General features: G+C 46.9%; 5 protein-coding genes across 8 annotated transcripts in view; 3 read left to right on the top strand and 2 right to left on the bottom strand.

The window, feature by feature from the left end:
* Window positions 1-6,151, bottom strand: part of dapk1 (death-associated protein kinase 1) — a 41,563-nt gene extending 35,412 nt beyond the window's left edge. For both annotated transcript variants that reach the window (XM_037482206.2, XM_037482207.2), the window contains exons 1-2: window positions 5,987-6,151; window positions 4,976-5,204 (exon numbers count right to left, since the gene is read on the bottom strand). In XM_037482206.2, the coding sequence (XP_037338103.2) occupies window positions 4,976-5,079 (104 nt within the window). In that variant the 5' untranslated portion in view covers window positions 5,080-5,204; window positions 5,987-6,151. The remainder of the gene's footprint in view (window positions 1-4,975; window positions 5,205-5,986) is intronic.
* A 1,174-nt stretch (window positions 6,152-7,325) lies between these two features.
* Window positions 7,326-27,105, bottom strand: LOC119224818 (probable phospholipid-transporting ATPase IM). The gene is made up of 28 exons (XM_037482214.2): window positions 27,004-27,105; window positions 21,472-21,544; window positions 20,896-20,954; window positions 19,583-19,696; window positions 19,067-19,165; window positions 17,255-17,316; window positions 15,752-15,824; window positions 15,400-15,470; window positions 15,235-15,317; window positions 14,866-15,024; window positions 14,593-14,681; window positions 14,223-14,416; window positions 13,934-14,142; window positions 13,799-13,842; window positions 13,553-13,718; window positions 13,149-13,337; window positions 12,960-13,075; window positions 12,685-12,849; window positions 12,476-12,587; window positions 12,120-12,225; window positions 11,895-12,030; window positions 11,614-11,797; window positions 10,992-11,215; window positions 10,714-10,797; window positions 10,375-10,620; window positions 10,128-10,266; window positions 9,611-9,741; window positions 7,326-9,524 (listed from the first exon to the last, which is right to left on the bottom strand). Exons 2-28 carry the CDS (start codon window positions 21,512-21,514, stop codon window positions 9,195-9,197), a joined length of 3,627 nt encoding a protein of 1,208 aa, XP_037338111.2. The 5' UTR covers window positions 21,515-21,544; window positions 27,004-27,105; the 3' UTR covers window positions 7,326-9,194.
* A 1,462-nt stretch (window positions 27,106-28,567) lies between these two features.
* LOC119224833 (metal transporter CNNM4) lies at window positions 28,568-46,390 on the top strand. Of its 2 annotated transcripts, XM_037482240.2 has the most exons (7): window positions 28,570-30,592; window positions 37,642-37,785; window positions 38,079-38,216; window positions 39,033-39,202; window positions 42,056-42,152; window positions 44,870-45,051; window positions 45,302-46,390. In XM_037482240.2, exons 1-7 carry the CDS (start codon window positions 29,179-29,181, stop codon window positions 45,563-45,565), a joined length of 2,409 nt encoding a protein of 802 aa, XP_037338137.2. In that variant the 5' UTR covers window positions 28,570-29,178; the 3' UTR covers window positions 45,566-46,390. The 2 variants fall into 2 exon arrangements, with proteins under 2 accessions (XP_062418529.1, XP_037338137.2); XM_062562545.1 differs by lacking the exons at window positions 44,870-45,051; window positions 45,302-46,390 and adding an exon at window positions 42,882-43,058 and having other exon boundaries at window positions 28,568-30,592.
* A 6,502-nt stretch (window positions 46,391-52,892) lies between these two features.
* LOC119225143 (interleukin-1 beta-like) lies at window positions 52,893-54,803 on the top strand. Of its 2 annotated transcripts, XM_062562575.1 has the most exons (5): window positions 52,893-52,922; window positions 53,044-53,300; window positions 53,426-53,590; window positions 54,045-54,178; window positions 54,272-54,803. In XM_062562575.1, exons 2-5 carry the CDS (start codon window positions 53,081-53,083, stop codon window positions 54,539-54,541), a joined length of 789 nt encoding a protein of 262 aa, XP_062418559.1. In that variant the 5' UTR covers window positions 52,893-52,922; window positions 53,044-53,080; the 3' UTR covers window positions 54,542-54,803. The 2 variants fall into 2 exon arrangements, with proteins under 2 accessions (XP_062418559.1, XP_037338717.2); XM_037482820.2 differs by lacking the exon at window positions 52,893-52,922 and having other exon boundaries at window positions 53,024-53,300.
* A 779-nt stretch (window positions 54,804-55,582) lies between these two features.
* Window positions 55,583-65,226, top strand: ckap2l (cytoskeleton associated protein 2-like). The gene is made up of 10 exons (XM_062562578.1): window positions 55,583-55,735; window positions 56,607-56,673; window positions 56,764-56,818; window positions 56,921-58,050; window positions 58,445-58,640; window positions 58,726-58,884; window positions 61,349-61,409; window positions 61,811-61,984; window positions 64,624-64,639; window positions 64,889-65,226. The coding sequence occupies exons 1-10, from the start codon at window positions 55,696-55,698 to the stop codon at window positions 65,136-65,138; spliced, it is 2,148 nt and encodes a 715-aa protein (XP_062418562.1). The 5' UTR covers window positions 55,583-55,695; the 3' UTR covers window positions 65,139-65,226.
* Window positions 65,227-69,492: the final 4,266 nt, after the last annotated feature.

Genomic DNA, 69,492 nt, shown 5'->3' with positions numbered 1-69,492 from the left:
GTTTCAGAGAACGATTAACTGGAGAGCTGCCAATAAACCACAGAAAACAGTCAAACACATGCTGGATAGGTTTGACACCTGGTACATAACCAACGTACATGTTCCGAGTGTAACACGACGCATTGAGGCAGAATGAGACTAATCGCCACTTTCTTCCCATCAACTACTCTGGGGCTGGACTGTCGGTACAGTTATGCTTCGACTCATCGCTGGTGATGGAAGGTGACACAGTGGTGGGGGGAGTGTGTGGGGGAGGGGGGGGGGGGGGGGCATGAGGAGAATGAGAGTTGTCTTAACCCCCACCGTTTAGACCATTACAGACCCCGGGTTTCACCCGCTCGACTGCCTGCACATCTCTACTAATTGACCGCAAAAGGATTGTAGCTCCAACCCCCCCCCCTCCTCCCCTCACTCACACACACACACACACACACACACACAGAAAGCATGACACCACTGCCATTCGACCGCTAACACAGTTGGCAGGGATCCAACCATCCTCCATTGACTGCAGAGATTAATTGAAAATAACTCATTACGCTCCTCGAGGACATTCCGAGTGAGACCGATTTCAATTTGACTCGCCAGACAAACGGCGGTTTGAGGAGTCTGACTGCAGCATCACGAGGGCCTGGGGCGGCCATCGACTCACACCAGAGAGCGAGAAGAGGAAGCATGCAGGAAAACTTCTCTCCTCCCCTGTAAACTGCTGTCAGCCCTTTGCTCTCGGGTTCTTTGCGGTTTGCCTCCCTTACAGGAGGATCTTGAAGTCACAGGATTATCAGCAGGCCCCTCTGACACATTTGCTGCTAATGCTGCATAATGTTGGCAATACAGACTGAAGCTTTTGCACACGGAGTTGTAAAAAAAATATAAAAAATGGTGACAGACTAAATGGCTGGAATGTAAATACATGTTATCTTTCCATAACATGTATTTGACCTCTTTATTCTCACCTTATGCCAACTGTAAACATTTGGCAGATATTTTGTTGTGATCGTTGCCAAACCACAGCAAAGACTTTAAGCTCATCGGCCCCTGTGAGCTACAGCATTTTTCATTGGATGATTTACAGATTAAAAACATTTAATTCACATGGGGGGTCAAAACAGGAAACTGCTGGGACATAATTAAATCACATGTGTAAACTCTGTATTGCCCCGTTTTTTTCCCAGCTCAAGTCAAAAGCCGTTACAAGCATTAGATTATTTGGGTGAATGACAGGACATCCGAGCCGGAGAAGAAAAAGAGGAAACGTTCATGCTCCCTTGGGTGGAGGGGGCTGGGTTAGGGTGTGAGTGTGAGTGTGTGTAAGTGTGTGTGTGAGAGAGAGAGAGTGGCAGGCCTCATCAAGGACACTCCTGCTACCCAGACGGCCCCTCCATCCAATAATGCAGCCCAGGGTGGGGGGGGTAAATCTAGGTCAGTGGCTGGGGCAGAGTCTGCATGCAGTGCGTAGCATTAGCTGCTGCCGGTGTGTTGGAAAAAATAAAAATGGCAAAAAAGGACATTTGATTTTGAGAGTATTCGGTCCATTCCTTTCACACGTAAAATGAATGGAAAGGAGATTCCGAAATGTATATCCATCCATACTTAATACAGATTCCCATGTGCATGCCTTATAATCCTGCTCATAGAAACGTGTCTTCGGGGGGATTTCTGCAGAGGAACAACCTTGTGAAATGAAGTCCCAGCTTAATGTTCTCCCTGTTCATTTGCATTGCAGAATCCCTGCTGAAATACAGCAGCCCCTCCTCCTCTACCTCTGGCAGACACACACACACACACACACACACACACACACACACACACTACAGACACACACACACACTACAGACACAAAAGGAGGGCTGACTGGTAGCGGGCCACACAGCGGTCAGATTAACACAGACTAATGATAGAGGCAGAGCCCTGCAAAAATATGCAAAGTGCGAAACAGCCCCGCGGCTCAACAACAAATATATTCCGTTAACGTTTTAGTTCACGTCTGTCTCTCCCAAGTCAGCCAGAAAGCCGCTGAGTCAGGGGGTCTGTGAACAAACGACAGCATGGAAACTGAGGAGCTCAAATCACATGACCCAACAGCCTGTTTTTGTTCTTGCACACTCGGGTGTTTTACTGGAGAAGAAGAACCCGGTTTAGGTATTCCGGAAATAAAAAAATAAAAGCTTTGCTGATATTCTAGACCTTGAGTGAAGAAGATCAGATACCAGCTGCTCGGTGTCGTCTTCTGCTGACGCAACGGGGGTTTCTCTTGTGTTGACCGTAGTGGAAAAATACTCTTGATAGTGAAGGAATCTCCAATCAACAGGAGAAAGTCACCAGAGAGCTGCTCGGTCACATTAGAATTTAATTAGTAGTTGAGCTTTCCTCTCAAATGGATGAGCTTTTAAAGCACTAATGACAATGAAAACAATGAAATACGCTTGATATACCGTACATATCCAACAGACAAAATAGAATAGTCAACTAAACATTTTGCTTCAGCAGAATATATTGAACTATTAGGGGGCCTGTTAGGATAAACATACACATCTTCAATGTGCTGCTATTACTCCACTACAAGCTGAGGAGGTCCTAAACCTTAATATTTTTTTTTTCCCCTCGCAGTTGAAGCGCCAGGCATCGAAGCACCATTACCAAGCCCTTAAAGACGCCTCAACGATGTCACTCTTGGCTCAAGCATCATTTCGAGGAGGCATCAAATGGGAGGTGCTTTCAGACGCCACTAACCAGGTCTTCAGTAAGTCCCCCCGCTGATCCAGAGCATAAAGTGAGAATGTTCTGCCAATCTGTGAGGCAATTAGAGAGCGATTGCCCGAGCACAGATGCGGTCAGCGCTCGCCTCATTAGAGCTGAGGTGGCAATTTCAACCAGGAGCCCTTTAAAACAATCTAACTGCACTCTTTTATCTTGGTCACAGTTGAAAATGGGAGCATTTAACCTTTGGTACACTTTGTTTTGTCTTGTGTTTTGTTTTGCATCATTACAGTTCTCCTGAGTTGCCTTCTGTCTGTATATACACGTGCGCACGCATGCACATTGCACACACAGGATTTTTTCCTTAGCAGGTGACGCCGGTGGTTAGACATACACTTTAGAGTCGGGATGAGACGGCACACCAACCTAAAAATGCATTGCTCCGTCTCCTCCGTCTGCGGATTTAACTGTGCAGCTGCGCCGCTTCTTCCCGAAGCCTCCATCTCATTATGCTGAGCCGGCATGCTCCCTGAGGCTTAGATGCTTGGCTTCAGCAGCTTTTGGTTCTACCACGCGTGCACACACCGAAGCAAGCGGTGTCCGTGTCCTTGAGTGATTTCCCATTTTGAAAAAAACGAGCCTCGTTCAGTGCAGGCCGAGCCTGCTGTAACCCGGCCAGTTAACACACTGACGCACCAGCTTACATTAGAAATGGACTGTCTTTTCAAAGGTTTGTCAACATTAAGGCATGAAGAGAAACAATATGAAGAGCTAGCTTACATTCTGTTTGCTTTACTAATGTATAAAGTAATTAACCAACATTGTTTACCTATTCAACGTAGCATAAGAGGAAAGCTCATTCAAACATTAATTCGCCTAACTAACTGACAACTAGGTCGGTATTGTTTGTCACTTTTAGAAAGGGGGTCCCCACAATGAGAAAGAGAGTTTGGGACATACTGCAAGTGTCTGAAGTCAGTCTCGTTTCACTGTATAAATGTGCCCTCATTAACGTGTAGGTGCTTATTCAGGATTATCAATCATGTCTTCTAGTCCAGGTCCATGCCTTTTGTTAAGACCATGCAAAGACTGCCTCCCACTGACGGATTATTCGGGCTATCACGCAGTAGGCAAAATGTGTTTTTCCATATCATGCACAAGGTTTGGGTTTCCGCCAAGTCATACATCATTCTTCGGTCGTGTAAAGAGATGGAATCCTTCCAAATAACAGACGGGTGCGATTCGCTCTCTGGGCGGTTGGCCATCAGTGCACACTCAAAACAGCCTTTATTACAAAACACAGCGCACTCAAAATGTTGAAAAACCTGAGATCATCAAGCTGTGAGTCGAGCTACAAACAGAGAATGGATCCTGGTGTCGGAACGACGACCAAATGACACCAAACACACTCACGTAGCTGTGCCTTTACCTGCAGCCAGAAATACAATCCCATTACACAAAGCTCCCCAATCATCTCTATTACCGAAGCAGCATTGTGAAGCCGCTAAAGCAACTGCAGCGCTCCCCCACAGAGCTGCAGGCAGAAAACCATTGGTCTACTACTGTTACCAACAAGTCACTTTGATAACCACAGAGTCACAGAGATCCACCTCCACGTTTCTGACACTCGGAAGCGATCTTCTGTTACTACGTTGTCAAGTTGCCGCGGGGGGAAGTTGAGCTCCAAAAAGGAGGCCGGACCGGTGTGGACTGTGTGGTTTTGCGTGACGGCAGATCAAGGATATCGCTCGCTCTTTGTGTGACCACCCTGCTTTTGTCATTTTATGCAACAATCCAGACAACGACAAAAACAAAACACCCATTTACATGCGACTTCTTTATCCCCAGTGGCCAGCTTTCACTGTTGACCAAACGCAGCCTGGATGGACCCGGCTCGGCCACGATGTAGATCCCCTCCCAATACAAAGGACGCACAGTGCCGCCCCGGGTCCGGCAATAAATCTCCAGGGAAAAGGAAGCTACAGTGACAGCCGCTAACCGCTCCATCACTGACAGCCATGCATTATGGACTGCATTGATCAGGGTGTCACTGGGACTTCTCGAAGCCACGCTGGACCTGCACGTTTGGGTGCTCAGACCCATCTGTTGGGGCGCAGTGACCTTTAAGGTGGACTAGTTGAAATGGAGAAAATGACCACGTGAATTTAGAGAGGTAAAATCAAGATGGGTGCCCCCCCCCCCCCCCCCCAGCATTGATGTCACACCACGAAAAGGGGGAATACGCGTTAGGAAGAAAAAGGGGGATACAACTTACCTCCCCAGCTCGTCCCCGATTTCGTAGAAATCCTCAACATGGTCTTGGTTGAAAATACTCATGGTGTCCAGGCACTTCCTCCCCGTCCCCCCGACCGCAGGCATGTCCCTTTCCGGCAAAAAAAAATTAAGAGCACAGCACCACCGGGCTCTTCACAGCGGCACCATCCCCACCAGCAGCCTCCGGTCCGGGCAGGGTCACAGCCCGGAGATCCGCCTCATGGCCCCAGCTTCCAGACCAAGTGCGGGAGGAGGAGGAGGAGGAGGAGGAGGAAGAAGAGGAGGCGAAAGAACAAACACAACACTTCAGCCGGGATGCGCAGAATACACCATTCAAACCTCCCCCGGAGAAAGGTGGGCGTTCGGGTTCAACAAAAGGGGGGGAGGAGGAGGAGGAGGAGGAGGGGGGAGAGAGGTAGCCGGGTGACGGAGCGATGAACCGACGCCTCCCCGCGGGGCGACGTCGGCACGACTCCCGCAGCTGCCCTTTCCTCCCGGGGTCCCTCCCTATCTCCTATTTCATACAGCTGCCTCTTCCTCAAAGAGAGGTCGTAGTGGTATAATCACACCTTATGATGACCCCCCCCCCCCCCCCGCCACTGCCCCTCTCCTCTTCTCCGGCCGGACACGCGAACGAGCCGCGGGGAGCGCGCGCGGTAGCCATGGGAAACAAGCTAGCCGGAGAAAAGTGCCGTCCGTTAAACACCGACCCGGGAGGACCCGCGCAGGTGTACGGACACGCAGTTAAAAACAGGAGCTAAAACAAACCGTCACACCCCCCCGAAGACACGTATTAAAAGCCACCTGAGCCCCCCCCCCCCCCATGCGTGAATTAAAACCACGACCCACCGCTGAAGCGGTTGTGAAATGCCCCGAGAATCGTTAATTAACGTTAACGTTAGCTTGTTTTAACCGAGCGTCACTGGCTGTCTTCTTCTGCTTTTTTTTTTTTACTTCGATACCGAACAACTGACTGAAATTGTATGAATTCCCGACCGGAAAAGTATCTTACAGTTTTGCCCCGGTGTGCGGTCCTGCTGCCAGAACGTTGTTCGAGATTTCACGCGTTTTGTGGGGGCGCCCTGGACCCCCCCTCCCGGTTTCGGCTAGCGACCAAAAATACTGGCGTGAACGGGAGAAATCAACGTTAACAATGTAAGGCAAGTCCGGTCCTCGTGCTGCGTTCACAGTCTATGGGGAATTGTATCATTACACGTTCGAGCGATAACAGTTGATTTTTCCCCCCAATACTTAACAACGTTAACACACGACAATCCCCTGTGCCAAAACAGTTCTATGATGTATGGTGTATATACAGTACAAGGAATTTACTTTTATCGTAAAAGGGCATTTGAGCAAAAAGTTATTTTTCATTGAGGGAGCTGTAAGTACCGTATTTTGGGGCGCCGTGAACGCAGCATTGTTGTGTCAGCTGGAGGAGCTGCTTCCGCCGCAGGAGGGCAGCAGAGATTTCACTTTTATTTTAATCACAGTTTGGCAGATAATTTGTGCCGAATACTTGCCATTAAGTTCTCAATAAATATTCACTATTTATTCTTATTTCAGATAATAAAATCCATAAAGAAAACAATCAAGTGATGTCTTACTGCGTTTAGATTAAAAGTTAAACAAGTGCTATTTTGACTGATGTCATTTTTTGATAATCAACCAATTATAGAAATTTGGAAATCTTCTAGTTGAGAATCGTCTGTTACCAGAATAGAGCCACAATATCTATTTTCAATAATTATTTTAAGCATTGTCAGACAATGTGCTAACCCCAACTCTTTAGCTTTCAACTTCTACTAAATTAGTCTTCTAATTAAAGTTTAGAATGGCTTCACATGTTGGAATTTCTCTTAAATGTTTCAAAAGTAAAACAAAGATTAAATGATCTTTGATTGAAACATTTCACAAATTAAACACAGAGGTGTTTTTCACAGGTGCCCTCTGGGTCCAAGCGCATGGTGCACGGTGCGTTTAACGTGGATACACACAGGTAAAGGTCACCAAAGGAGCATTTTAGGTCTGCAGCGTTTATAGTTCACATGATTGTGGTTTCCATATTGTGCCACAGATTTTCTGGGCGCCAAGACAATGCAAAATGCAAAAAACAACCTGTGATAAAGCTCCATAGTACAGCATTCTTCACTGTGATTACTTATTTTTTCTTTCCAGCTCTGTTAGAGATTAAAACAAATGTGTTTTTTCTGTGATTCTTTCTTTGTAGCTTGAGACAACAAGGTTTTTCTTTGTATTGATGAATTTACAACGAATTGGATAATTACAACTGATACTTATTGGACCAAAAGGTGAAAAAAACAGCAGAGAAAATACATTTTTGATGGTTTTTTATTGCAGTAAAAATGTTGAGTACAAAAGATACAAAATGGATAACAGGAAGAGCGGAGATAAAACAATGTATATTTTTGTCATATTTGAGAAACAGGGATATAATGACAGTAATATATATTGACAATTATCTTACGTTTTCATTATGGCTACAATTCACTACATTATGACCATGAATAAGGAAATAAGGAAATAAGGAAATAAGGAAAGGTCTCCTCAGACCACTTGTGTATATATTTTTTCAGAAACAGTAAACTTGCTGTTTACGTTAATGACAACCGCTGTGACTTCTGGGTTAAATGAAGCACACGTTCACCCAGTCATTCTTCACTCAGACCTCCTGCTGTTCCCTCCTTCCCTCCTTTCCTCACTCCTTCCCTCCTCCCATGACGGCCTCTCGTCATTTGAAAGTTTCCGTCTGATAAAACCAGTCGGTGCATCTCCATGGATACCACGAGAGATGGAAAATATGGTCGGCTATCAGATAAAGCTTTAGTGCATCATTCCTGAACGAATCTTTGTGTGTTAAAGAGCCGCCGTCATCTTCAGCTTGAAGTCAAACAACAAACATTGAAACATTTCAAAATAACAGCGGCGTGTAAAACGTTGTGCTTCACACGTAGCTGCTGCCAGTCATTGAATGAGTTGTGCAAATGTATTTGTTAACATCGCTTTTTTTGCATCAAACGTTTTTTTCATTATAGTCCCTGCAATGCATTATATAAAGGAATATCTTTTTCTTTCGATATCAAGGCGGACTCAAAGAGCCCATTTCCAGCCAGAATTGAGAGAGAAAGACGTTAGAAACCGGCAAGAAACAACTGAGACAAACAGGCGTTTTGGTAGAATAAATAGGGTCCACGGACAAAAAGTAGCAGGCTTGTGGCTGAAGAAAACACATCATTTGCAAACAATGATATTATTATCAATCAAGAAAAATTTAAGACACATTCTTGTGTACTTTAACTACATTTGCTCTGAAGTGGGTCTAAATGTGATCCGGTTTAATCCAGGTAACATACAGTACTTTAATCAAAAACATCCATTAAACTCATTTTGTCCTTGATTAATAAAACACAAGTATTTACCGGAGAAGCGTGAAGACAAGTTGATCCACATACATTTTTTTTTTTAAATGCACTTTTTACTTTATAATTTACTAAACAAATGAGTGAGCAACAAGCTATTACTCCACTAAGAGGAAATAGAAGGCGATGAAAGCAGAAATATGGGATTCATCTTTGAAACATTCTCTTGCTGTCACGTGACACTTTTATATGACACTGCCATGAGTCGCTGCCATGAGACGCTGCCATGAGACGCTGCCATGAGACGCTGCCATGGGGCAACACCATCTGCCTAAAGGAAAAATTTAAAGCTTTAGGAATAAAGTAAAAACTGTACAAAAAGTTAATTTCATATTGCAAATGGCTGGTTGTCTCCTCTGTACAAAAGGCCTGCTGTGCATCTGGACTCCCAGGGGAAAGGCATTCTGGGTAGCCTACAGACATGGTGACACCACGTCCTCCTTGTGAGGCCTGAATACCCCCCCCCCCTTCCACCTCCTTCTGTGGTTGATTCCTACATAAAAGTGAATCTGCCCTCCCGCCGTCTCCTCGCTTATGAGCCACAGTTCACATGAACCCTCGAATTCCAAAGAGGACGAGATGTTTCTGTAGCTTCCCTTTGATGAAACCATTACAAAATAAAAGCCCTGACCTTCCCGTGACCTCGTCTCGGGCTGAGCGGACCGTGGACTTCGTCTTAGCGGACGGACAGATTGGAGCTTTGGGGAAAACCTTTTCCAGCAACACACAGATGTCCTGCCTCTTCCTAGGGCGGCGCCCCCCCAATAAGCCAGTCGTCCGTCAGAGGGCGGGATCTCTGATGCTCCTGTACATCTGCAGCGACGTCACCTCCACGTCCTGGACCTTGGCGCCCTGGGGGCGCCCCGTCGGGCTGTAGCCCGCCGACCTCCCCATGGGGCTGAAGCTGGTGGTGGAGCGCCCCGCGTGGGCCAGACCCGAGGAGCGCGACGGGGCGGGGCGCCGCAGGAAGCGGCCCGACGTCACCAGGTCGCCGTAGCCTTGCGCGTGCGAGAAGGCGTAGCCGGAGCGGCGGGAGCTGGTGCGGCGGATGCGGGCGCGGCGAGGCAGAGGAGGGGGCGTGGCTTTGGCCTGTCGTACCTTGAACATCACCTGATGGTTTTGGAGCAGCCATTGTTATTATCAATCTATTCCATCTAGCTATTATGGTGCACACATATAATAAACCCCACCCGTACCTTGTCATTGATGGTGGGGCAGAGCTGAATAAACAGGAAGCGGCAGGTGACGACAGGTAGGACACACAGGATGGAGGTGAGGAGGACCGTCAGCCAAATGTTGGGCTGGTTCAGAGAGTTTCGGGCAGTTCCTGTACACACACACACACACACACACGTTTGCATTGGTACATTGATGTACCCAGAAAGAACAAGCTGTCGGTGAGCGATTTGATGAACGATAGAAACACTAACCAATCAAAATCCATGCCCAAAAAAAACAAAAAAAATCGGAAATTAGCAAAGTTTAGGTAACAAAACTACTTGGTTAAATTTAGGAAATTATTTTTTATTCGGGTTGGAATGATTTTTAAAAAAGAGAATTACAGCTTATTATTATTTGCAGGCGGATCAGTCAGGTGACCGGTCTGGAAACCAGGTGTTTTACCTGTGCAAACACACCAAAGTCTATTCAGGCTCAGCCTTCGGGAGCACATTTGAATCACACCTCCACCTTTACTCCCAAGTTTCCACTCACCGACGAACGGGAAGGCCGAGGGCAGCGCAAGGAACATGCCGTTACTGTACATGGTGAAGGTGACGGCGAAGTACATGACCAGACTGCCCAACACGAAGAGGGTGTTCACCGCCGTCCAGTAGGACATCTCCAACCCCAACTGGAGACACGGGGACGGAGAACAAACGAATGTCTTCTCTCAAATTCTTTGAGTCCCAGACAAAAAGGAGGAGAAAGTGCAACAAAAAAAAATGGGTTCCCGTGGTACCTGGATGGTGACGGCGAACAGCAGGCAGGTCTGCGTGAGGAGGGCGAAGGACTGGTAGTCGGCCACGTCCTTCCCGTCGGCCCTCACCGTGTCGTGCATGGCCGCGTAGGGGATGAAGAAGAGCACCAGCGAGCTGTAGCAGCTGTGCAGGGCGCACTGGAAGAAGGCCTTCTTGCTGAAGTACATGTTGAGTTGACCGGGGACGTAGAGCTGAGGGTGCTGGAAACTCCACCCGTCGTTCACATCCTGGCCAGCAGGGGGAGACAAAGTTATGTTTTCTGCAGCTATGTTCCTGGTCAAAAATAAAAGGGGGAATCGAGTGAACATGTGACCGGGCACCTGGTCGAACAGACTCATTCCCAGCACAGGTAGTGCGGTGTACACCAGATTGTAGAGCGTTATGAACCACTCGTCATACACCGTCTGAAAAGCAAGGTCAAGAAGTATTTTAACAAAAGAAAAGAAAAAAAGCACCTTCAAGTACCAGTACAACAATATAAAAAACGCCTGGAGCCACTAGTTTAATATTAAAGAGGGTTTTGTATTTATGATCGAATTCTCTGCTGTTTTAGGTAAAAAGTATAATATTCATCTCTGAAAAGTAGAAGTCCCCTCACCTGTGCAGAGAAGCCGCAGAAAAAGGCGTACCAGAAGTGGACGAAGGTGAAGGTGAAGTTCTTGTAGAAGAAGTAGCGCAGGAACTTGCACATGCGCAGGTAGGACCAGCGGCCGTGCACCAGCAGGAGGCGCTGCAGAAAGCGGAACTGCGCGAAGGAGTAGTCGCTGGACAGCACGGCCTGCATGCCCTCCTGACCCGAGATGCCCACTCCGATGTGGGCGGCTGGGAGGACAAACGGAAGAAGAGGAGACGGGTTTACGCAGAATGTTTCAGTTGGTCGGTTTCTGGTTGTCCATCGTACAACTTAAAGCTGCAGTGATCCATTTGTGGCCACTAGGGGGCAGAAATACTGACAGCTGAGAGACGCTCACCATGTCATCAACATGGAGCAACGGGATCATATCTCTATGAAGTCATGTTTTGTGATATCACGTGACCAAAATATGTTGACTAAATAAATAATAAGTCAAACTTCATTACTTTAATTTTAACACCACATCGGAAAATATTTATGAATTGTGTTCCCTTTAAATGTAAAATGTATCAAACTTGTTTTGAGGAAAAGCGGTCGACCAAAAACACCGGCACACATAAAAGCTGCTTTGTTGCCGCGGCGATACCTTTGATCATGCTGACGTCGTTGGCTCCGTCGCCAATCGCCAGCGTGACGGCCCGCTTGTACTTCTTCACCAGCTCGACCACCTGAGCCTTCTGCAGCGGAGTGACCCTGCAGCAGATCACCGCCTTGCACATGCACGCCGTCCTCAGGAAGTCCAGCTCCATGCTGCGCTCCAGGGCGTAGGCCTGAGGGAACAGGTGGGGGGGGTGGGTGGAGGGGGTTACATGCAGGAGTCATACAAGAGCGTGAAGATCGTGCTCGGGACCCTGCCCTCCATCGTACCAGGCTGTGTCCGTTGACGACCAGTCCGTACTCTCCATTCACCGCCTCGTCTGGCATCACCTGCCCGCGTTTACCCAGAGGGCCGTCTGTCCGGACCGCCGAGTCCTCCGCTGGCTTCATGGAGCTCAGCGCGTTTCTGAAAATACGTGCACGTATATAAGTTGTTTCCAAGTGGCCGGATGGACGGACGCGCTCCCCTCCTGCTCCGTCCCAACGTGCTCTGACCTCAGTTCCTGTCTGACGTCCTCGGGCGAGTTCCCCGAGAGCACGAAGACCTCGCTCATCTCCTCCCGCAGCAGGTTGCACGAGTAGCCGATGTTCTCCGCGGTTTCTGCGAGGCGGACGCAAGTCGTGAGTAAGCAGGTACAAACCTCTCCCTTGTGTAGCATGTAGATGACCATCGGATGCTTGGTCACAGGAGGCGATCTCACAACCCGAATGTAAAGGGGACGCTTTTAAACAATTGTCTGGATGTACAAATGGATGTTGTGATTAAACCCAGTTAAGTGTCGCCTCTGTTCTGTTGTTTTGGACCGAACACAAATCGACATGTGATGAATATCGTATTTGGAGATGGGTACCTTGCTTGTCGCCAGTCAAAACCCAGACTTTGATGTCGGCTTTGGCCAGCTGCTCGATGGTCTGAGGCACTCCGTCCTGCAGCTTGTCTTCTATCGCCGTGGCTCCGAGCAGCTGGAATGCAGACGTTCAGATACAGAACCCACATTCACTTGTACAAAAGATCCAGTTTCCACTGAGATCTACAGAAAGGCCCCTCCAAAACCCCAACCTGCAGATCCGTCTCTATCTCCTCGTACAGCTCGTCCATTCTTCCTTCCCGGTCGTCCAGCGAGGTGCTGACCTCGTGGTGCCGCTGCTTCCACCGGCTGAAATACTCCTGGTCCAGATCCTTGTAGGCCAGCGCTAGGGTCCGCAGGCCCTCCCCCGCAAACTCCTGCATGCACGGATCAACACTTCAGGCGCAGGTCTCACGCGTGACAAAGGTGCAGAGACGAACATCCAGCGGGAAACATAACATTCTCATCACACGCGCTGGCTACTGACGTTCATGTGCTCCGTGGTGACGTCCATCAGTTTGCTGCAGGACTGATGCAGCCGCTCGTAGATGATCGTGTCGGCGCCTTTGCAGTAGAGGCGGAGCTTCCCCTCCGGGTTCCTGACTGGGCGCACAAACACAAGGTGAGGCAACGGTCATTACGACAACGATGCACCGCGTGACCCGGGGCAGCGTACCGATGACCGACATCCTCTTGCGGACGTTGTTGAAGTCCAGGATGGCCAGCAGCTCGTAGCGGCGCTGCTCGCCCATTTCCACGATGGAAACGCTGTCGGGCGATCGGGAGCGGAAGACGAATCCAAAGTTTCTGGCGGCCGTCACCAGAGCGCCCTCATCCGGGGACTGGGCCTGGTAGGAGAGCTCCCCTGCAGGAACATGGAGGTCAATGGGGGGGGGGCTCACGCCAGGAGCTTATGGGGGTCACTGTTTTCATTTAATCCAGTATGTCTTCCACCCACGTTGTCTTTGGACCATTATGAACTCTGATGTGATTGTGACAAACGGCGATGAAATTTAAACGTGTTTCTGAGTCAAAATGGTACTAATCACAGTGTCAAGACAAAGAGGGGATCGTAGTCACCTTCCTTCTTCTCCTCGGCCATGACGGTGTGGCAGAGAGCCAGCAGCCGGAAGAAGGTGTGGACCTCCGGGTTCTCCAGCTTCACCGCCTCCACCAGCGCGTGGTCGTGGAACACAAAGCGAGGGTCGGCCAGTGGGTTGAAGGAGAAGTCCACAGTATCCGTGCACTGGAGGGGGGGGGGGGGGATGTATCACTAATCACCTAATTGGACTTTAAGGTGTGAAGGATTGTGGAACTGAAACTCACCTCAGTGATGTCTAGTCTCTGACCGGTGTAGTCGAAGACGTCCCCTGAAAAGAATGGAAAGATGACTTGCAGGGGGGGGGGAATCAGGGTGCGAGGAAACGAGGAAAAAGGGGGGGGGGGGGGGCACGACCTTACCGTAGGACTTTCCATTGATGGAGCACTTGTTGAAGGTCATGATGTTCTGGGTGAGCGTCCCCGTCTTGTCGCTGAAGACGTACTTGATCTGGCCGAGCTCCTCGTTCAGCGTGGTGGTGCGAGCCTCGGCGGGCGTGTCGTTGCGCGAGTGGTACATCTTCCTGTCCCAGTCGATGTAGAAGCTGTTCCCCAGGCGGATGATCTCCACGCTGACCACGAGACCACAAGGTTGAGAAGAAGAAGCGGGGACGAGTCTCTGGATTTGCCGCGTTTTCTCGACGTTGTTTACCTGACGTAGAGAGAGATGGGCACCACGGTGTTGAGGATGATGACGTAGGACCAGAAGGTGAGGAAGGCGGAGAAGCCGGCGCCGTTTCCGTCCTGCCGAGGCAGGAACACGGTGAACCGGGAGCCCGCGTTCAGCTCCCACAAGCAGTTTCCTATCGCCAGGATGACGCACATGAAGGCCAGGAAGCCGAAAATCTGTCAGAAAGGTTTGCAGTTTGGAAACCAGCCGCACGACAAAATAAGTTATTCATGTTTTTTCCGATGAATCTGAAAGTTGAGTAAGAGACGTGTGAATATATTCGTATTTGATTAACTATATTCTATCTGTCCACAAACAAGTCAGAATTTTTCATTGAAGAAGTGAAACTCACACACAGGACGAGGACATTCATCAGGCGGTCAATGCTGGTCCTCTTGAACGTGCTCTTCCCACAGTTCTGCATCAGCTTGGTCTCCGGTCCTGCGAAAAAAACAAAACAGGAACAGAAACCAGTGAATCATAATCATCTTAGGTCACATCTTCCTGTCATTTTAACCGTCTGTGTGAGAAACGAGAGTCAAATCGGATGCTTATCTAACACAGTTAATTCAGTTGCCTACGGATACGGGTCTGTGATAAGCCCCGCCCCCCCCCCCCCACCCACCTCCGAACAGCACCAGTCCGAAGCACCAGCCGGTGTTCCTCAGGGTGCAGCCTCGCAGCAGGATCTTCTCGTTGTCCAGCGAGTACTTCTGGCCCGCGTGGGTCAGTGTTCCCGTGAAGCGGTCCAGGCGGTTGTTGGGGGGTTCGCAGCGCACCTCGCCTGGGAGGGAGGCAGAGAGGGAGGGAGGGGGTCGACACAGACAGGTTGAGTTTTTCTCATAGACGAGGCCTATTGCGTCACAAACGTCTTCTGGGTTGGTACAAAAGGAGACACATCGCGGCTCAAATGCACACAGAATCAGACCAAGGCGGGACACCCCGTGAACCTTTAGCACGCTCATGATCGGAAGTTGCCTCGCTGCAGGCTCACCGTTGAAGTCGGCCAGCTTTTCGACATCCTCGCCCAGGTCTCCCGTCACGGTCAGGGCCTGTCTCACCTTCAGGTTAGTCTCTCTGCAGAAGGAGAGCAAAGACGAGGGAGGGTGACGCGGCGCAGACGAAAGGATGTCTCACCAGAGTAGAGAAAAAGACTCACCCGTCCAGTTCTGCCGTCTCGATGTAAACCAGGTTGAGGGGTTCACTGCTGGAGAGCAACAGGAGGTCGGCCTGTGATTACAGAGCAGAGGTTTTATAGCCTTGAATCTGCTTGGTGTTGTCATTCATCCTACTAGTGGAGCCATATTGATTGAGTATTTAGGTTTTGCAATCAGATGACAATAAGATAAGCCAGATAAGGGGTAGCAATCAAACACTTCCCTTATCTATTCATGGTGCGGGATAACGTATGAGCCTCTTCAATTACGCAGTGCTCTGCACTTTGCACACACACATAGAGTAAAAACATTTCAAACGAAACAATGCATAAACATGTAAAGGAATCCACTCACGGTGACAAACTGGTTGTTTTCCAGTTTGATGATGTCTCCCACCTGGACGTCCATCCATTTCTCGCTGCGCAGTCTGAGGACGGGAAGCAGGTTGTTTAGAGTTCAGAGGAAATGTTTTTCTTTTCTCCTTTTCTTTGAGGATTTTTAGGAAATAACATTCTTCTTGATATCAGCTGCTTTTCCTTCACTGCATGTTCCTGGCAGCTTCCTGCATTATCTGTGCGCCAACAGTAGGTCTGATTAGCCTCCATCTGTTTTTCATGTAAAATGTTATTGAAAAGTTTTTATTTAAAAACGTAGTAGTTACTGTGAGGCTTGTGATGACCATTTCACATTTGTTTTTACATCTTATATAATGAATAAATGATTAATAGCATAAAAAGGAAAAATATTTAACATACTCATCTAATACAAAAAAATGTGCACAATGACATTCAAACCCTCCATCAGGCCCCAAAATAATGCATCTCGATAATAAATTCTAAATTCACCACAACTCAAATTGTTTTCACCTTTTTAATGAAAAAGTAAAGAAGTAATTTTTTTAAAACAAATGAACGAATCTGTGGAAAACACACAATGGTTCAGCTCCCATTGCAGAGCAAACCAAATCAATCACTACTTATATTAATATATTATAACTTATATAATCACTACGTAGATATTTAATAAAAGTCAACAGAAGGAAAACCTCTGACTATCCTGCAGCTGCTTCTTGTGGAGAAATAAACAGTATAAAGTATTTCTATCGAACACCTGTACAGTTGTTGTTGGGATCTTACTTCTGTGGTTGATCAAGGGTATTAACTTCGAATTAAGTTTAAAAGTCAATAATTAATATGTCGTGGTTTGACGTGGGTGGTCAGTTTTTATTTAGGGGGATTTTAACAATCTGTTAAAGTTTAGACTTTACAGATAATACATTTTGAAATTTTAAGCCTTTTCTTCATTCCATGTCCCTAGATGTGGTTTTAGGCAAAAAAAAAAAAAAAATTAATTAAAACGTATTTACTTTTTGGAACCTATTCAATAATTTAAAAATGGGGCGCGTTTGTGTGAAGACACTAACATGACCTTATTTTTTTGTTGTTGTTTGTTGCACATTGGCTATTTCAGACCTGCATATATTTATAGAATATTCCGATATTTGGACCCAATCGGTGTATTCCTCTTGCCAACAGGAAGCAGCTGCAGGATGGTGGGGAGCGCTTGTTTTGTATCCCGTTGGCTATTCTAAGTATGTGAGCTATGTGTGATCTATGCGTGGAATCTAAACAGACATATTCCCCCCAAACAACACAACATTAATGCGACTAAAGGGGACCCAGGAAGGTTCCCTGAAGAACACCACCCTGATGACATCAGGACGGCTTATTTGATAAAAATTGCACTTTCTTGTTTCCTTTGAGTTTGCATCCTTATTTTAAGTCGCTTTGGATGAATGCAGCAGCTAAACGACATGTAATGTGATCACAATGATACGAGTCACAAAACTAAACTTACTTTCTGTCAATAAGGACGTCAACTTTTCTGTTGTTGACCTGATTGTCGCTCCTGTGGCGATTCTGGAAGCAACACAAAAAAAAAACACACACGTAAAGAAACGCCGCGTCGTCAAAGGACACAATGTACTGATTCATCGGGGAACAATGGTGAGACACGTTGGGTTCTGATATTTCACACTGATGGGCTGATGTCTGACGAGACGTTTGAGTTACAAGATGAAAATGGGAACTTCCCATGAGAGATAAAGCTGTGTTCGGCTTATTGACAAGTAGTGAAAACCTCCACTTCCCTTCTCAGCGGCGCCTCCTCCTCCGTCTCTACGGCTTAAGATAACTGTTTGTTTCTGTGAGTGAGACGCAGAGGCCACGTGGTATCCACCCTTTTTAAATTGAGCAACAGGACTTGTGGGAAATGTGGGAAGTGTTTGCGTCACTGTTTTCTGATGTAACTTTATTCACTGCTTTGTCCTCATAGTAGCTACTCAATTACCTGCAGTAAAATCACAGAGATCACAGGTGGGATTTTACAAAGAGCGGTGGGAAGCTCTTGAATTATTTCATGTCATTTAATGTATTGGAATTGATTGAAAAAGGAATAATGTTTACTTATGTTTGACTAATTATCTTTCTAGGAAAAACGTATCTGGGAGCCGCAGAATCAGATGATTATGGTCATCCAACCGTGAAACCAATGGAAAATGAGGCTTGATAGTAATTAACTGCAGAAATTATATCCATGGACATAAAATGAAGCGATGTCATCAATATAATCTTAGAAAAAAGCCCTGTATCTATTAAATTCCTTAATTTCAGCAGGTGGCAGCTGACAAAAAGCAGCTGTTGTTTCTGCTGAGTCATGTCCTCCGCGTCGCCTTACACGGTCAGTCTGTGCGCGCGTGTACCTGCCCAGATCAACACCTGCACCTAGTGACTCGTCACTAAAGCAACAGATGGATACCGACGAAGGAGGGAAGGGGGGGTGGGGGGGGATCAGATCGCCACCTCTGCCGAACAAAAGAGCTTTTGTTCCCCTCAGACGGCTAACGTTTAACTCATGGCTTTTATTTCCTCTTGTTAGTTTGGCATCATGTTGTAGGACACACACACTCACACACACACACACACACACACACACACACACAGACACACACACACAGTAGGTGCATCATATTTGTTTGAAAAGGTCATTTTTCTTTCATTGTTTTTAGGAGGAACTGTTTTGTTTTGGTTCCCATAAGCGGTGTCAGAAATAGAAAACGGTTTGTCAATCATTAACACGAATATTGCCGTAGTTCGGATGTGACGTGGTGTGTGAGGGGGGGACGCTCCTCACATCTTCTCTGCAGACTCTGCAGTCTCCCTTTTTAAAATCATTGTGCACTGTTGCTAAAGAAGAAGCGCTCGGGTCACAGATGGAATCCTGTCTTTGAGTGTGACTGAACTGCTGCTCATCACCTCCATGTCGTGACTGTTACGCAATACTCATTGTCGAGGTCATTCGCTCCGGATTCAGTAGAAATTCCTCCCTAATCTGCTACAATGTGTCATCCCTGCCATTTTTCCTCTTGTGTTATTGTAAAAAAATGTCGAGGGCCTTTTGTCGGCTCCTTTCGCCTCCACCCCCCCCCCCCCCCCCGGTGCCGCCCACGAGTCCTCGTCCACTCGCTCTGTTAAAGCAGCCGTGGTCACGGATATGCAAAGACGACCCTCAGGTTAACGGTTAAAGGAGGCCGTGTGTTGACTGCTGAGAAGAAGAAGAACAAGAAGATCCTCAATGACACGAGCTCTCTGTAAACGGGGGTTCGCTCACCAGATCGTCGGTGGCGTCCTTGGCGGCGGTGACCGTCAGCACGAGGACGAGCGGCACGACGGTGGTGAACCAGGACAGAGAGGAGATCTGAGGAATCACCTGGAGGACACACACACACAGAGGGAGCCGTCACACTTTAGTCCTGCGGGACGCTTTAAGCGGTCTGACAGGAAAGATTCATTCATGAAAAAAAACATGTCTTTATAAAAACTGAATACATTAATAAAAACAATACAAATCAAAATAAACTGCATTTGAGGAAAGAAGACAGAACGTAGTTTAACAATTCATCGCACATTGTGTATTTAAAACTGCTGTGGTGCAACTTCCTGTCCTGATTATCCCACTTCCTTCATCTCACTCCACACGGTTGACGCGGCTCCTGATTGGTTGACGCCCGGCTGCAGCGCCGATCGGGATGCAAAGCGAACTCTTCTTCACATAAAGACAGCCTGAGTGCTTCCTGTGTGTGTGTGTGTGTGTGTGTGTGTGTGTGTGTGCGTTTGTTTCCCTCACCTGGAGCACCAGCAGGAACAGGAAGTAGGCGTTAGCGATCCTCTGGAACTGCTCAAACAGGTTCATGGGTAGGAAGGTGAAGGGGTTGTACTTGGAGGTCTTGATGGCGTTCGTCTGGTAAAGAGGTTGCGAGAGGGGGATTGAATACACGCAACAAGTTATTGTGATACTAATAATAATTCAATCCATCTCAAATTAGGTTTATATGAAGGAAATTTAGCCATATGCCTCCGGGATGATAAGACAGGAGCATGCTGGGTAATCACACTAATGCCCGGATCAAATATTTGCCTTTCTTTGTGGTCCTCTGGAGATTAAAAAAAAGCGAGGAACCCTTTGATGATGATGATGATGTTGATTCCACACATGATGATGGAGTCAATAGTTCCCGCTGAAGGTTTACCAGAGACCAGATTAGAGAACCTTGAGAAAGCTTTTCCTCGCAGGAGTAAATATCAACGCTTATGTAATTCGAGGACATGGCGCCAATCCCACAAGGAAACAAGCCCCAAACACGTCGTAAAAGACGAGTTTCTAACTGAAGCAGTTCAGGGAATTTCCACAAAGGGCTTTTTTCTAGGAACACTAAATGAAAAATGAATGAAAATGTGAAAAATTCTAAATGTCACACATAAATCAGGCTTCGTGGTGGGAGGAGCCTGCTCTGCGCCAGGTGGATCTTATCTTATCAGCCCCCCCCCCCCCCCCCCCGCCACGTCCGCTTATCACTCGTTCCCTGTACTCACAACAACACCCCCGCACACCCGCTCTGACTGCAAGTGTTTAAATTCACATGGGGGGAATCACTTGGAAAAATAAGGTCTATACTTCTTTTGTTCTATTTGAAGCGTATTTATTGTTTTAATGTCTGTTTTCAATGATTTAATCGATTGTTTTTAAATGTCCTTTTTGCTCTGATGAAAAGAACCTTCCTGTTAAAATGTGCTGTACAAATAAACTTTCCTTTGTGTAAAGCATTTGTATCGGTTTAACAACCTCTGCTCTGTTTTAACAGAGTGTTTTTTTTTCTCATTGACTCATTCACATCGTCTGATTGAATCATCAACAAAGTTCAGAATGTATTATTTTTATTGCTGTGTTGACGAGGCAGACGTTGACCTTGCAGAGGCGACTCCTTCAGAAGAAAACCTAAGCGAGGATCGACGTCACCTGCAAGAAGAAGCCACATCTCCTCTTTCAGCGCCCTCACCCCCCCAAAAAAGGAGGGCTTCTCTTCTAAATATTTGTGATATGTGCTAGCAAACTGTTTGGTTTAAAGGTCTGACCCCCCCCCCCCCTCACCAACCACTCACTGCGTATTTGAAGGACAGGTTGAACTCGCGGTCGTTGGCGCAGAGTCTTCTCTCCAGCTCTGGTTGGAAAAGACACGCACGACACATTGTTATTTTCAATTCAGGTCAATTTTCTTGCCAATCAAATCCCAAAAAGAGACATGAAATGAACGTCCGAGATGGTTTGGAGCCATTTCAACCAGAAACAACAACTTATAAATCTCTCTTTTCAATCTGGTCGTAGCATCTTGCAGCAGGAAACTCCAATAAAACGCTTCAATCAATTAGTCAATTCGTTTTGCCCACATGTCATCGTCCCTTCACACCTGAGCATCCTTTCTGCTCAGCCAGGTTTCACTGGTTTTCCTTTTTTTTCTACCCAGGTCAATAAACAACCTTCAGAACACATTTGAGCTTCATGATTTTGTTCATTGAGTTGAGATTGTCAGCGTTTTCCATTCATTCAAAAGGACTTTGACGACTGGAAGTCCATGTAACAGGATAGAAAGTTCTGGAACAGCTGCTGGAGGCCTGTTCATTCTGGGCCAGGAAAGCGAATGGAACCGAAAGGCTGAGGTCCACCAAGAGAAGCCTCACCTCGCTCCTTCTTCCTGACAAACTCCACGCCGAAGAACGACATCTTCTCCTCCTCCTGCTATCCATCCATCAGCTGTGAATGAAAGAAGCAACGCTGAGCATGAAGCATCGAGTCACCACACACACACACACACACACGCCGGACCAATCGCAAACACGGAGGTTTTCCTGGAAGGTTTTGGGAGTGAGAATGACTGAACGCCTGCCGGTAATGTTCCCCATGAGGTCACCCTTCCTCGACCCCATTGGCTTTTAAAAGTCAAATTAAAACTCAGGTTAAAGCAGCTTTCAAAAGTGCATTTTATTTCTGGAAAAAGTGTGTGAGAGGAGTCGAGGAGGTGCTAAAAGGTTCTCTTCAGGCTTCATCCACGTTTCAACCAGGCATCAGGCTCCATTTCCAACACCCGCCATGCTTTTATTTTGAAGCTGTCATTATGAAATAAAAGTGTAAAAAATAGACAGTTTTTTATGACGTAGACAAATGGATGCATATATCTTCCTCTTCTATGTGCCTTCACTTCCTCCTTCTCCATCCCAGCGTCACTGTTAGCGTCACTGTTAGCGTCACTGTTAGCGTCACTGTTAGCGTCACTGTTAGCGTCACTGTTAGCGTCGGGCTGCGTTTCCAGTGAGTCAGAGGGAGGCTCGGAGCGACTTCAACATCTGCCGACACATCTGATCCCCACTTGTATTTGTTTAGTTCTCACTACTTTTAACTTCTGCTTCTGTTTATTACAGTCGAGAATGTTGAGCTTTTTTTATAAGTGAAAGAAATAATATAATATTCTATATTGGTATCAATCTTTGAAAGGAGCCAATGTGCATCATTGATAATAAGCTACTTTAATACCTTTACTTAAGTACAATTTGGAATACATTGTATTTTCACACTATGTTACTTTTACTTATATAAAGTACGTCTTCCACTTATGACTTGAACTGTGTAAAAAGAGTCATATTTTGTTAACACAGGAGAAGCTTATTGTTAAAACTAAATACTTTGCTGTGAGGCAATAATGAGAAAGTGAGGTCATGACATAAAACAAAAAAACATTTACTTTGTGAAGACAATCTTGTTAAAATTACGAAACTAACTTAATAAAGTACAAATGTTGTCATGAGTGAGGGTGTGTCTCTCTCTCTGTGTGTGTGTGTGTGTGTGTGTGTGTGTGCGCGTGTGCCCTCGACTCCTGGACAGGAAGCAGCGGCTTTGCAGCTCTGGTTACCACGGTGACGTCGGGGCGCTGGACCTATAAATACCCGCCACATGTGTGCGTCGAAGAATGTGTGTGTCTTTACAGGAATGCCACAGCTCTGTAAAGCACACACACACACACACACACACACACGAAACTCAAGACTTTTCCAGGATTTACTCCAATGAGTCTCTTGTGTTAGTAGATGTTTAAAAACAGACTCCAGGTCAGTTAGACATTTAACAAATAATCAACCAGGAGGCCGCTGTTGGTTCCAACATTTACTTTTTTCATCATTTCATCACTTCTGTGATTATTTTGACCCAAACAAGGATTTGATTGTTGTTCTAAACCTTTGAGGCTGGAAACTATTTCACCAACTATTAACCTAAACAAAAAAAAAAAAAAAGGGGTCTTTTCCGGATCTTTCCCCGAACCTTTAACCAAGTCTTTGTCAATATTTCCCTTAGGTCTACAAAGTGGATTGGCAGCCCGAACCCTGCGTGAGTCGTGTGTTTGGGGAAGGACGCTGTTGTGTTCACTCTGAGGAGAATTCAGCCCAAACGTGACGTTCTTTCCACATCGCGTCACCAGGAAACATCGCTGGAGATCGGCTCACTTCGGCTGGAAGAACCTTTGCTTCCTTTTTTCTTTTGTAGCTAAAAGTAAATCCCGCTTGTTCATATCTGTTCACTGTTTAATGCAGCATTATTATTATTATTATTATTATTAACTAAAAGTAAGTAAGTAGCCATTGTGCAGAGAAATGTTCCCTGCCAGGTATCTTAATATTATTTATGGATCAGTTTATGGATCAATAATGCATTCATTCATGTTAAGGGAATCACGCTGATCCGACTTTAAGAAGATTTTTAGCTCTCTTTATTCTTCTCAGTCTTTAAGCTTCATTTGTAAACAAACACAGATGACTAATTACAATCTGCAGATTGATATTTTATACCCAAAACTCCCTGGAAGCCCATATCACATTTTTTTTTTGAATCGTGTTCTCTGTCTTGGCTTTTATTTCCTCACACACACACACACACACACACACGCGCACACGCACACACACACACACGATTACTTTTCTAAAAAGCACAAACTCTGGGGTTAATGCTGTTGCGGGCGGACAAAGGTGCGCTAACAGTGTCACGGTGTCACAGCCACCTGTGGCTGGCTCAACAGGTCAAAGGTCACGCCCATGAATGGACGTCTTGTCTGATCGGTGATCTCTGGTTTCTCACACTGAACACTGTTCCATTATTAAAACTGGCCGCTCGTTTGCTGCTGAAAGAGACTACCTTTTCCTCCGAGTGTGTGTGTGTGTGTGTGTGTGTGTGTGTGTGTGCAGACAGATGTCTTTGTATCGTTGACTGAGGAGGCCTTGTGTGTTTGAGTGGCAGCCAGATGGGGAAGAACCAGACGTGTCTCGAGGTGCAGGTCAGCGTCCCTGCGTCTCTCCTGAAGGAAATGCGGGTGCGACACCACCTTCGCAAACCCTGCTCGACCTCCACCCGCCCCCGAGGGGTGGGGGGGGGGGGGGGGGGGGCGAGGAGGAGTTAACGAGACACCGTGGCCCCCTGAGTGAACCAAAGAGCTCCCCCAGGTCTTCTCAGGCCTTGAGGTCATCACAGTCGTGGGTCATTTTGTGATTAAAGGAACCACAGAAAGGTGCCTGAAAGATCTCTTTCCTTGAGGGACAAAGTCAGCGACAGAGCTTTCCAGATGTGGCACCGTAAATACGGCGTCCTTTCCTGCCTCATCCCTTCCGACGGGTACTCGTCTTATCGGGCCGCTCGCTAAGAATAGCGCCAAGACAGCCGCTGGATTTTAACTCAATCAGTCCAGTAATGCTCGAACATTAGTGGCATTTTCACAACAAAAAAGAAAATGCAAAAGTACAACGGCCCCTTAAAAAAAGGAGAACCGACTTCTATTACAAAAGTCAAAAGGTTTGGGTTTCTCACGGTCACCGGTGGACCAAACCACAAAATAAATAATTTCCCCTTCACCGTTTCCGCGTCAGTCTCTGCCGATCACGCATTGTGTGAAGTTCAAGTCGTTGACTCGTGGGAAGCGACAGCAGCTCCGAATCAGGTCTTAACTTACAGCTGGATCAACAGAAGAAGGAAGAAAGTTGGTCGTTTCTATCGAGCCAGAAGTCCAACGGCTCCGCTGCACCAACAATGACGCGAAACACTTCGAATGGGCGTCTGTGTTGCTTCGTCCACGTTTCAGCTCGTTTTGCTCGCTCGACAATTGCAGGAAGTAGCATTGATAGCGTGTTCTCGCTAATTCCCCAAAACAGCAGCTTCTGTGGAAACTGCAGCACGTAGGGTACGACCGGGGGGGGGGGGGGGTCCAGGGGACGGACCCAGCATGCATCTCTTCTGCAGGGACTCAAACATGCAAAATACATCAACCGACACCCTGCTGCTGATGGCGTCACGTCAACTCTGCTGCGTCAGAGGCAATAATCTAAAGATTAAGCCAACAGCAACATTGTTTAGCGACAAGAAGACAAGCTTATATTCAACCTACAGAGCTAAAAACACATATTACAGGTGAGGAAATGAGGCACAAAGTAAAGACGTTTAAAGTCTTCTTTAAACCTGGAGTTGTTTGTGCAACTGGCATAAAAAAAACTAGGTAAAATATTAAAGTAGGATCATGAGAAAAAGAGAAAACCAGCAGATATTTTCTTTAAAATCCCTTAAAAGATCAATTTATCATCCATCATTTTATTTTCTGCTCTGCTTTGAGACACTTTCACATCAATGAATAAATGCCATGGCTGCTGCTGAAATGAGTTAAAGTTTCTCTCGGCGGGGGCCTCTGGATCTCACCTGCCCACAGCTCCACCGCATCTCCACAGAGGGTCTGTGCAGCTCCTCTGCAGAGTGCATGCAAAGAGAGGAGAACCGGCCACTTCCACCGGTGGCTGTGCAGAACATTTACTGAACGTGACGTCAGCAGGCAGCAGTCACAGGGACACAACTTTTTAATGCACACCTTTAGTGGAGGAGCATTGCGAGGTTATAAACAGATGTTATACACAGATGTTATACACACAAAAAGGTTTGACTTTCACAACAGGCCACAGGATCAGCTCTGATGTACAGGACCCCCCCCCCCCCCCACACTCCTCCTGATGGTTACTGATTAATGGACTATACTGATGAAGCCAAGGGGAAAAGTGAGGTGCGGTTATGACACGAGGGCACAACACAAAGCACCGACAGGCGCGAACAATCGACCTCTGAATAATTCACGTGACCCGGCGGGGCCGCGGGGCCGCTCCTCCTCTCACCTTACCCGAGAAAACCCCGACGTTTGGATTGACCTTTTACGCACGGTAACTTCCTCTGTGCGCCACGGAGAGCCAGGGGCCAGATTCACTGGAGCAACACACACACACGCGCGCACGCACGCACACACACAGACACACACGTGCACACGCTTCATCTTCCTCCCCCTTAACTTAGGTGACAACATTCGTTCCTCATTTTGCAGCGTTTTAGACTTTTTCCTTAATAGGTTTCAATCGCGTTTATGTTTTGAAATATTTGCAGTTGTTTTGGCATCAAACGAACCTTTGTGCAGACATTTAAACACGAATGAGTCATTATTAAAATAAAGCGGTTTGAATCAGCTCCACATATTTTCTTTAGGACATCGATGTAATAATAACAATCATTAAATAAACAAACTATACGATTCTGATAACAGCCGTTCTGCATAACGAGTACTTGTGTTACTTTAAGTGTATTTTGACGTCACTTTTTGACTCCTTCTACTTCATTCTTATTTTAAGAGTATCACCTCACCACGTGACCCTGAAGGTAACTTCACACCCTCCTCACCGCACGCAGCTCACTAGTACTCATAATTGATCTTCATCATCATCATCATCATCACCCTCAGCGCAACCCCACAAAACACACTGCAACCTCCCTTTATTTCATGTTGTCAAACCTGCACCCGACGACAAACACACACTTTGATTGTTACAAAAAGAGAGAGCTTATGTGGACTTGAGGAAGTTTTTGGAGAAGGCTGCGAGTTGGACTCAAAGAGAGAAAACCCCAGATCTCAACCCGGCTGTGTGTCCTCGTGTCCTCCGCCGCTTCAGAAACAGAAAGTTGAGGAGACGCACGCTTCCTGTTCGCCTTTCCCTCTCTTCCTCCTCCATCTCTTCCCTTTCTTCTCCAACAACATCCCAGCACGTCCCCCGTCCCCCCCCCCCTCACACACACACACACACTTCACCTTGTCACCCCTCCAAACCCAACCAAGGTCAACCCGGAGTGCGAGTGGCACGGCGCGCTCTTACCGTGCGTCCTCGGAGCTGTGGAACAAAAGCTCTCCCCCCTGACTGCGAGGGGCGAGGAGAGAAGGAGGTGGGGGTGGTGTTCCTCCCCTCCGGGCTTCCCCTCCCTCCCTCCCTCTCTCTCTCTCTCTCTCTCTCTCTCTCTCTATCACTCAGCGGAAACTTACATTAAACCCAAAGCAAAAGAAAGTAAAGTGAAGAACTTTTTAGGCAACTCTGACCCCTAGTGAAGCTCTAAGTGAAACAAACAGAAGGCTTCCGGGGGGGGGGGGGGGGTCAGACTGTTGGTCTTTGGGGAAGCTGTGTCAGGGCTATCTGACTCAAACTGTGTGGTTCTGGTCCTTTTCCTGTTTGGAGGGAGTTGAGTTGTGTTTCCGGTTTCAGCTGAAGCGGTTGTTTTGTGGTCTTTGGGAGTTTTTCTGATAAATGTCACTGTAACTCCTTAAAGTGTTCCCTCTGACGGTGTCATCACATCCGATCACCCCCGTGGCGCACTGCAGGCTCGCTGAAGAAAGCATGTGGCATATTTCACTCACTGCCACTCCACTGCATCCTCGTGAACCTTTTACTCCACTTCATTCATGTTTGAAATAAGAAGTCTTTCGGTTTCCTGGAGACCCCAAAAGGAGGAAATCACTGCGGTTTAAAGGAAATCTGCTCTCAGTTTACAGCTGAAGGAGTCAAGATGGAAACAGTGAACATACATTCATTTGGTTGTGAGAGTGTAACTCAACTTTCCTCGAATGATGACATGACCACAAGGTGTCGACAGAATAAATGGAGCCAAATCTTTAGATTATAGAATTTTCTTTCTGGCCTTTTGTTGTCATCATCCTCCTTATAGACATCATTGTTTCTTTTCAACCTTCTTCCACACAAAGTGTATTCATGAAGCTTCCTCTTCCTCACCTGCTGCTTCGTCTCCACCTGGGGAGGCTTCGGCCTTCCGTCCTGCACCGTCTCACTGAAGGTGGGTGCGGCGGCGAGGCGTCGTCACGTAGCAACCCGGAACCGGGCCACCTTCGCTCTGTTAGCGCGGGCAAATAGATTGGTAGCTGGGCAATTATTTTAAGTGGTGCAAATAGAATTTTTTTTTTTTTGGAAGACAGAAGTGTACTTAGTTAGTTAGTGTTACATTTCTGTGACAAAGAAGAGCACAAATGACCTAAAACCGAATGTTCCTCTGTCACGTCGGCCACTTAGCAGCAGACCTTTCGCTCTCTGGCCTCCTAGCAACCAGCCTCCATTCCAGCCGCCTAGCAACCGCTACCCTGTTCTGAGGAAATGTTGAGGCATTTCAGGGAAATACACTTCTTGGATTTCTACAATGAGCTACACGTGCGTAGCGGTTAGCTTAGCATGAGGGTTTGGGTTGCCCAACACCTCTAAAACTGTTGGATTCTATTGTGCACAAAGTTATGCTTTTACTTCCCAGCAATTACAAACAAGTATTGCATTTTTTACACTGCATTTAAAACAATAAACACATAAAGTGTAATTACGCTTCAGATGTTGTCTGAAGTTAATTAAACATTTTCTCCAGAAGTGACCGGACTTTAATATAATGCCAACTGTTTATATATACAGTAAGTACAAGGACGCATCAATATTAATAATTCAATAAAATGGGGAACTCATTTCTATGTGAATCACACTGTTTTACAACCTTCAGCCATCAGGCTGCACTGCGCGTCATTTCACCACAAGGTGGAGCTCTGTTCTTAGAAAATAAATTGAATCCAATGCCATGTGTCCTTCAATATAGGCTTGTAGACGAGTTGAAAAGAAGGAAATCACAATTGAAATCTGGATCATTGCTGATGAAGGAGAACGTACAATGACGGATGCATTCATGTGAATTCCGTTGTACTCTTATTTTTCAGCTTCTATAATAAAATAAAAAATAAACAGGCAAATGTATGATTTAGAAATGTAAAATCAGTAAGAAATACATAAGAAATTTAGCTATGTTACACATGGCAGTCCACCTTAAAAAAGAAAATAAAAAGAAAAAACAGTCGACCTTAAAAACGAGGGCTGAAGGGGGCTCGGTCGCATGACGTATCCCCCGCTGATTGGCCGCATTGTCGATGTAGCGGTTATGCAAATGAGCAGGTTGGGCTCGTGGAAACGAGTAGGTGACGTCAGTTCCCCCAACTCGCAGAGAGCGAAACAAACATGGCGATGGACTCGAGTGGACCGGGGTTCACGCTAACTTTACTCCTCCTTTACTGCGTTTTCGCGGGCGCCCGGGCCGAGGGGCCGGCGGCGGGGGCGGCCAGCGGGCCCCGGATACTCGGCATGCGGCTGGAGAGGAGCGACACGCCGGCCGGGACCACCGAGCGAGGAGTCATCCAGGTAACCGAGGGCAGCGACATCCTCTTCAGGTTCTACGGGCTCCACCTGCTGCCCAACACCTCGGCGCTCATCAAGTTCACGGAACTCTACTCCAGCGACAAGGAGGACGACACCTTCGGCGCCCTGGCGTCGCCCGTCAACAGGACTTGTTCCGAGCTCACGAAGGACATAGAGGTGAAGGGGTCCATGGCGGTGACCAACCAGAACACCTCCGGGGTGGTCCAGCTCCGGATCAAGCAGCTCCGCAAGAGCGAGGTGGTCAAGGTGTTCGGCGTGTGCGTGCGCGACACGCAGGAGAAGGAGGAGACGTACTACCTGATGGACGACAGGGACGGCCGGGTGCGAGTGGTGGAGGTGGCCAAGTCCCTGCTGCCCACCTGGCTGCAGGTGATCCTCATCTGCTTCCTGCTGGTGCTGTCCGGCATGTTCAGCGGGCTCAACCTCGGGCTGATGGCGCTGGACCCGATGGAGCTGCGCATCGTGCGCGACTACGGCTCCGAGAAGGAGAAGAAGTACGCGGCGAAGATCGAGCCCATCCGCCAGAAGGGCAACTACCTGCTGTGCTCGCTGCTCCTCGGCAACGTCCTGGTCAACACCACCCTCACCATCCTGCTGGACGACCTCACCAAGTCCGGCGTCGGCGCCGTGGTGGCCTCCACGGTGGGCATCGTGATCTTCGGCGAGATCGTGCCGCAGGCGCTGTGCTCCCGGCACGGCCTGGCGGTGGGGGCCAACACCATCATGGTCACCAAGCTGTTCATGCTGCTGACCTTCCCCCTGTCGTGGCCCATCAGCAAGGTGCTGGACTGCGTCCTGGGCCAGGAGATCGGCACCGTGTACAGCCGGGAGAAGCTGCTGGGGATGCTGAAGGTCACGCAGCCCTTCAACGACCTGGTGAAGGAGGAGCTCAACATGATCCAGGGCGCCCTGGAGCTCCGCAGCAAGACGGTGGAGGACGTCATGACGCCGGTGGGGGACTGCTTCATGATCCGCAGCGACGGCGTGCTGGACTTCAACACCATGTCGGAGATCATGGAGAGCGGGTACACGCGCATCCCCGTGTACGAGCACGAGCGCTCCAACATCGTGGACATCCTGTACGTCAAGGACCTGGCCTTCGTGGACCCGGACGACTGCACCACGCTGAAGACCATCACCAAGTTCTACAACCACCCGGTGCACTTCGTCTTCCACGACACCAAGCTGGACTCCATGCTGGAGGAGTTCAAGAAAGGTCAGCAGGGGGTCTCATGAGGTTCTTGTTACAGCACTCAATACTCAAATATTTTACATACAATCAAATTGAATTAATTAAATTAGCTCCACTATGACTTTATATATACTGATGACTGGTGTGTAGTATATTGTAATGAAGTACCAAGCAGGTTATAGCCGAGCTTGACCTTTTGACCTCTTTTTTTTTTTGTGGCTGATCGTTGATGTTTGGACTTTATCCAGCATAGAAAACCCCCAAAAAAAGAAAAACGACAAAGGGTCCAATTAATTTTTTCCAGTCCGGTGCAGTTTAAGCGACGTGATATGACGTCTGCGGTTGCTAAGCGCATCAAGCCTTCCATTAGGGGACGATACCTGTCCTCTTGAGTACCACACAGAGGTCATGTTTTTTTTTATTATTTTTTTTTTTTTAAATCGGGCGGGTGTTCACATTCACTCAGAGTTCCAGGAGGGATGCTCCCGCTGGAGGTTCCCTCCCCGGCTCCATTTAGCCTTTGCGGTGGTGTTCCAAGCAGGAGACGGACCGGTTTGGGCTGCAGGTGGAAAACAAAAACGTATTATCAGTGATCACCTCCTCGTTGCACCTCCCTCATCTTGCTTTGCTGCTTTTTCCTCTTGTGCGCGCTCGCTCTCTCGCTCTCTCTCTCTCTCTCTCAGGGGAGGACAGACACAAACACAGAGGCCCCCCCCCCAACCCCGCTCCTCACCCCCCCGCGGGGGTTTATTTTCCTTTCCTCAGGAGTCGCGTCTCAAGGTCACAGACGGCAGACACTCACTCGCTGTGTCTGGATCTCCTCGCTCCTCCGTAGGTCGACTTCACAGATGCTTTTGGCGGCCCGTGACATTTGGGCCGAGCAGTCTCAGTGGGCTTGTGGGGACGGGGGGGACGGGGGGGGCGCACACACACACACACACACACACACACAAATAAACAGCGCGGCCGCACACAGAAACATTTAAACAATTTAGGAACTAACCAGAGGGCAAATATCTACAGGAAATCTGGTGTAAAAACGGTACCAGACGCAGAGTACTTGAGTCCGACTTGGAGACGCTGTTTTTCAGCCTCCACGCTGTGACCGTGTAGCTGTGGTAACACGCATCCCCTCTGACCCGACTCCCCGCTAAAATCTCAAGTTCCACTCACTCGCTGCCTGGCATCAGTTTCCACGGCAACGGCATCCAACTGTGTGTGTGTGTGCGCTGTGCGACCTTATCAATCATTTCGAGGGGACCTTTCGGGTTGTCCCGTGAGGCGACCTTTTCAGATGAGATGAAATTTTAATGACACGCCGGTTGTCATCGAGGCCTCGAACCTCGTAGGAGGAAAAAAACCCTCTTTTATACATTGAGTGTACCTGGTAGTGGCACTAGATTCACGAGAATCGAACAATCACAGAGTTGTACCTCGTGTGTGTGTCCCTCGTGGAGGTTTGAGTTCACAATTTTAGAAAACACACAAGTGAACCACGGGTTCCGACAGACGCTCCCGGGTTGTGTTTTATGGACGTCTGCATCCTCGGGCCCTTTTGGAACAATAACCGTGCAGCATGAAAGTAAAATACACAATCGATCCTCTGTGTTGTTCACTAGTTGCCGCATCTGGTTTGTATTCGTGGTGATGAATAATGATTCATTTTCTGCCGTCATTTTATTCCTCAGATTAAACATGTTAGACGTTTGTAGAATGGAATTGAAAAGATTCATTCACACATTTGTGTCATTTTAACAGCAATAATGGCCAAAAATGACTCATCCCAGCTGCCCAAACAACATTGATCATGAAATTTGGTTTGGACTTTCTCTTTTTTATGGATTAAATTATTCTTTTTTTAATACATTGGTCATGTGACCACAACTTCCATCCCAGTGGCCCTACGTCCGTGTGCTGCTAGTCAGTGTTTGGCCACTTATCTGCCCCCCCCCCCCCCCCCCCTCAATCGAGACGACATGTCCTGACAATAATACCACATTGTGCAATTCTTCCGAGTTGCTTTTCTTGCTCTTCCTGGCTTTTGTCCCCTGTGTGTTGCACACTAAAATGACTCCAGGTGTTTCTGGCGGTGGTGTAACCCGCCCACTTTCCCAGAGAATCCAGTTTTCTCTGTTGCTTTAGATGTAATGACGTCCACCTGTGAACCACAGTTGTTTTGGTACAGTTACGTATCGGAAGCACGTGAACTGGAATTTGTCTGTTTCTTTTTGATTTTAAAAAAATGTCAGAATTATGGCATCCACAATAATTAGGCCCTTCAGGCCAGAGCTCCAAAGTGCAATGTGACCAAAGAGCGAGGAAGCTGCCCGAGTGTCCTTCATGCCTCCCGAGAACCTCTCATTTCAATCTTCATTCACTGGTTTTCTTTTGGTCCCTGCAGCCAAAGAGCTCTGCAGTGACTCAAGTTCCCCTTTGCACCCTGTGCAATAAATAAGATAATTGTCAGCGCGCCATGAACACACGTTTATATAATCCGGTATCGACGTTTGCCTTTGATCCGCTGCAAAAACACTATTTACACTATTTCACAATTGGCATGAGAAGATTGGCATGTTGTATCCTCAAAAAAAACCCAGAAGATTTTCACCAAAGGCCGACCAGGACTCTCTGCCACTGGCGTCCAATCGACAGGTGTTCGACTTTCTATTTTGATGGAAAAGCCTCGAGGTCCCACAGCGAGAACGTTGGCTCACTCTCTCTGCGGCTGTGGTTGGACTCGTGGAGGACTGAACCAGACGGATGCGTTAGGTCCGTTTCCTGTTGTAAAAGCCAAACCTGCACTCGGACAGGTGTTTCTTTATTTGGAATATGTGGAACAGGATCAGCGCCCGCTAAGAGACTATTTTTACATTGTGTGCTGCTATTTTTAGGTTATAAAAGTAGACGTTGTTCTACGAGAAGCTGCACGTTGAGAGTTCACAGACTCTCAGATTATTTGGTTCAATCGGGTTCAATGGTTAATCGTTCGGGTTTATAAAGTCGATTGAGGTCTGTCAATAGAAAGAAATTCTTAATTAATTAATTACACATTCTGAAATTTCAATCATCTCAATTAATGGCGATTAATGAATGTTGTTTTTAATGAATGTTTTTCTTCTAGACAGACTAAATCTCACAAGTAATGAGTAATCGGTTTAGAAAAACATGTATTTTATACACTCTTGTTTAATTGTTAACGTTCTTCTACACACATTTTTTTCTTGGAGGCAGAATTTCACAGTGTGGCGCATGTTGAACTTGTGACTCTTTCAGCTATCGTAGCCTAGCAGCTAGCTTAGCATAGCAGCTAGCGTAGCATGGCGGTGCTTTGAGTGGTCCGTTCTGTTTGAATGTCGCGTCTCCTTCCAATGCAAAGAGCTCTCTCCATCCTGACTCACCGTCTCGCTCTCTCCGCAGTAAACAAAGGCGCCTCAACTACTTTAAAGTATTTTGTTGCATCAATCTTAGCCACATTCATCAGGTAGAATAATTGCATTCATGTGGGCCGTCTTAATTAGACATTTTATTACCACAACAACCAGGTGCATCGTGGCTTTGGGAAGTGAGCAATCAGCAGCTGTACAATCTGACCCCCCCCCCTCTTCTCGTTTCTTATCAGCCGCCTGCTGTTCTCTCCTCTTTTTCCTGTCGAGTCGTGCTGACGGTGCAGCCGCCGTCTTCTCAACTCCAACTCTTTTCTTTTCTTCTTCTTCTTTTTTTTTCTCCCTGGACCAGCGTGACACGATGGAGTCAGTCGGCGTGGAGTCACGCGCGCGGCTGCCGGGGTGGAGGACGTTGCGTAACGCGCCGGGCCTGATGTGGAGCCACGGGGGGGGGGGGGGGGGAGGATTCCTCCCATGTGGGAAACCCTTCTAGTTCAGTGGTTTGCTTTGTAGCAGGCGGAGGAAGCGCCTCTTCTGCACCCGTCGGTCTTTTTGGGTGCTGCAGACGGGCGTTTCTTGGGCTGTTAGATGATCGCCGTCGACCCATATTTGCAGATTCTTTAGTTTGTTTTAACAGCGAGAACCCGGACTCGTTTTTCTAGTCGACGGATTTACGAGAAGGAACAATGAAACGATAATTATTTATAGTTCATGGACTCAGAGGTGAATACGGGCCCGTGTGACGTTTTGGCGTCCAAACCTTGGAGCGTGGCTCGTGTTCTGCTCCCCTGACGGGCTGAACCCGTATTCTCAGCCCCCCCGACCCACGTCTCCCCTCTCGCCACGTCACAGCCGGAAGAACCGGTCCGCAAGAGCTCGACTTGTCTGCTGCACAACAGGCCTTTTGTGTATGTGTGTGCACGTGCTGCGTTCACGTGCACATCTGCAGCCGTGCACTATTGTCTCATCGCTGCACGGAGCGCGCGTGTTGGGCCGTCCGGGCCGGCGATGTGTGTTTTTGTTTTTTTTTCTGTGCGTGGGCGGTATGCGTGCGGCATTCCTTTCCCATACAGACTCATCCCCCCCCCCCCCCCCCCCCCCCCCCCAACCCCCCACCCCCCTTTGTCGCTGATGTTTCATGTCAACAAACAGGCCGCAGAGGGCAGAGAGAACAGACAGGAAGGTCACCTGACCCGCTGGGAGTCCAGATATCTGCAGCTGATGAGGGAACCCGGAAAACTAAACAAAGCGTTCGGTGAGCAGGTAGCAGACGGAACCTGGAATGCTGGTGGGGGGGGGGGGGGGGTTGGCGATGGGGGGGGGGGGGGGGGGGGGTTGGCGATACATTCCAGGTTAACTCTGTGCGCTCAGAGGAATAGAGAAGCTGCATTCTGGAGTTCACTGTTTGTGACAAAGGGCGCCGTGATTCTCTGTTCCTGATTTTTTTTTGGTAAAATCTTCCTCGTTTGCTCTCACGCTTTTGTGAGCACGAGGCGCTTTCAGATGATCACCCAGAGGTGACAGAACGGCAGGGACAGGGAGACGGAAGGTGAATGAGCAACACGGGTGGTTTGGTGACCTCCATTTTCGAGGTCACTTCAAGTGAATCCAATGAAAAACATTTTTTTTCTTAAAAGCTGAGCTGAGATCAGATAACGACGGATGAGTGAAAATGAAACGTTACTAAGTGACCTCACGGGGTGAACAACCTGAAACACACACAGCGCGGGGGCTCAATGGACACTGAATACATGGAGGTGCCTGCACTCAACTTGTGTGTGTGTGTGTGTGTGAAGGATTCAATAGACTCAAGTGACTCCCCAGTAACTGTGTGGTAAGTATGTCCCCCGGGGTCCTACTTCCTCTGAAATATTGACTCAGCACCACAGGGAGAGACCACACACACACACACACACGCACAGAGGCCCTTTTCCATGACATGATGTCTCTATTTTTGTTGCTACGGTGATTCTCTTGTGTGGAATGAACGCTAATCCGCTGGCGAATGCGCTTGGAGTGCACTAAAGTTCTGCATTGTCCCACGAAACGATGGCACCTCCTCACGTGAAGCTCCTCCCGATGCCCCGGACCCTTTGACCCCAGCGGGAAGTTATTTAGAGGCCGGGCAAAGCCTGACAATCTGAACCGCATGTCGGACTTCAACGATGTCACAGCTTCTCGAGCTCAAATGTCGGTTTTTTTCCGCTTCTGAAAACCGCCAACGTGAAATCGTAAGGGAAAATATTCCGTCCTCATGCCGCAATGAGAACGGTTTGGACGCCGTGTGCAGCCATAAACGTCAGCTGCTTCCTCTCGAGCGTCCAGACTAAATACACACAAACATCACCCCTGACCCCCCCTCCCCAAACATCTCGCACGCCGTGACATCACTGGCTCCCACAGCCCAGCCGGCCTCGTGGGAATCGGATTCCTTAAAGTCTGCGTAGTAAAACCCAACACAGGCAGAGCCCTGTGTGTGTGTGTGTGTGTGTGTGTTTGTGTGTGTCTTGCCAGCGGAGCCCGCTTTACCACGACATGCAGGCAGACATCTAGACGCACACACACGCACACACACAAAGATGAAACCCTCCCGGCCTTTGGTCATATGATCTCTTGGTAAATCCTGTTGATCGGCTGCTCTCCTTTTCAGGGAACAAAGGCCGTGCTCGGCTCACACAACCTGGGGGCCCTTTGTTTTGGGGGAGAATGGGATGCCGCATGTTGTGTTTATTTTTAGTGAGTGAGGACGGCTCCTCTTGTACCAAATACCTCACCCGTCAGACTCCAAGTCATTCTCCCAGCAGTGTGTGTGTGTTCCTCCCCTCTTGGTTGATGGCTTCGTCTCCGTCCCCGCCTGAACCCGGCCGCCATCTGCCCTTTGAACACTTCTGTGGTGTGTGTGTGTTGTTTGTGTGTGTGTGTGCTTTGTGTGGTACGGTGACGCCTGCGACCAAAGTCCAGGACCCAACCCCAAACCGCGGCGACCTGCACTCGTTAACAGGCTGCCGGGCGGTGCGATACTCAGGGAGTGGGCCCGAACGGGTCGCCGAGATGGCGGGGGTTGTGTGTGTTTTGTTGGACACACACACACACACAGAAACACGAGGCCGTGGTTACGGCCCGAGAGCTTTAATTGATTGGCTTTGAATTCACGCCTCTATACCAATAAATAGATTGCAAAGACATGGTCAGCAGGGGTTTAGCTTAGCTTAGCTTAGCTTAAATAAGCTTCACATATAATTCACTAAAAAAGGAGCTATTTATAAGTCGGAGGATTTAGCTAAGAAGGCCCATTCGTTATTTAATTAAATAAAAATACTCGAATCCGTTCTTCACAGATCGAACTCCAATGGATGCAGCGAGTTGCTTGTTTTGTCCGTTCTCCCCTTTTTATTTTTTCGTTAAAACGACTTGGTAAGTGGTTGCCGATGGCAACCTGGTCGATCCCTTGTTGTCGAGCCCCACTGAGCTTGTCAGAGAAACACCATCATCACATTAAAAGTATTTATCAACATGATTCCCCCCCCAAAATGACTCAAATAAAACAAGCAAAAACACAGTTCATTCATCAGAAAACGATGCCCTCGGTTTCCATCTGCTTCTCCTCCTTCTTCTTCCTGTTCATCCATCGCTTGTACTTGCATGATGTGTGCAGACACACTAGTGATGACTCTCTTTGTCCCGCTTTAGGAAAATCCCACCTGGCCATCGTCCAGAAGGTGAACAACGAGGGGGAGGGGGACCCCTTCTACGAGGTGCTGGGCCTGGTCACCCTGGAGGACGTCATCGAGGAGATCATCAAGTCCGAGATCCTGGACGAGTCGGACCTCTACAGTGAGTCGGTTCTGGTCTTGGCTTCTAGGGGCTCATGGAAGTGAGGACTAGTTAACCTCGATCATTGCTGAACCACAACAGTGAAACTGGACTCATAAATATTCATTTATTCCACGTAAAAAGAGACACCTTCACGATGCCGTCCAAGGGTTGCGCAATCCTGGCCTCGCTCGGGTGACTCAGTAAACCTTTAGGTTTTCTTCTGATGAATTACTTATTTCTTTTTTGTGCGTGTGTGTGTGCGTGTGTGTGTGTGCGTGTGTGTGTGTGTGTGTGTGTGTGTCACTTCTCAGCCGATAACCGCAACAGGAAAAAGGTGGCGCCCAATAAGAATAAGAGGGACTTCTCCGCCTTCAAGCAGAGCGAGAGCGAATCAAAAGTGAAGATCTCCCCTCAGCTGCTGCTGGCCGCCCATCGCTTCCTGGCTACAGGTGAGGGACGCGCGCTCACACACACACACACACACCTGCTAGAAACCACATATCTCCAGATGCGCTGATAAGCTCCTCCCACTTCTTCAACGAAATACACTATGTTATAAACCTCTTTGGAGGTACGTGGTGCTCACAGCCCCCCCCTCTCCTTATGTAATATTCAGTAACCAGACATGATGATAAAGGAGACTGCAGTAAAAAGGCCTGGGGGGGAGGAGGGGGGAGCCTCTAATGGCATCACATCAGAGTCTGACGCTCCGTTTTTCTTCTCAGGGTGGTTTCATTTTTCTTTCGTGACTCATCACGCAGGATTGTTTTCTTTTTGTGAGACCATGACGTTGCTCCTTTCCTCTTTCCGCTCCTTCGTGGTCGTGGTTCTTGGATTTAGATCAGATAAATAAAAACGTCAATTTCAGATATATGTTAACAGCCGACACCGACCCGTTTTTTCTTTTGTTTACATACAATATTCCTGGTGTGATTCTAATCTAATAAGTAAAAAATAAAAACATGTGCTTTGCGCAAATAAAGATAAAGAGGTGTCATTTTAGTCATACAATCAGCCAACCAGCAGAAGCGAAACACAATTTACACACCAGGAACACATGGAATTAAAGGGCTGTGAAAAATGATGGAAGTCATTGAAACGTCCTCAGCAGCAGCTCGCGGTTCTCCCTGTTGAGCATTTCTTTATCGCCGATTAATGAGTAAACAACAAGCTCTCACTGCTCATTCACCTCATCCGTTCACAAAGTCACGTAATGTCTCCTAAAAGACGGGATTCCTCAACGTGCTTTTCTACCCCCCCGGCAGAGGTGAGCTTGTTCAGCCCGTCTCAGGTGTCGGACAAGGTGCTGCTGAGGATCCTCCGCCACCCCGACGTCATCCAGGAGATCAAGTTCAGCGCCGCCGACAAGCTCTCGGCCCAACACTACGTCTACCAGCGGGGAAAGCCTGTGGACTACTTCGTCCTCATCCTGCAGGTAGCGGACCGCTTTGAGTCCAACAGTCCCACTCGTTGTCATGGAAATGGTAACTAATCCCTTTGAGGACTTTTCTTCAGAGTCACAGTGGAGCTTCTAGGAAAGTGTGTGTGTGTGTGTGTGTGCCCTTGAAGGAGCGTGCTGGGACACAGATTCTTGGACTAAACGTCATTACAGTCACATTCACAATAATTCGTTCACCAAATATTAACTTTATGTTAACATGACGCCTCTTAAATGTTTACACGGGATTGTAAATGAGTGCTTTGCATTCCAGACGTCTTTTGCCTCACGAGTTGAGTCCAAAACCAAAGGATGTCGAGTCACAATCCAAAAGACACCGTTTTAGTTTGTTTGGCTGTGGTGAGATTTCATTTTTTTTAACAGATGTTACAACTACTCATTTTTAGGGTTTTTAGCTGAAAACTATTCTATTTCTTCAACGAGTCCCACGAAGCGCGCTTTGCCTGATGAGTTCTGCCCCCTCCCCCCTTTCCCACCCAGGTGGGAAACTGAGGCCTACCTGGATTCCCACGCGTAGCCGCGTCCCCAAAAACAGTCATTAGCCGGGTCCAGTAATCCGGGGGGGGGGTTGTGTATCACTTTTGGATTCAGGTCTGGGGGGGTGGGGTGGTATGGGGGGGGGGGGAGGGGGACCCCACATGTGGAATAATCCTCCGAGGCCCTTCTGGTGACTGTGTGACTCGGCAGAAAATCCTCCGGGTTTTAGTCGTATTTTGAAGGAGCGTCGAGTGGCCTTTTATCTCGTTGTCTCGTTTCCGGTGAGCACGAGGCGAAGCTTGAGCTCCTAAACAACAGTTTAATGGCACAACGTCCAGGTGGATCCGCCTTCTCCCTTTTTAAGAAGCCTGATGCGCACTTAGAAAAGAGGGAATATTTCCATTAGATTCCAAACGTAATGAATATTTTATTCCGGTGATTAAAGATTGGCGGCAGACTTTTCTTTCAATTATTCATTCTCAGTTCCTGTGTGTGTGTGTGTGTGTGTGTGTGTGTGTCAGCAGTTTGTTTATGACCAGCGTGATTCATGTGTCTATGAAGATGCTCTGTTACTCTCACAGGACAGAGTCCGTGTGTGTGCGTTCTTTGCTCTGATTACTTTATGGAGATCATAAATATAAGTCCTAGTGCATTCTGTCTTTTTACGGAACGGGACACATTAGCGTGTGTCACTCGGCATACGTGACGCTGTCAGTTTTTCAACTTGGCGCGAACCACAAACCAAGTCAGCGCTTTATTTTGTGACAAACACTTAGTCACCAACCACTAAACGCTGAGGCTGTTGCACACACACACACACACACACACACACACATGTTTGCTCTGAATCCTCACAGACGTTTCAGCTACAACAGCTGGTCTTTAATCCCGGGGACCAACTATAAGCCTTCTTATAATTTGTATGAAAACACACTCATGCTGTCATATATATTACTATAGTTAAATGAAATCATCTTTGGATATTTTGTGATATTTTCCTGATTGGCTCTTAAAAACATCTCTTTATTTTATAGAGTCTGTGTTTGATGTTGATTACGTGAATGCAGACTTTTTAAATGGTTGTCAAAATCATTTAGAGGAAATAATAGCTTAAAAAGTGACAGCAGTGTGCAGGAAACACAACATTTAGGATCCAACTCCTAAACCTAATATAAAAGCTTTTAAATAACAGCTAAACATGGACTTTTATTGTGAAGAATTCATAGTTTGAAATTAAACATGACAATACACAACTGAGCGATGATCACCAAAAGTCACGTTCACGTTAGAAAGGAGGTTCATTTTCTGTCTTCTCTTCAAATATTCAAGAGCCCAATGTTGTTGTGCTTCATCGTCCAGTTGGTCTGGCGAAACGGGTTCTGCACCCCTCTTGTTGCCTGAAGGACAAAAAAATAACTAGTCTGTCACATGTAGCGACAGTTAAGTGATATGTGGCCCAAGAATGCATCACACACACACACACACACACACACTCTAGCACTCATTGGTGGAGTCCTTAAAGGGCCGGCGTGCCGTTTCTCAGGGAATCCACTGTAAAGAGATGGAATATGACATCACTAACCATGTTATGTCCTCCGGGACTAATCACCTGAGGCTAAGAATAGAATCACCCCTTTGTATCTACAGATGAAGTCCTCCCCTCCACACTCAGTCCTCATGTAGGTCGGCCATGTTTCTACAGGAGCCCAGAGCGGACAAACCAAACGTTCCCCTTACGTTACGTTACAAACACAATTTGTCCATTTACAAAGACAAGCAGCAGCAGACAAAGATCTTAAAGTGACTGTTCCCTGTTAGATAAAGGCGGCGCCTCTCTGTTATTCCACCACCTGTTCTGCTGTCACCAGCCCGGCCCCTGTGGGGGGGTTTGGGGTTGGGGGGGGGCTGGGATCAGAGGTGGAGGTTGGAGAGATGGAGGGACGCGTGGATTAACTCTGCTGTGTTGTTACCGCAGTTCACACATTCCAACCGGGCCGATGGAGGCAACGCAGAGGCCTCCTTTAACCCCCCCGAATGTGCGACCCCCCAACTCGTCTGATGGCGTCTCATGGAGCACAAAGTCAACACGACCAGAGTCCAACTGCCTCTGATAAATTCTGCCGTGGGCTGTAGCGCCCTCTAGGGGTCGATTACATTTGACATAAAAATGGCCTTTACTATGATTGGGATTGATGTGATGATTGAAGGTGAAGGGAAGGTTGCAAGTGACCCAAGTAACTGGATTTAAATACTCTGGTCCCTCGTCTTGTCGAAAGCATCACGGTTGAAGGCGACAAAAAAGCTGCTTCACGTCCCTCACTCATTCGTCGTTTTGTGTCTGCTCTCCGTCAGGGGCGGGTGGAGGTGGAGGCCGGCAACGAGAACATGAAGTTTGAGACCGGACCTTTCTCCTTCTACGGCGTCATGGCGATCAGCGTCCCCACCCTGGGTGAGCCCTAAACCCCCCCCCCCCCCCCCTCTCTCCTCCTGTGCATTAAGAATCTTCAAAGATCAAAGTACCTCTGCTGCCCCCTAGTGGGGGAGTTTAAATGCAAACCCATCAGTGCTTTCCTAAATGTTCCATCCTGTTATTTCCCCCCCCTCCATTCACAATGGATCACATGATTTCTTCCTGCAGCATTAGGTGCTTCTTGCTTTCTGCACTTTCATATCGTTCTTTCAGCATTCACATGTGTTTCACAGGAATTTGCCTTCTGCTACTTTTACCTTCTCCCACCCTCTGCTCCCACTGAGGCTTCAGCTCCAGGTCTCCGTCTGCTTCTCTCTGTCCTTGAAATTCTTTTTTTCCATCTCGTGAACCTTTTCAGGTACCAGAAGCCGTCACCGAATCCCCCGGCGGATGTCTTCATATTCACCGATTTTTAAATTTTTCACACTGAATATTCGTTGGCCAAAGTTTCACTGCTTCGTCTTTATCTTTTTATTCTTTTCTCACACCTGAGTGAGGTTCACACATTTAATCAGAGAAACAGAAGGGGGGGGGGGCTTCTTCCTGTGTGATCGTCTTTGTGATTACTGTTCAGTGTGTACCCACATTATTCCTGTTCTCGTTTTCATCTCAACACTCATCATCTCGCTCTCTCAGGTTCTTCAGATTTGTGTTTAATTTGTTTGCTTACTTCCTTCCCTCCTTCCTTGCTTCCTTCCTCCTCACCAGCGCCCGCCTCATTTCACCTCCTCATCAAACGTCCGATGGATCCAACCCTCCTCTCATCCAGTGTCCGCTGTCACCTGTGGTTTTTCCTTTTGTTTTTTTTTGTTCTTTTGCACGTGAAGCTATGATCTGTCCCTCTGTCTCACTCAGTCTCCCCCCCCCCCCCCCTTCCTCCCTCTGGAACACCTGCTGCCTCCCTCCTTCTCTCACCTCAGTGGCTGCTCCTCGTCCTCGTCACCTCCCCTTTAAGAGGTTTCCCCTGTTTTCTCGGTTGCCAGGTAAACTTCTGCATGTCTGGGTCCTTTTTAGCACCGTGGACAGACAGGAGGGGGGGGGGGGGGGGGCAGGGGGGGTTGGCAACGAGTGGAGGGGTAAATAAAGGCCTGATCACAGAGGGCGGAGGTCGTCACCGGCTGTGACATCACTGTCCTGAAGGTGCGGCGGGTTCAAAGGTTCCTCCTCCCTCTCTCGCCAAAGGGTTACCACGACAACGGCTGCTGTTTGGGGAATAAGTTCTTTGATCAACACAGACACAAAAAAAAGACATCATTCAATGTATTCTTAGCAAACAGGAGTTTGTGTTTTGTTGTTTTATTTCCTTTGTGTGCGTCTAGCGGGAAGTAGTGTGAGTCGTTCTGGGTTACACACAGTATTGTGCATGAGGTGTGTGCGTTGTCACAAGGTTACTTTACAAGTTGCTCAGATTCTCTGGTTTCAGTGAAGTGTCTCTGTGTTCTGAGCTGTCGGCCTCAGATCAACTGTCAGAATATTCACTGGTTTCTGCATGATATCTAATAAATAAGATTACAACCGTGAAAACGGTTCGCTCTGATGCTCCTTCACCTCCCGGCCTGCATTCGCTTTTTTAAAGTTAGAATCATAGTAATCAAGTAAGCGAGTCGATTCAGCAGATCATTCGAGCACCGATCTCAGACCCCTTGGAGACATTAAATGAAAACGAAGCAGAGCTGCTGAGGTCATTGTTGTCCGTCCCGGTGCAGACTTAAACGGCCTTAATTGCCCCCCCCGAAAAATCTTCTAGAGCACAACAAATAAAGACCTCTTGTCCTTAACCACGAGCGCCCAGATGTAGGACAGCTGTTACGTTTGGGGGGGGGGGGGGGGGTGATTCATTCTAAAAGCATTCATTCATTCTAAAAGATTTAGGACAATTTTTTAAAACCTCCACCGACGTCTTGAGGATCCAGTCGGTCTCTTTGTGACAGAATCTGTTAAAACAGAGGACTTTTGTTTGTTTGTTTGTTGGGATTTCCCCGCTGAGCTCCATCGCGTTTGCATCACGACGCAGATTGTGTTGTGTCTGATTTGTTGTTGAAGCGCCACGTCAGTCGGAGATGAGCAACGTGTCCGCAGCGGAGAGAGGGAAAAAAAAAAGGGGAAGTAAAGAAACCTGGAGTCACGCTTCCAACTCGGCTCCGTCTGTCGTAAGCGGCGCGTTGAGCAAATATCGGCCTGAAGTCAACCGACCGAGTTTACAGGAAAAACAACAACATAACCAGCATTAGATGTGAAATCTAACTCCACTAACGGGAAGCTGGGGCCTCAGAATCACACCGTTAACAAACCCCCCCCCCCCCCCCCCCCCCCCCCCCCGTTGACCTGTGCAGGTAAAACCGTGTCCTACGACTCACTGAGGCCCGCCGCCGGACGACTCACCGCCGCCGGTAATGACGCGCGGCGAGGAGCATGTGACGTGTGGGGTCTGTGCGGCTCTGTGTGCGTGTGCAAACCGGCATGGCACAAAAGCGCCCGGATGGCTTCTTCTTCAGGTGTTGTCGTGTGCTTTTGTTCCACCTGGCGTGTCACTAACAGCCCCCCCCCCCCCCCCCCCTGTCATCTGGAGCTGCATCACAGAAGCCTTTTAACTCCCCGAATGGCCTTTTCCTGTATTCAGATGTCCATAACGTCCTCTCCCCCCCCCCCCCCCCCCCTCTCTTTTTCTCTCCCCCTTGTGGCGGCTGTGCGAGCAGAGTTCCGCTCGCCGTCCCACCTCAGCGGGTTGAACCGCACGGCCTCCCTGAGCGGCGCCGACCGGACGGACTCGCTCTACGGCAGCAACGGCCAGCTCAACAGCGCCGTGCCGGCGCCGGCGGCGCAGCAGTACACGCCCGACTTCTACGTGCGAGCCCTCACCGACCTGCAGTTTGTCAAGGTGGGGGGGGGGGGTCGAGGTTGCTCTCTTACCTGTTTGCGTTCCTCTGGTAAAGCAGGGGTTTTGTTTCAAATGTCACATGTTCATTTTACCAAAACACCTGAACTTTTACCTCAATTAGGCGAGACAGAATATACAAACGGCTTTTTAATGGCGCATTTCTTTGGCCTCTGCGCACCTGTCGCCATGGCGACGGCTGAGCCGGAAGCTAGCGGCGCTCCGCTGTGACCTCGTGTCCTCCTCCCTTCAGATCACCAGGGCCCAGTACCAGAACGGCCTGGTGGCGTCGCGTCTGGACAGCACGCCGCAGTCCCCGGAGAGCGGCCACAGCGGCGCGCCGTGCCTGGATCAGACGCCGACACCCGGCGCCGCCGACGCCGCCGCCCTCACGTACCCGGGAGCCGACTCCACCCCGACGGAGAACGGGCCGGACGAAACCACGCTGCTCCTCCTCAACGAGCAGAACTCGCCGAATGCAGCCAACCACCACAGCCAGCTGGACAACAGCGTCTGACTACACCACCCAACTACACCACCACCAACTACACCACCGTCTGCACGCATGCACTACTGCGCCCAAATGTATGCTGAGGAACCGCAGCGTGTTTCTGTGTGTCTGTGTCTGTGTGTGTGTGTGTGTGTGTGTGTGTGTGTTTGGGTGTTAGTAGGAATGAGACAAAAAGAGACAAGCCATGTGCTTATTGTGTAAATATGCAAAGGGTGAAACGCACACATTGTGTTGTGGTAACATTTCCATTGTAAAGACTCAACACGCACCCACGGTGGTTCATGGGCAGAGACGTGTGTGTGTGTGTGTGTGTGTGTGTGTGTGTGTGTGTGTGTGTGTGTGTGTGTGTGTGTGTGTGTGTGGTTGCACGCCCTCCTTAACGCATTAACTGATCTGAAGGACCTGCCCGTTGTGGACCAAGAAGTGAAGAACTAGCAACCCCCCCCCCCCCCCACCCGTGCGTGTGTGTTTTTAACTATACGTACGTGTGTGTGTGTGTGTTGCTTCCTGTTTACTCAATCAGAGATACAGGGAGACTCTGCCCTCCTCCAAGCGCCCCCCCCCCCTCCTTTGTACTTGCACGCGTAAACCAAAAGCCCCCCCCACCAGGACCCCCCCCCTCCCCATACATCCGTACAGCTAGGAGACAAAGACGACACCAGCGTGTCACAGTCCAAATCAAAGTAATAACAAAGTAATATATGTTCTTCAGAAGTCTAGTGAGATATTTATTGGTGGATTCTGTGCAACGGCGACAAAAGACCTTCACTATATTGTTGTTGTTTCCCTTCTCGAGGTGAGTCGCTAGGAGCCCCCCCCCCCCCCCCGGCCCCCCCCAGAGATTTAGCAGCAACAAGCAGCCAGTTTTGTATTGACTAAGACAATCAATCAATCAGTCTAATTGAGTAATTACAATTAAATGCGTTTGCTACGTTGCTCTCAAACCAATGGAAGACATTTCAAATGTTCAGTGTGTGTGTGTGTGTGTGCGTGTGCACGTGCACGTGCACGCAAGACCAAAATTGCCATCACCAGACTTGGTGGGAACAGAAACCAAAAGGGGGGATACTTGATCACATTCTGACTAGAAAATAAGAGATCTGAGACTTTATTTATTGAGTTGGATGTGCGTGTGTGTAAATTTACTGTTAACGAAGGGGATGTGATTTTATTTTTCCACATTAAATTGTTCATTGAATTCAGTGGTTATGTTAAGTTTTCTTTATCATTATTATTATTATTATTTTTGCTAATCTGATTTTGGGGGTTGGGGGTGAATCTGATCATTTATTATTTTGTATTTTTAAACGCCAAACTGAGCTTTAGGGAAAGCGAGCATGTATTTCATATGTAAACAAAGGTAAACAAAGGTTGTCGTTTTTTTACACAGAACTGTACACTCCAGTTACATTTTACTGTGTTAAAGTTTAAAAAAAAAAAAATCTTTCTTAAACTCATAAATGTTTTTGTCCTCCAGCAGAACCATTTTTTTTGTGGTATTCAACATAAAAAGGTGAATTTCTGTTTCTGCTTTGTAGTTTTGTTATTTTATTATTATTATTATTCTAAGATTTCTGCCGGTTGATCCAGGACTACGTGTACCAGAATGCACTGAGGGAACCTGGAAATGTTGATTCCTCCCTCACCATTCCATCTTCTTTCCCCACTTGTATAGACGGGGGAATCTTGAGGAATTCTTCATCTTCTAAACGGGGGATTCTGGGAAACGTAGTGGGACTCGCACACGTAGTGGGACTTGCACAACGCACACGCTGACCGACAAACGCATCCGTCTCAACCATCTGATTTCAAATCCTCAACTTCCTCCTCCGCTGATGAGCAAATGAGTAAAGCAGAAATGGCACCTCGCTGGTTCTCATGCGGTTTCATAAAAACATGACTCCTGTCTGACTGAAAAGAGGAATTTAAAAAAAGCGTTTTTTTTAACGTGGATCTGAAACAAAAAGCTGATGACTTGTTGCATTTTGATTACTCAGAAAAGCCTAAATGTCACATGGTTGTTTTGTTTCTTTTTAAACCCACTTTGGAGTCATTCAATGTGTGTTTGTTGTGGAAAAAAATACATCTTACGTTTTAATTTAGCCTTTTTAAATTAACATGTGAATAGCGCTCAAAGCGGGCACAAGGTTCCCCGAGGAGGTCGAATGAAAGCTGCTTCCTTTCTGTCCCTTTCTGCCAAAGACACCTGCGGTGATAATCTGAGGAGTCACTCGTTGTTTTGGTGATAATCTGAGGAGTCACTCGTTGTTTTGGTGATAATCTGAGGAGTCACTCGTTGTTTTGGTGATAATCTGAGGAGTCACTCGTTGCTTTTTTGATAATCTGAGGAGTCACTCGTTGTTTTGGTGATAATCTGAGGAGTCACTCGTTGTTTTTGTGATAATCTGAGGAGTCACTCGTTGCTTTTTTGATAATCTGAGGAGTCACTCGTTGTTTTGGTGATAATCTGAGGAGTCACTCGTTGTTTTGGTGATAATCTGAGGAGTCACTCGTTGTTTTGGTGATAATCTGAGGAGTCACTTGTTGCTTTTTTGATAATCTGAGGAGTCACTTGTTGTTTTGGTGATAATCTGAGGAGTCACTTGTTGTTTTGGTGATAATCTGAGGAGTCACTTGTTGTTTTGGTGATAATCTGAGGAGTCGCTCGTTGTTTTGGTGATAATCTGCAGAGTCACGCGTTTTGGTAATAATCTGAGGAATCGCTCGTCGTTTTGGTGATAATCTGAGGAGTCGCTCGTTGATTTGGTGATAATCTGAGGAGTCACTTGTTGTTTTGGTGATAATCTGAGGAGTCGCTCGTTGTTTTGGTGATAATCTGCAGAGTCACGCGTTTTGGTAATAATCTGAGGAATCGCTCGTCGTTTTGGTGATAATCTGCAGAGTCACGCGTTTTGGTGATAATCTGAGGAATCGCTTGTCGTTTTGGTGATAATCTGAAGATTGACTCCCTATTTTCTATGTCCGAGCTGTTTTTTTATCTTTTCAAAAATATGCCACGGGTTTATCAAAAAATCTATTTTATTGAGCCAACGCTTTACCAGTTAATATGGGAAATAAATGTTAAATAATATTACAGTGTGAAGTTCAACACACTAAAGTTAAAGCAGAGTGGATTCATAGTAATTTTATTGGTTGAGTTTAACGTCAGTGGGCGGAGCCAAGGACACTGAAAGTTGGCTTAAGAGGGCAAATGATGGAAATCTACCTTAAATGAAAGTATGAAAAAGAATGTAAATGTTGTTCTTCATGCACTGCTGATTGGGCTATTCATTATGGTTACGCTCTTCCACTAGTTAACTATTCTTTGTATTGTGGAATTTATGAACAGATGTTTCTCCTCTCTTGAAGCATTGCATCATTTTGGAAAGATAACAGGTTTTACCTCTCAGGTTCATGACTCAGTGAATTAGGGCACAAAGACAAGAATAGTGGAATTATTCCTCTTTAAATACCGACAAAATAGTCATTTGTCTTATTGTGAAGATTTTACTGTTTGATTCAGTAGGAAAGACCCCTTAATGTAAGACAAAATACCAGCTGAATGTTTAATCTTTTGAAAAAGACCATTGAAAGAAAATACACTTTTTTTTTTTTTTAGAACTTCCTCCAGGTAAAAAGGTGGGAGTTTTATTTTGAAAGGCAGTGACGTTAAACTCGATCAGTGTGTTTTGTCCTTTATGCACTGGGCAGCTGTGCGTCTGAGAAACAAAACTCCACATTGATTGTCCTTCATAATCGTAGAGGGGTGATTTAGGGGGCAGTTCAAACAGCAATTTCAGAATAAAAGCACTTTTGCACCGATCGCGTTTGGGTTTTTCAAAACGAATTGCCAGAGATTTGCCAAAGTTTCCGCCGCAGTAGCTTCTCTTGCCCTTGTGCTACTGACCACGGATTCATCTCCGCTGACCCCACAACACAACGCTGCTTTCTTTTTAAAATTTCATTTCGTAGTGAGCAGCCAGAGGTTTGAGGAGACTCGCCGTGTCGTTGCCTTCGCTTCAAAACCGACACTGGATGATCTTTGTGTTTTATTTCTGAACCGTTTCTTAGACACACGGAAACACAATTTCATTTCTTGTTAGTTTTAAAGATTGTTGTGACTGAGATTTGTTCATAAATAGTTTTTTTGTTCATGTGCCTCCCCCTCAATCGATTATAAATTGTACGCGGTTTCTTGTCTTTTTTTTTTTTAATTTTTACCTCAAACACTGTAATCTTTTTCTATCTTCGGTCATGAAGTTCATTTGGGATCAGAGCGAAGGGAGCGTTTTTAAGCAGATTGGATTCTCTTTGGCATGCTGTAACTTAAAAGAGAAACGATGTGTAAATACTGTTTTATCATTTTTGTCTTAATGAGTTTTGAAGATGAAGAAAGTTATTAATAAACTAGATATATTTCTCTATGGACCTTTTGTGGTTGTTTTGACTTTTATCATTTGTTAATTTTAAGTGATTTATTATGTTTGATCCCTTTGTCACTTGATAATGAGATAAACACAGACCCTGTGGCTAGATAAGATTCAGAAGTCAGCAGTAATTTAACTCCCTTTCTCCTTCTAGGTGTGTGACCCAGTTTCCCGCCTCAGGGGGGGGGGGGGGAGATTACCTGGGCGGATACCTGTCCTCTGACGTGCGCTCCGCGGACTTTTTCCGTCAAACTGGGTCGGCGGGGGGTGGGGGGGGGGGGTGACCCAGACACGAGCACGTGATCCCGCCGCAGGAGGACCACAGGTCGGATGTCGCCAAGAACGGGTTTAATTACAGCGGATCTGATGCCTCTTCCGGCCCCATTATACGTGCACGTCACCCACACCGGACGCTCGGCTGGGTTTCACTGTGACGTCACAGAGGAGGTGATGAAATGTTCGATGTCACCTGAAGTCGCAATGAGTGACTTTTGTGAAAGTGTTTTATTATATAAAAAATATGTTTAAAATGATGAAAATGGTTACAGTGATATTACAGAAGTAGCGTGAATTTACATGGGAATAATATCCCAGGACAATTTTTTTGTTTTAAAGAAATATGACATGTATCTCTTTTAATTAATGAATTAGAAAAGTAAAGAAAATAACTAAATAAACTTCCCCTTTTTCTGTTAAATGATTACTTCCTTTGTAGTTTACTTGATCACAGAATTGGTAACAGTTTTTTAGGCTGGATATCTTCATTATGGAATTTTTAACGATTTTATTGTATTCAGGGTCACGTGTTTGAGTGAAAAGTTCAAAGTGTTCTCAACACAAACCTCGGATCATTGTTTTATAGATGAATGTGTAATATTGTATTGTGTGTAGAATAAAATGAGTAGCTGACTAAACACAGAAACTATATTATTCCTAAATTTTTAAAAAGCATTAGTCAGCATCAGATAAAGGAAAGTGATTCACACAGAGGAAGAACAACATCGTGTAACTTCAATTGCGACACACCCAACTGCCAACACAGTACACATCTTCATGTCTATCAAAGAACTCTCGTCAAAAGCTCAGTAGGATGTTTTCACCTGAAAGGAAATCTTCACGGTTAGATAAATTAATAAGTTAGATACAGTCAACAAAACAAATAAATCTCTTTGGACCAATGGGAGCATCCGGCTGCTCCCTGAGTTCAGTGATTTCTTACCAAACTGGTAAAACCCACTAAACATTGGCACGTTGGCATCGTCATTGGCTTTAAAGCACCTGGCAGCATGGCGGTAGACTAAATATGCAACAACCCTATATAGTTAAAAAAATTAAAATGATCATTATTTCACAGTGTTCTCGCCTCTACGGGCAGGGTGACCTCTGACACGCTTTTAAGCATAAAGGACATGATGCTGATTTGCTGTACGGCTTTTAAACTCGGTTCATAACACAAACGTCATGAAATCACATCCCTGCGTCCTGTGAATTCAGCTGACGCAGCTTCCTCCTGTCCATCAGCTCAACAGAGAAGTGAAGAAATGTCAGATTAGGCCGCTGTGATGCAACTCTAAACGACGAGTAAGTCTTCGGGCTGCTGCTGGAATTTTTGCCTCCATCAAAACAGCAAACAGCAAAACCCCAAAAGACTTTCTCAAAGACGCAGGAGGTTTGGGTCCAGGCCACAAGACCGTGTGACAGTTCATGTGGTAACTGTGACTCCTACATTCAGAGGGATATTTGTACTTTTTTGTATTTCTCCAAAATAAAACATAAACTTTTACCCAGTTTTGACCAATTGAAATGTTTCTTCAATCATTGCTATATGTTGTTATTATTATTACACAGCAAAATTCTTAGAGTTAATTTTCCGGTGTTGGGCAAAAGTGTTAAAATCACACTGCAAAAAGTTGATTAACAGATTTATTTGGACACTTATTCCCAGTTAAATTGTTAACACTTTGTTGAGTGTTGATTTAACACTGACAAGACAATATAAACACCAGCTTAGAGTTCAAATTGAATCTCACAGAGTCAATTTAACTACCCACTGGTGTTGAGAAACTAACGCTTGAGTATTGTTACATTTCAACTTTATAAGAGTTAAAACACTTTAAAAAGTGTTACATTGACACTGTGGAGTGTGGAGCCCATGGGACACTTTAAAAGTGTTAAAATGAACTCCAATAGTGTTCATTTGAGTCTGTGTCCATTTTGCTGTGTACAGGGTCAAGTCCGTGGCCTTTGCAAGACTTACATTCTCCACATTGATTCTTCAGCACCTTTTAACGTTATATGACCAGATGTTCACACAGGAATTTTGTTTTTATATCATTGGGATGTTTCATTGGATCTAGTTTATAGTCTTAAACTGCAGTAATATATGAAAATAAACTAAATTTCCTCCAAAGTGGAAAATTACCAAAGGAAAATTACCCAATCCACCTGACCTGCAGCTCTAAAAGCTCATTTATCAACTACCTGTATCTCATTTGTTTAATATGTACAACAACTGAAGGGTAAAAAATACCATTTAGATTCAGAGGTCAATTTCTCAAGCCTGTTCTCTTCATAAAATCCCATTCAAAAGTGTATTAATCTCAACTAAGCATTCCTAAACCATGGAACTTTAACCCAGGAGGCCTGTTTTCCTGAAACCTTTTGGGTATCCGCGCTGTACAAAGACCATTATGTCATTGGTGTTGTTATTTAGCTTCTTCTTGATTCCTTCTCATGTGTGTCACAATGCCACGGCACAGCTGTGGTGTGTGAGCAGTGTGCAAGTACAGTATTTCATCACGCCGAGCGAGACCATCCCACTTCCTGCCAGGGAAAATTCCCTCGACAGCCGCTGTGTATAAAAACCAAGCAGGTCGGCACAGGCAGGCAGAACAACTCTGACGGCAGGAACGACTCCTCATCTACTGACTGAGCAGGTCCTTTGACTCTTCTTCTCCTTGTTCGTTGTGTTTTGACAAATAATTGTAAAAACTTGACAATCCCGCTGCTTTTGCCTGAATGTTTGTAAGTGACACCTTGAATGTTTCCCTCCTGCAGACTTTCACCTTCTTCGACAAAAAAAAAAAAAAAAGAGATGGAATCCGTGAGGAAGTGCAACGCCAGCGGCGCCTGGAGCCCCAAGATGCCCAAGGGGCTGGACTTTGAGATTTCCCATCACCCGCTGTCCATGAAGCAGGTGGCCAACCTCATCGTCGCCATGGAGAGGTTCAAGGGCTGCAGCTCGCAGACGCTGATGGGCTCCGAATTCCGAGACGAGGACATGCTCAACATCATGCTGGATTGCTTAGTGGAAGGTAAATCACCCCCCCCCCCCCGAGGAGACTCACCTTTGAGAGTTCAGCCCCGTGCCTTCCTGTGCACGGCGCTTCCTCTGGCGCCATCACTAACCGGGTGTGCCTCTCCCCGCCCCCCCCCTCAGAGGAGATCGTGACGCTGCTCGAGTCACCTCCACAAGTCCAGATCAGCTGGACGGGCGAGCAGCAGTGCACCATCACCGACCAGGAGAAGAGGAGCTTGATTCGGGTCCCTGACAGCATGCAGCTCCACGCCGTGATGCTGCAGGGAGGCTCCGAGGCCAAAAAAGGTGACTATAGGAGACGTTAGAACGAGAGGCGAGATGAAAAGTGAACGGTAGAGACTTTAAATCTTTAAAAGGTGGTTTATTTTGTCGCGCTCACTCCAGTTCTGCGCTCTATGTAGCTTGTGAAATACCAGGTGTAATCCAATATTAATAACAATAATTCAGCGTAAACCTAGATTCAGTTACAAGCTATAACTTCTTAGAGCACCTTCAAAAACAGAGTTTAGAAGGAAGACAGAAGAGCGCAACAATTAGAATGAATGTTAACCCTGATATATTAAACAATAAAGCACACAACATGAGATAACAGAGAGTATAAAGCACATTGTTCAAGGACCTCAAAGCAGCTTAAATCCTGTAAAAATGCCCCTAAATTACATCACAAAAGTCTTTCAGCTTTGAGACGAATAATCAACCTCCATCCTCTCCTCCTCTCCTCCTCTCCTCGTCTCCTCAGTGCTCTTGACCATGTCGACGTACCTGCACCCCGCGCCGAGCGTGCCGGGCCGAACGGTGGCTCTGGGCATCCGGGGCACCAACCTCTACCTGTGCTGCCGCAAGGACGGCGCCGAGCCCATTCTGCACCTGGAGGTAAAAAAAAAAAAGAAAACAAGACCCGCGGCTCATTGCGCGATTCTCGCTTTGTGACGCAGTGACCCTTGACCTTTGTTAATTCCCCCGCAGGCGGTTGCGGACAAAAGCGTGCTGAGCGGGGCGGGCGCGAGCATCGCGGCGGACAGCGACCTGGTGCGGTTCCTCTTCTACCGACAGGACACCGGGGTGAACAACACCACCCTCATGTCCGTGGCCTACCCGAACTGGTACATCAGCACGGACGAGCGGCAGGACAACAGGCCGCTGGCGATGTGCCTGCAGACGTCCTCGCGCTCCCAAGTCTTCAGCATCCGGGGGGAGGAGCGGTCCAGCGCCGCCCCCACGGTGGATGAAGTTTGACCCTTTGGAGAAGACGTATCACACAGATCCCATTTACTGTATGTACCGAGTACACAGAGTGAAACGCTTCGAGCGTTGGTTTGAGTTAAAGTTTCACCAGGGGATGGCATCATTGTGCTTGTCTGGTGAACACCAAGTGTATTTATTGTGCTCAATGCACTGTTATGCTTTTATCTATTTATCTATTTATGCACCGTTTTAATATGTATTTATTTTTAACTCTGCAATTGTTTAAATGATGTGCACTGAAATATTTAATAAAACCTTGTTATTTATTCTTTGTTTTATATTTATTGACTGTTCCTAATTGACGTTAGCCGTAGTCCAATCCTCAGTAGCTCTGATCTGACCTTTAGCTGAAGTCTTGTATAGTATCTTCATTTCATTATGATTCATACTTCATATACCTAATTCACATTTCACTAAATTGCTAATTAATTTGACAGCTGTACTTAAGAGGGACATTTGATTGACATGGCTGACAAAAACCCAAGCATTTTGTTAAAACCAAATTAAATAATATAAGATAAGATTATTAACAACAGTCCTGCAATCTGAAAGTGTCATAGTCTGCATAATCAAACATGTCTTTTGTGGCTTTTCCCACATTTTTAGATTAGCCTGTTTCGATCAGTTTTTCCTTATGTCCTTATGACCGAAATTATGAAATAAAATATGATCAACAAATACATTTGGATGATTAAGCAGTTATAAAGTAATTGATTAGTAACTAATTCCTAAAGTAATGTAAATAGTAATTCAAATAGTTACTAATTCAAAATATTAGTAAGAAAACTTCAACTTAATGTACCAATAATTATAATCCGGTAATGTAATGAATATGACTGCAGCTCCAGAGTTGGGAAACACCTGAAGGCCTGAAGGAATCCGTTCACCTTTTACACCACGACTTGTTTTTCTATCCTCTGCTCCAATCAGCGCTGCGCCTGAGCGCATGCGCGCTAATTTTTTGAAATTTCAAACTGTCCAATCAGAGAAGAGGAGGCGTCCCACCCGGCAGTTTCAAAACCGGATGCGCGATTTCAGTTGTTATGGAGCTGACGCTACTTTAACGTGGCAAACCAACACAAAAAGTCGATTTGTAACAACCAATTTAATCTAAAAAAAAAAATAGGAACTGTTGTCTGATAGTCATGGAGGAAGAAGAAATCGTGACAAAACTCTCCCGAAAAGGTCAGCGAGGGAATCTTACCTACCGTTAAATTCAGTGTGTTAACGCTCGTTAACGTTAGCAACCCTGCGATGTATTAGTTAGCTAATGGTTAAGCTTAACCTAACGTTACGTGTTAATTACAGCGAGGACTCGTAATGTCTAAATGAATTAATGGGATTGTATTGGTTTGTTGTATTATTCTCTCATGGACGATGTATGTTAGTGTAATTTAACAGTTAGCAGGGAGGTTGTGGGCTCATTGAGATGCCACATTAAGGTCCCAACAGAGAGGTATAAACAAGGCCATGACGCTGAGATGCACTAGTGAATGTATTTTGATTAAAAAATACAACGCTGTGGTAGTGAGGTGGTTCGTATGATATGAAGCAGGCTCTGTGAGGCATTCATTTATCCTTAAATAACTATTAAAATAGTTTGACCTAATGTAAAAAAAACAAAAAAGTTGAAGCTTCTCACACAAGTAAATAATAGCGCTGTTTAGAGTAAGATTCAGTTCATATAATGGGAATTTAATTCCAAAATAATGATACCCATTATTATTATTATTACTCGTTAGTTTGTAAAATCGTCCAAATCACACCAATGTATTTTTTTTTCTCACCGACCTGCAGCCAGATGGCAGCACGTGTCAAAAATAATCATCCTTTTCTTTTCCTGCCCCTTGGCTCCAGTGGGGTCGGCATTGATCAGCAGTTCAGTGTGGCTATCAGTTTGTTATTTTTGTTTAATTACTAAAAATGTTTTGTAAAAATATTAGGCGCACCCACTAACCCTATGACCCTTGCACGCTGTGTGCAAACTCCCTGCGGCGCCCAGAGAGTTCAGTGTATAATTGTAACGATGAGATGTGCTCATCTCCTGTTTTTGCAGAGTTGCGTAAGCAGAAGTTGATGGAATACTTATCCGGAAAAGCAAAGTTGAAACAGCCCAACCCAAAGTAAGACCGAAACCACAAACAAACTTAACGGCAAAAAAATGTCTGAGTTCATAATGACGTCTAATGAATCATCTCGATTTATGTCGTCAGGCCATACCTACGTGACGACTGTCAGTTTAAGAGGCCTGTGGGGTCTGCACTCAAGGTGGGTTTTATAGTCATGTTATCTGGTCAGGTTGAGTGCTAGATTTTTTTTCATCTCCCCATATTTTTCCTAACCATGTTGTTGTTGTTATTATTATTATAGGTGGTTTCAGGCAAAGAAAACAAGGTTCCAGCTGACAGATTCACACATGAGCGCACAAAAGTTAAAACTCTGGCTGCTGAATCGACAAAACTACAGAAAAGCACCAGAGGAGCATTTAGTGACTCCCGCAAAGTGAATGTGTCAGCCGGCCATCTCACTGGACCGCAGAGTGCCAATTCTACGAACAGGGGCTCGGCCCCGCCACAGCGTAATCAAAACCATCAGCTGACACGAAGAACGACCGCGCTGTCCTCCGGACGCAACCCGACTGCAGCGAGTCGTCTCAAAAAGCAACCAAACGCGGGAGTGCCGTCCTCCGGCAGAGCCTCTTCAAGTGCATCTGGTGCAGCTGCGACCAAATCAAACAGCCGACTCATCAGTGGCTCCAAGGCTACGTGGTCGCGTCCCGCGGCGGCGGCCAGTGTCCGGATGAGTCTCGGCCCCATGGTCAAAACAAAAACGGGGCTAGTTCCTGCAGCGATCCAGCCCAGAGACGTTCAAGGTCGCAGAAACGCGACGCACACCTCGGCCACGGCGGGCGATCCAAGCGGCGAAAAGATGCAATCCAGCACGCTGTCGTCCGTTCAGAGCAAACCGTCGCGTACCACGTGCATGAACAAAAACCAGGGCGCAAGAGCCGGGATTGGAGGTCAAAATCAGTCTAACCCTAAACCACTCGTCAGTAGAAGGTCTCAGCCCCCCTCTAAGATTCCACCCTCAAGTGGCCTGAGGTTAAAGCCACAGGGCAGCACGGCGGGGGCAGCCGCTCCGCCCGCCGAGCGGTCCACAAAGCACCGACCGGAAGCGGCGGCGCAGAAAACGAGGCCGCCGCCCCGAGTGGCCCCCCGCACATCGTCGCGGCCGGAGGGCAGGTGCGGTCCCAGAGCGGCCGGCGGGGTTCTGCCCGCCGCTGCGGCTGAAAAAAACGGGACGTGTGGCGGGACAGAGGCCGACGGGGGGCGCGGTACAGCGAAGGCACAAAGATCGAGCGCTCCGGGGACGTCCCGGACGGCGCCGCGGCCCAACGGGACCGCCGGCCACGCCACGGACACCAAGACGCCGGCGGCCCCCGTCAGGGTCCTCCCCCAGACGGAGGGCAGGAAAATGACTGCTGCCCAGGAGGAGAGAACGTGAGTAGAAGAGCACGACCATCGGTGAACGTCAGACTTCTACAGCGCTTTTCTAATCTTCTGACCTCTCATTCACTCTCATTCATACACTAATGGCAGGACCTGCCACTCATTCACACACTGTAGTCACGGCTACAGGAGCAATGCTGGGGTTAAGTGTCATTGACCCGTGGGAAACCTGGCTGTGTTGCAAAACTCTTGATTGTTCAGTTCCACCGAAGATGGAGGTGTCTGTGGGTGGAGGGTGACTGATTCCTCTCAGGAATGCTGTCCTCAGTCTTTCCACTTCCTCGAACCTCACGTGTCGCGCTCATGTGCTTCTCTGCTGTGCTTCCCAGTAAAGGAAAAATACAAATGTCAAATACTGGCTAATATGTATTTATTTGGTGTGAAGGAGAAAACTCCAGGAGTGGCGGGAGGCCAAGGGCATTTCCTACAAGCGGCCCCCGATGCCGGTCAAACCTCAGGTCAGACGCCCCGTGGCCGCGGCCCAGCCGTTCTGGGGCTCCATGAGCGAGGAAGACGAGGCCCGCTCCCTCGTCGAGGCCGTGGACCGGTCCCTGGCCGACTGCATCAAGCTGCTGGAGGAGGTACGGGGCCGTTGAGTGAGGCCCTTCTCTGTGGTTGTTGCCATCCTCCCTCTGTGCCACTTTGACCTCCCCCCCCCCCCCACAGGGCTTCCCCACAGACCGGGTGAGGGAGGTTCTCTCTCGCCTGCCGTCGGTGTCCAGGAAGTTTGCCAAGTACTGGATCTGTCGGGCCCGGCTGATGGAGCGAGACGGCCAGCTGGACGTCCTGCCGGTGTTTGAAGAGGCCGTCGGCGTCGTGTTGGAGGCGAGTCTCTTATCTGGATGTCTGCCGGTTAGGAATCGCTGTCACTGACTAATGGTGCGTTTCCACCGAGCGGTGCGGTACGGTACGGGTCGGGTCGGTACCCTTTTATTCGTGTCTCCACTGAGAAAAGTACCAAAGATCCGCACCGTACCGTACCACTTTTTGGGTACCCTTCCGTTGGGGTACCTGGCACAGGTGTTTGGTACTAAAGGGTGGAGCTAGACTCGCTGCAGAACGTTGATTGGTTGAAAGAGTGTCGTCATTTGCGCGTGCCGCAAGGGGAAAGACGACACACGAGGCGACATTTTTAAACTACAACACCGTCGCAACAATGTCGCCGCGCAGCATTACTTTAACAGCCACATATCGAAACGCAAGAACAGGATCGGCTGTTTGTACCGACCCGACCCGTACCGTACAGCTCGGTGGAAACGTGCCATAACACACCCATCACATTTCGTGAAGGACTAATCACTAATTAAATATTGTTGCCAGAGTTGATGTGAAGCAACACCACATGTCGTCATTCTCTGGTCAGTAGGGTTGGACGGTGTACCGGTACTTGAAAGGTACCGCGGTGCCCTTACGTTTAAAACGGTTCGGTTCTGACTATTTTTTGTACGGGTACTTTATTAAAAAAGCACACTCAGTGTTCCGCTCCCTGTCCGGCTGCCTGCAGCCATTGACCGGGTGGGCGGGGCTTCCAGCTCACATGCAACAGGCAGCTGTCACTCACAGAGTCATCTCAGGGGAGATGTTGACCCTCAGCTTGTTGAAGTAAAAGATGCCAGAAGTGAGATCTGGTGTTTATTATTTTACGCATTTTATTGGTCTCAAAAAGATGAAATGTCCGTGTAAAAGAGGACGTCTGCTTGGTCTTGTGTTGCATTTGCTGATGTTTGACTGTTAGGAAAGTTGTTGTCAAGCTAACAGACACAGCTACATGCTGCCATCTCTGTTTCCCCGTGTGACTCACACGCTTTTACGTCTCACGCTAAAAAAACAATCCGCGCTGGTTCATCTCCAACCTTCGCTGACGGTAAAAGGCGCATCTGGCCCCCAGATGGTGGAATGAGCTCTCCGATAACATCACGAAGGCAGAGAGCCTCTAAATCTTCCGCCGATAACTCACGGCACACCTCTTTAGACTCCACACTGACAAACTGTAGCACTAACAAATGATAGCACTTAAGTTGTACTTATTATGGCACTCTTCTATAACATGTTTTGAAACTGCTTATTTGATGAAAATTGTACTTTCTTGTTACTTGTTCTTCTGAGTTTGTATCTATGTGGAAATGCACTTATTGTACGTCGCTTTGGATAAAAGCGTCAGCTAAACGACATGTAATGTAATGTAATGTATCGCCCACGTAGCGTTGAACGCTCAAGCCCATGTGTGAGCACTTAGTAGTAGCATTAATGAGCGTGTTATAACCAGCTTGCTGGCATCGCTAACGAGACGCCTTGCTTTTCGGCTGAACTCCGTGAAACCTGTTGAAATCCGCTCACTTTGTTTATGACAAACCAGCAAGTCAACGTGCAGCGTCACAGATGCGCCGTTTACCGTCAGCGAAGGTTGGAGACGAACCAGCGCGGATTGTTTTTTCTGAGTGTGTGAAAACATGCAAAAGCGCGTGTGTTACACGAGGAAACCGTGAGATTTGGCAGCCCTGTAGCTGTGTTTGTTGGTCTGACAACAACTTTCTTACCAGTCAAACATCGAGAAAGTGCAACACAAGACAAAGCAAGACGGCAAATAAGTTACTGAATAGTCAGCAGAAATATAAACATGCAAAATGACCTACAGTTTCACTCATGTGGGCCGATGTGATCATGAGGTCAGAATGCACAAAATAATACACACTAGATGCAATTTTCATTGTCGTTTTTCAATAAAAGGGAGAAATTGCCCTTTAATTATGTGTCCATCTTTAATGTACCCAGCCCACATAGCTTTAGTTTTTTTCACCTCAAACACACATCTGTAAAATTATGTAATTCATACTTATGGAAATAACTATGTAGTCAGATACAGACAATAGGTCTACATAGCTGTGTGTAATCAATGCTATGATTTGACCCTGTTGTTTTCATTAATATCGTGCTGTGGGTTAATAGTAATATGAATGACTTTTGTTAAGAGTGCAAAAAGCTGGGCAGGAACAGGCTGGTAAAAGGAACCTTACAGATGTTTTATTACAATCATAGATAAATATTCCAGTATCTTATTTGTGGTATAGAGTATTTTGTCAGGTATAGTATCAAAGTCATAATGTTGGTATCGGGACAACCCTACTGGTCAGTAAACCAAAGTCATTTAGAGAGAAATGAAACAACTATAATATCGGCGCTAGTCTATGCAGCACAAACTAAATGGAGTTTTGGACTTCTTTTGTCTTGTGAATGAAATTGAAGTCTTTTTTACCCGCGCTGATGTTTTCCTGCTCGTGTTCTGTCGCAGCCGCTGGACGAGCTGCGGACCGTCGTGTTCCAGATCCTGAAGAAAAAGGACGAGATCAAAGGTAGGCCGGATGTTAGCGGGCCCGAGCCGCTCAGTCTCTATACGGATTTCACAATATCCAACTATTCTGTCAAATGTTCATGTATTACTATACTTTTATATTGTCATTATGTCAGTGGCATAAAACGGTCCGAAAATTGCAACAATATCGCAATATGTTGTCGCGATTATTGCACAACAAAAATTTGATATGGTGACAGCACGAGGTAAATCCTTGGTTTCATCATGTGTGCAACATAAAAATGTTATTGATTTCACCTTCGCTATTATTTAGGATGATTGCTTTTAAACGCTATTTCATTAGCACATATTTTGGTGCAACATTGAAGTGAAGAAGCACAACATTTTTCCAAGAAGGAAAGGTTTCTGTTTGAGATTTATTATTTATTTTATTTTTGCCAGCACCAGCGGAGGAGGATGAGGAGGAGGAGGAGGAAGGTACGATTCCAGCGTGTGAAAGCGCTCCGGAGAGCATCGAGAGCCCAACGACGCCCCCCCGACCCACCCGGGCTCTGATCCGTGGAGAAAGAGGAGACTCGTCCGTCGTCAAGTACCGGATCAGGGTACGGCCCACTCGTTTCCAACAACCTCAGGGGATAAAACCTCATTTGTCCTCAAAAACTTGAATCAACCTGCTTCTTAAAGTGCCGCGTTTTAAATGCATCAGTCAACTCATCGTGTTGATCTATCAACCGTATGGATTTAAATTGAAGATAATATGCATAACTATGTCTTCATTTGTTTATAGTCACACAAAAAGAAAAGAGTTTTCGTGTTCCATTTGTTTGGAAATGAGTCCAAACTGCACCGGTGCCTAATGATTATTGCAGACTCCTCTGCACCGCTTTCTCTGAAGGGAAGAGCTGCACTTTCACATTAACACACACTCCCAAGCACTCACACACACTCATGTGACCTGAAGAGCCTGCAGCTGTAGTGGAAGTGTTGCAACATCTTTCTAATGTACTATTTCCCTATTTTGGTGACCCCGGTCTCCGTTTCCTGTTCTCAGCCCGTCTTCTTCAAGGTCCCACGAGTTCAGATGATTTCCTGCATTCCTCGGTTGTAACAAGCGTTTTTTTCAGCTGCTCTGACTTCTCGGATCAACAAGGCGTTTTTGTCCACACAACCGCCGCCCACTGGATATTTTCTCTTCTTCGGACCAGCCTCTGGTTGATCCCAGTAGATCAGCTGTTTGTGACCTAAGGCCAGCCCATCGGCCACCAACAACAACCACGTTAAAGTCACTTAAATCCCCATTCGTTCCCATTCTGATGCTCTGTTTGACCTTGCTTAAATGCAAATGAGTTGGGGTCATGTGATTGGCTGATTAGCAATCTGTGTAAACAAGCAATGGAAGAGGTGTACGTGGTGAAGTATATTGTATACAAGCAGGGACTGGTGAACTGAAGTGAATCATCATTCAACAGCTCAGCCTCCTGTCACCTCATTCGGGTTTACCTTTAGTTTGTTTTTTTAAAGAAACGACGCAGCAGAGAAGAGCAATTGCTAAATGGAGTGAGTTGTTTTCCATCCCAGGGTTCAGTGAGTTTCGTAGTCCGGACGTCATCCATCGGAGGAGAGGCAGTGACACATCCATCATTTAGCGGACGCTTTCATCCAAAACAACTTCCAATAAGTGCATTTCAACCAACAAGGATACAAACTCAAAAGTGCAATTTCATTAAATAAGCCAATTTACAACGTTCTATGGATAAGATTCGTTTTAGGTGCTGCAATGTGTTTGTGTTTTTAGTCGAGGTAAAGTCTGAAGAGGTGGGTCTTTAGTTTGAAGACGTAAAGGCTCTCTGTGCTCCTGATTTCACCAGGACAGCAAAGAGTTGTGATCTTGTTGAGTGCTTTTCTATGAGGGGTGTAATGGTAAAATATGTTATAACAAAAACTTATGCCAAAAGAGTGATTATTGTCTGTGTTGAAGCAATGTGAGAAGAAAAGGGAGACCCAAAAGTTGTCTTTTGCAGCTGTGTGAAGGAGGACAGTCAAACTATCCTTCACCCGAATGCTCGTTCAAAGGAACCCTCTTTGCCTTCATTCGTTTCCTGCTGGATTTATAACTTTTCATTTGTGTTATCTCACAGGTGGTTTAGAGTTTCAGGCTTCAGTAGCTCTCGTGTCTGCGTACCACCAGAAATACACACACACACATGAAGGTCATAAGAACTCAGCATTTTCACTGCTCAGAGACGCCATCTCCACAGAGCACCGTGATACGTGCCTGTGTAGTTGACCTCCTGCTTGCAAGCAATAAATGGACTTTCTGCAACTTTGATCATTCATCAAGACTCAGTTTTATTAAACAAATCATTCTCTTCTACCGAGCTTATTGAAATATTACACAACAGGGGGAGGAACAAGCAGATTGATGCAGAGCGGAGTGTGCGGGTTGGGACTGGACCCCATCCACTCACAGCATGGTAGCTGAGGACCAATGTTTTGTGCATGTGGGCGGCCACTGGAAACCAGTGAACAGAGCTGCTGTAGAGGACGAATGGCGCTGCTACCCCCCCCCCCCCCCCCCGATCCAAAGCCCAGTTTATGCTTCTGTGTTGTCGGAGAAACGCAAGGACACGCAGACACAAGAGCCCCTTTTGTGCCTTTTCACCCCCCTCTTGCGTGTTTCGACCCATTTTTCTAGACTATTGTCAAAAGCTATGCGAGTTCACACAGCCCACAAGGCTGTGATTGCTCCACTAACTGCATCCTTAAAGGAGTCTCACATTTTTGGTTTCATAGCATAATTGAAACAAACTTTTTTTTTTCCATGAGAGAATGTATCCGTACACATGACCACTGATACAACCCGTCATTGGCGGACTGTAAGGATGCGCGGATGGCGTCCTTACAGTGGACGCAGATCTCCGAAAACGCCAGTCGACGGGTGAACAAAGTTGTGGAGGAAAATACGGGACTAATATGTCCGTGAAAAAGGGCGATGAAAAGCAGCGGTGGCGATGAAAGTCTAAATGAATAAACAAACCAACATCTTCTACACACAAAGACGTCACAAACGTTACTCCGCCTGTTGTTCTGGAGGTGAATTGCTTTGCAAAACGCAGAAGCATGCGGCAGCCTTCACGCATGCAGTGGACCGCAGTGAACTTTTTAGGAATAGCAGCTACTTTTATGGAAATGCAATTCTTGCCTTTCTGTTACGGGAGGAACTCCAGTAGTAAGAGGACATGGTTCCGACACAGATCCTCCAAGTTTCTGGTGAAGGTGTAAGTCGAGGTGATTGCCGGCTTTGTGAGTAGGAGGAGAGGGACTGAGTGACGGTGCAGACGAAGACCGTATGGGTGATGTGTGGTTGCATAATTTAAAACCGCAGAATCAACAACACATTTAGCAGACTAGCTTGGTTTAAAGAAAATATACTTAGTCATCACGAAGTCATGGTTATTTGTGGAGCTGGACACGCTGATTTGTTCTTCCTCTCTCCTTTTCTTTTAGCGGCGCGCTGAGCCAACAGGGGGAGCCGGCGCGGGTCAAAGGCCAGGAGGTGCGCTTCCTCACGCCCGTGCGCCGGTCGGTCCGCATCGAGAGGTCCTCGCTGCGATACCCGGCGTCCCTCCAGGACCACGACCTCTGCGTGGCCTCCTACGGCGACCTGATCTCCGAGGAGGAGGAGCAGGAGCCGATGTACGTGTACCGGCAGAACGAGGCGCTGGACGACCGGGTGTCCGTCCGGCTGGTCTACGACGACGCCGTGTAGCCTCCTCCTGGGGAAGAGAGTAAAGATACGGACCCTTTCCCAATACCTGAGACGGCGAGAACAGACTCGAATTCCCGTGGGAATCGACTCGGGAGTCCTGACTCACGGGTTCGGGAGAACGGAGAACGGTCATTTCCGCAATAAGAACGGCAGCTGACTTGATGACGTCACCTAATACGCTAAATGCTCTCGTCCACACAATAAGGCGTATTGAGAAAGGGCCATGGATTCCTCTCACTTGTATATGAAGATGTTTGTCATTTTTTGGTCAAATCGTGTTTTGTACATAGTATAATAAATGTGTGTGTTTCTTTTTTTTTAACCCTATATACCTTGTGCTTGTTTATCTTCAGCATGTGGGATCTCATGCACAGCAGCTACACTCACACAGACACCGAATCCAAAAAGCTATGTATTCATTAAGTGGTTTTAACCTTACCTGTGAATTGCAAGTCCCATAAAGTATGGTCTTTATCAAAGGGAATGGTGAGGGGAGCTTTGTTTACCGTGGCTGTTATTGCAGGAGCAGCTGACCCCATAACTCGACCGTGTTTTCTGCCTTCAGCCTGAACTGCTTGGTGAGGTGCTCCCTTCCTCTCTGGACCGCTGCTGCTCCAGTTACTTTAGCCCCCCCCCCCACTCCCCATGGGGGCCGGCTTCCCGGTTTATTGCACAGCCTGGAAAGATATCATCATCCGATGGCCTTTGACCTAGCATTCCAAACTCTTCCCGTCTGTCGAGGGTTTCTTTTTCAGAACTAGTTTCTTTTTTTTGTTTTTTTGAGTTGATGCAGGAGAATGATCCCTTGGCAAAAAATCACGGTTCCATTATCATACATATTTATCATACATGTCTATCTGATGTCTCAGCCCGTCCATCCGCCCAGGGGCAGACAGGTGCATGCCGCAACCACCTGACGGCAGAACACTCGATGCCTCCGCACGTCTGTGGGAGGAATTAGTCCGAACTATGTGGTAGAAACGAACGTCGCGTCGGCGGTATCGGTGCGTGATATTGTTGGTGAAATGCAAGTGATTAATGGCATTCGAGTGCAATAAAGGACTTAACAGACAGCCCCTGTTTGTTAGTGATGATTTGATTGCTCACTAAATGTCAATTTAAATTGCAAGAATTTAAAATATAACCCTCAAGTACACAGAATACATAACTAACACGAATAAAGCCGAGTATCACCGGATCAGAACAGGACGAGTCCCGGTGGGATGATTTGAATGAGAACTTTGAATATACGTGACAAATCCCGTCCCCCAATGATTAAAAACCGGACCATTCTGTATTTTTTTGGGACGGTGGGCAACCCTATTAAAGCCCCCCCCCCCATCCCACAGTCAGATGATCTGCAAGCCGAATACTCATCTGTTTACAGACACCGGTATTCTTTAAATGTGTTGTTAATAATATTGGATGCATTTACCGCCACGAGAGAAATGGATTCCACTGAATTTAGAAAAGGCAAAAAAAAAGAAAGTGTCGTGAGTTCATCTCCGGTAGAACAGGCTTCGCGTTACTGTAATCGCGCTGGCGCACTTTCAATGAGCCCGCAGCGCCTTGCGTCACTGGCGGCGCGTCTGCGGCTATTTAAAGGCATTGCCGCAGCGCTGCGCACACCACTCCGCAGCACTGCGCACACCACTCCGCAGCACTTGGCCACCACCGACGGTAAGTGACTCCTGGACCGCGCGGTGTCGAAGTGCGTCTTTGCGCCACTTGTTGCGCCTCGCTTTTTGCTCTGCGGCGTTTTCACCTTGTTCATTTGCACAAGTGAAAAGCGCCCAATTGATCCAGTGTCTTTGTGCGCTTTGATCTTTTTTTTAAATTTTTGTTGGAGCTGCAGCAGTAATCTATATTACTTGGACTTTAACCTCCGGGGGAGTTTGCACTGCACAAATAAAAGGCTTCACGTCCCACACGTTGAGGTAGAAGCCAGATCAGTAGTTTTTTATTCAAGGTAACAGATATTTTTCTAAATGAAGTTGCCAATACTCGTTTCAATTGGTAAGACGTTGTACTTAGACTTAGACTTTCAGTTTATTCGTTCCTTCATTGGCAGAACTTCTGCAACTTTAGCGAGTCGTGGATCGGAGTCCCGCACATTGTTTTGATGTGGAATTTTCAAACATAAATGTGGTTGAAAGTGGAGTTCGGGTGAATTTGAGTACGATCATTTGAAGCATTGAAGCTTTGAAGCTTTGCAGCATTGCTTTGCGGCATTGGAGACCGTCGCTGTGCTGCGGATGGAGCACAGCGACGGTCTGCTGCTGCTGACGGTTTTGCGCTCCTCTCCCTCTCAGAACGCCACCGAAGAGGCAACATGAGCAATACCGACATTACCAGGAGTACGGCCACCATGAAGAATAAATCCGGGGAGTATCTGATGGGCCATTCATCGGGGCTGTATTTCAAGGCGGTTCAAGGTGAAGCCAGTAAAGGTAACGAGTTCAAAATCACTAAATCACTTCTATACAAAGGAACTGACTCAGTGCTCCTACCATCATCACCTTCATTTAGGTCTGATGTTGAATTATTATGGATTACGTCGCATAATGTTTTAAACTCACGTAATCAATATGTTTGTCTGCTTTGCGTCCTCAGTTGCTTCGGTGACCATATGTCGAAAAGGGGATACGTTTGCTTTTGGTTTCCAACTACGTGATTGTCTTTATTACCCAATGGTGTCTGAAGACAAGTTGACGGTAAATATAATCATATAAGTAAGGTATATGTCCAAATCTATGCAATAAAAAAATTGAAATTGATTGGACACTCGGAGTGAAGTAATGCACTTTGTTGTTTTGTGTTTGTTCAGTTGGTGAAGGATCCAGAGTTGTCGAGCGATGCTTTTTGGTTTGAGAGGGAGAACCTTCATTCTGATTATTACTCTCTGCGATCGGTGGTCACGCCCCAGAGACGCCTGTGCCGAGGACATCCCATTAGGCTCGAATCATCGGGGGACTTTATTGAGATCACACACATCTGCAACCACGAGCAGGTATGTCTTCCTCATTTTCCCAAAAGCTCTTCTGTTTAGTCCTTAGTTCACATCATATACCAGATCTACATCATGTCCACACATCTTTATCTTAGCAGCATCTCCAGATTTGATCCTGACCAGTCACCATGATGGTAGCGTGCCGCCATTCACACTTTGAACTGACCCTTCTTCCCTGTCTTGTGTGTTCGCCACTAGGCTCAATCTTCTTCCTCGTGACTCCAGATCTCCGGGGGGAAGTCTTCCTCATCTACGTGTCTTCATTACTAGCAACTCTTTCTTATTCTTATTATTGAATCCATGTCACCGGGTGTAGAAGCCCACTTCAGGTTTAATGTTGCTTCCAGTGCAAAAGAGTGTTTTGGTTGATGTCAATTTTATTTTCTCCATTTTTATACTGTATTTTTTTTGATAATCTTTTAATAAACTTATGTATGTTGAATGGTGGTCGTGTGTCCAGTGTTTTAGAGAAGTCCTCAGAACATGATGAAGACGTACTCAAGTGAAAGTAATGTGGAAATACATCACATTACACATTGTAGGAGCCATACATCGTTTTGATTATTCTTTTGTATTATTCTTTCCTTCTACATTGTTTGTATGTGTGCGTGTGGTGTGACGTCATTTGTATCCACGACACCGTAAGGGGGTGTGGTGTGTGTGTATATTAGTGTGTGTCTGTTCACCTGTGGGGGCGGGTTGTTTGGAGCATGGCTGCAGGGTGAGCATGGGGAAAAACTTTCTTTTGACCGTCAGCGTCACTGTCATTGTAATCGTCATTGTCATCACCATCGTTAACGTCATCGTCACTTCAATGGAGTTTCTTGTGCTTTTGATACTCACTTGACCAATAAAATGCATCCGGTAAAGTAAGCGATTGGCGTATCTTTTCTCGGTGAAACGAAGTAATAAAGCTAACATCAAAATACGTCAGTGCGACGCGTCATTAGTATGATCCCCTCATGCCTTAGCCTGCTGCGGCTTTTGGATATTGTTTATTGTGTATAAGCCGCTACACACATTATGTATAACTATAGATCAGCTAAATGTGTATTTATTTATTTATTGAACTCCTGTATCTACCTCTGGTTTGATTCATACAATTTATCCTATTAGATAATAAAATATATTCATCGTATATAGCCCCTCAGTCCTGTTAGATCTCACTAACTCAGAAGAACTACTTACTACTACGAGTTACTGTATAAAGTGGAAGTGAAAAGTTGCATCACCGGAGTCACTCTCACTCACCCTCAGGGGGAGTTATTGTCGACTCACTGTTTCAGTTGTATTTAGGGATCCCAAAGGCATCCGGCTCATCCCAAAAGAACTGTCTTCCACGTC

This window comes from Pungitius pungitius, chromosome 5, assembly GCF_949316345.1.
Source record: "Pungitius pungitius chromosome 5, fPunPun2.1, whole genome shotgun sequence".
Taxonomy (NCBI): Eukaryota; Metazoa; Chordata; class Actinopteri; order Perciformes; family Gasterosteidae; genus Pungitius; species Pungitius pungitius.
This window is presented reverse-complemented; position numbering and strand designations above follow the sequence as displayed.

Coding starts and splice junctions, on each gene's coding strand:
- LOC119224818 (XM_037482214.2), bottom strand. CDS start 21,514: ATGTCGTTCTTCGGCGTGGAGTTTGTCAGGAAGAAGGAGCGAG. Junction 12,031..12,119: donor GACGTCAGACAGGAACTGAG/GTCAGAGCACGT, acceptor ACGTATTTTCAG/AAACGCGCTGAGCTCCATGA. Junction 10,798..10,991: donor TCTGCGGCTTCTCTGCACAG/GTGAGGGGACTT, acceptor CTTGCTTTTCAG/ACGGTGTATGACGAGTGGTT.
- LOC119224833 (XM_037482240.2), top strand. CDS start 29,179: ATGGCGATGGACTCGAGTGGACCGGGGTTCACGCTAACTTTACTCCTC. Junction 37,786..38,078: donor GGACGAGTCGGACCTCTACA/GTGAGTCGGTTC, acceptor GTCACTTCTCAG/CCGATAACCGCAACAGGAAA. Junction 39,203..42,055: donor ACTTCGTCCTCATCCTGCAG/GTAGCGGACCGC, acceptor GCTCTCCGTCAG/GGGCGGGTGGAGGTGGAGGC.
- LOC119225143 (XM_037482820.2), top strand. CDS start 53,027: ATGTTTCCCTCCTGCAGACTTTCACCTTCTTCGACAAAAAAAAAAAAA. Junction 53,591..54,044: donor AGGCTCCGAGGCCAAAAAAG/GTGACTATAGGA, acceptor TCGTCTCCTCAG/TGCTCTTGACCATGTCGACG. Junction 54,179..54,271: donor AGCCCATTCTGCACCTGGAG/GTAAAAAAAAAA, acceptor ATTCCCCCGCAG/GCGGTTGCGGACAAAAGCGT.
- ckap2l (XM_062562578.1), top strand. CDS start 55,696: ATGGAGGAAGAAGAAATCGTGACAAAACTCTCCCGAAAAG. Junction 55,736..56,606: donor GACAAAACTCTCCCGAAAAG/GTCAGCGAGGGA, acceptor CTGTTTTTGCAG/AGTTGCGTAAGCAGAAGTTG. Junction 56,819..56,920: donor CTGTGGGGTCTGCACTCAAG/GTGGGTTTTATA, acceptor TTATTATTATAG/GTGGTTTCAGGCAAAGAAAA.